We start from the raw sequence: 72089 nt of genomic DNA on the forward strand, positions 1-72089 counted from the left end.
TTTGATGTTTGATCTTTGATTTCTTTGAATTCATTTCTTTCATGATTTTTGGCATCTTCAACTTTAAACTTTTAGAATTTTGATCTTTTGATCTTCAAACTTTGATACTTTTATGCTCCAAAATTCTTCAATTTCTTTACTTTTGGTAACTTCTCTCTCTCTCTCTCTCTCTCTCTCTCTCTCTCTCTCTCTTTACATTTATCTCACTTTTTTTATCACTCAAAAACCTACATGCTTAAGCAGGGGCGCTTAACTTCAACCTTTATTGGTTAAGACATAGCTTTCCTAGATACATTTCAAGTTTAGGCTGCTAAACATATCACATCCCTCAAACTAAGCGAGGTTGTGTTTTTGTCCCATGATTTCACTAGAATAAAGGAGGACAAAAATGCACTATAACGAATATTGGCTCAACTAAACATTTCAGCTCTTATCGGATCATCCCGTATAACACTAGCAACTTAAGTTTAAATTATTATTACTAGAACTAATTAGTCAAATTTTTAAAAATTTTAAAGTTTACCAAATTATCTAGCAATTTACTTTTTTCTACCCCCTACCCCACACTTATTACATACAATTCCCTCATTGTATGCATAAAATAAAATTCAAAAGCAATAAAAGGGAGAAAAAGGAACATACTCCTCTGGGATAGAAGTGGCAAGATCGAACTCCAAACGTGTAGTTGACATGTGCATCTCGAATATTAAACTTCATCTAAAAAGGACCTTGGACTTGTACTCGCGAAAGATGTAAGTAAGCCAACAAGCGAAAAAACAATGAATCGAAACTTCAATCTCCCATAAGAATGGTGTAAGTCTTCAAAATGTGTATAGTAGAGGAAATAGCCATAATGCTTGTCATAAAACACCGAATTTTGTGAAAATGGAAAATTCACGACGTGAAAAAGATAGGTTCACGACGTGAATTTGCAGGAATACGGATTCAAAATTCCCTTGGAACCCAAATTACGACGTGAATAGTAGAGGCTCACGTTGTGAAAACTGGGCAATTGAAGAACGAATCTGCCCATTCATCTTATTACTTTTAGTATCCCACTCAAATATCCAAATTAATAAAGACACTTTTGAATGCGAAAGTGTCACACCCCAAAACCAAGAACGGCGGAATACGTTCTGGGGTGGAGGAAGTCATGTAAAATATCATAACAATTGCATAATAGTAAAAACAAGCGACAACAACCATTGCATTAATATATTAATTGTAATACATGTGTGTTCTGTATGGTTTCTAGACACCAAAAAGTATAATAAAAAATAAAGAGAAGTCTTGTATGCGCTCCGTCTTCTCAAAAACTGCATCTGAACCTGTCTATGGCCGACCTGAGAATACAAGTTATTTTGAAAATGAGTATCAACATAAAGCTGGTGAGTTCATAAGAATTTAGTGTCATTGCTTGTATAAAAGTGTTTATAATCGTGTAACATGAAAGTTGTTATCAAGTTTGAAAATAGAGTGAATCTCTAGAAAATCCTATATTTTCTAATCAATGTAGACTTCTGCCAAGATTTGGTTACTTGTAGGTTTGATCCTTTGAGTATGTAAAAGTTTTCCTAATTAGACTCTTAATTATTATAAAAATATAGTTTGGACTTCATTTGAACAAAGTAAATGGGAAAATAATGTATTATTCCAGCACTGTTCCTGCCGACTGGATGGTAATTAACCGCAGACTCTAGGTAGCTATATGTATTTAATACACCTCGGGGAGTCTACTTTACCTTTAATTCATAATTTGTTAATTTAGGATTCCGAATGTGAATCTGTATGTAAACAGGCGGATAGGCGATTGAATGTATCATGACCCTCCAGGTCATACATAGTGTGGTAGCATGTTATCATCCCTGGGCCTAGTCGGATCAGACTGTAGCTAGCAGTCGGGATGTGTGAGTGTCCGCCCTGTATAGATCTATACACATAGATGCCGCTCTCCCTCCAGGAGACTAAGGTTACACGGTGAAGGCGCAATAAAGTGTCGTATGGAGAAATAGTGTATCACATTCTGTTTTAGTATGTTCTCTTGTATTAGTGTATAGTGTGCTTCTCGGTACAATGTATTTAATGTTATTTTGTATATTATATGGTATTCTTCTTGTGTAGTACTTAACATGTAGAGACTCATAATAGTACTAACCATGGTAGGTATCATAGTAATGGTAGTGAGGAGTGGTAAACCTTAACTATACCTATTATAGTTAACTGGCATGTTGCAGTCATTCTTGGATACTCATAAGTATTGAACTTAGTGAAGGTATTCATATCTAACACAAATACATACAATATATAACTAAGAATTCAATGGCATTCGGACAGATAACATTATACCCCAAGACCCCAATCAAACAAGAACAGGAATTGAGGCGAGTTATCAGTCCTAAGACCTTCAAGTCTTACTTATATAAATATATTAGTGTAGATATATTTTAGAAACATAAGAAGTTAAAAAGAATTTGAAAATAGTTTTTATAACAAATTAATATGAAAATGAGTTTGAAGCACATTCAAAAGCTGTTTTGATGACAAAACGGTTAAAAGTATAGAAATCCCTTTTGATTGTAAGTTACAAATCACATGTGATTGTTACTATAACTTGTTGTATTCAACTTGTATCCCCCCATAAAAACATTTAAAAGCATTTGAAAGGTTAATTAAGGGGTAAAATCACCTGCAGCGAGTGGAGTGGATGGAATGTCTGGTAGGATGCTAGGTGTCAAGTGAGGACTTGAACACGCCCACAGATCCTATGTAACATATAGTGGCACATGATGGGTCTAATTAGCCATTTTATCACTAATTTAGTAAGTAAAGGCCCTTTAGTGCTTGAAAACACTTTGTTACAAGTTCAAGGAATGCTAGGGTTTGCTTCTAAAGTGTGTGTGGCCTCACTATGGAGTTTACTCCTCAAATACCCACCTTAGGTGAGTTTATGGTTGAGGGACCAATTCCCCCATGAGTTCACGACCGTAAACTCATGGGAGGGGTGTATTTGTGTGCTTTAAGGTCTCTTGTATCATTAGGAAGGGTTCTAAGATCAAATCCAAGGCTTGTGAAGTGATTAGGGTTTAAAAGGGGTACTCCCTTGGAGTTTGCGGTCCTTGGACCACTCCTTGGGAGTTTACGGTCGTAAACACTAGGGTTTAAGGCCGTAAACCCTTGGGCACAACATTTACTTTGTATTTTGTAGTCCTAGGCTCATTCATACAAGTTTCTAGTCCTTTAAACATGCTAAGGAAGGAGTTAGAGACACCAAAACACTCTTTTTGGCGTTTACGGTTTTGGTGTTTATGGTTCATGAATATTCATGGACCATAAACTCATGTTTACTCCCTTAAAGGCACGATTTTGGGTTTCTAATTTCATGCATGCAAGTTTCTAAGTCATAGGTAAGCATTAGAAAGCTTTTGGAGGGATTTTGGGGCTTCAAAACCCCCTTATAGGAGTTTAGGGTTTTGGGAGGTGTTCCCCAACTGTAAAATCTAGTTTTTAAGGTATTTTGGGTGGTTAAATCCCAAATTTGTATGAACACAAAGCAAAACAACAAGCTAGGAATGATTACTTACGGATTTGGAGCTTGAATGAGGTGTTTCTTGGCCAAAACCCACTTGTAGAGAGAGAGAGAGAGAGAGAGAGAGAGAGAGAGAGAGAGTGTAGAGAGAGAAAGCTTCTAGGAGTGTAAAAAGGTTCAAGTGAAAGCCACTCAACCCTTATATAGGGCTTGAGTTGGCGGCCAGGTAGGGATCCACCCCATACTGACGTTAAACGGAATTTAAAATTTTACCCGATTAAATCGTCGTAACCCGGATTAGTCGTAAACTAAAATTTTTCTCAAATAATTTTGAGGGTATTACATGTGTTTTTATTTATTTCATTTCGACACTAAAAATAAAATAAAACATTAATTGATTTGTCTAACCCAAATGTTAACGGAAATTTTAATAACAATAATGATGATAATAATAAAAATATTCTATTAACGAAAATGGGTTACAACGACGGAATAAATTTCAGGTTGTCACATCATCCCCCTGTTAGAGGAAATTTCGTCCCAAAATTTAGAATTCAATCAGCTAAGTTTTTACAACACATCTAAGCGAAGAGATGAGGATATTTAAGTTTCATTTGATCCTCGCGCTCCCAAGTGAACTCCGGTCCTCGCTTGGCATTCCAGCGAACCTTCACAATTAGGATGCGGCTTTGTTTCGTTCGTTTGACCTCTCAGTCCATAATCTCCACAGGTTCTTCCACAACGTTAAGGCACTCGTCGATCTCGATCTCATCTAGTGGAATTACGAGAGTCTCGTCGGATAGGCACTTTTTCAAGTTCGAGACGTGGAAGGTAGAGTGTATGTTACTGAGTTCGTGGGGTAGATTGAGTTTGTAGGCTACGGGGCCGATTCTGGCGAGAATCTCGAAAGGCCCTATGTACCTTGGATTCAGCTTTCCACGCTTCCAAAGCGTATCGTGCCTTTCCAGGGTGAGACTTTCAAAAGGACCCGGTCTCCCACCTGGAATTCCAAAGGTTTTCTTCGTTTGTCTGCGTAGTTTTACAGTCGATCTCTAGCGGCTTTTAATCGTTCGCGAATTTGTACGATCTTCTCGGTCATCTTTCGAATGATTTCCGGACCTGTGAGAGCACTGTCAGGAAGTCGTCCTTTAGCTAACTGTGTGTCACCCACCTCAGCCTAGCACAAAGGGGATCTGCACTTTCGGTCGTAGAGGGCTTCGAATGGAGCTGCCTTGATGCTCGTGTGATAACTTTTATTGTAGGAAAACTCGACAAAGGGTAAGTGGGTATCCCATGCCTTACCAAAGTCGATCACACAGACTCGCAGCATATCCTCCAGGGTTTGGATAGTCCTCTCACTTTGTCCGTCAGTCTGTGGTTTGTAGGTTGTACTCATGTCCAGCCTCGTCCCTAAGGCGCTTTGTAGTGATTGCCGAAATCTCGAAGTGAACCTACTATCTCTATTGGAGATTATAGATATAGGAACACCACGCAGTTGTACGATTTCCTTAATGTATGTTCTTGTGAGTTTCTCCATCTTATCTGTCTCTTTGATGGGTAGGAAGTGCGCGGACTTGATCAATCTGTCGACGATGACCCATATGGTATCAAGCCCACCTGTTGTCTTGGGTAGCTTGGTTATGAAATCCATAGTGATCCGCTCCCACTTCCATTCAGGTATCTTCGGTTGCTGTAATAACCCTGATGGCTTCTTGTATTCGACCTTGAACTTGGCGCAAGTAAGGCATTTACTCACGAAGGTAGGAATCTCTGCTTTCATGTTAGGCCACCAATAAGACTTTTTAAGGTCCAGGTACATCTTATCTGAACCTGGGTGCATGGAATACTGAGTGTTGTGGGCTTCCTTCGTGACCAAGTCTCTGAAGCCACCGTGTCGCGGTGTCCCGATTCGGTCCATGAGATATAAGGCTTCGTCAGCCTTGACCTCCAAGTTCTTATCCATTCCACGTAAGGATTCTCCCGCCACATTCTCAGGTTTTAAAGCTTCGAGCTGAGCCTCCTTAATCTGCACGGATAGATGCGAATGGATAATCATTGTTAATGACTTAACTCTTCGACCAGAATATTCCTTTCGACTTAGGGCGTCTGCTACTACATTGGCTTTTACCGGGTGATAACGAATCTCGCAGTCGTAATCATTGAGTAGTTCGACTCACCTTCGTTGTTTCATATTGAGCTGCTTCTGGTTGAATATGTGTTGTAGACTTTTGCGGTCGATGTATATCGTGCTCTTCGTACCGTACATGTAGTGTCTCTAGAAGTTTAGGGCAAACACAACCGCTCCTAATTCGAGGCCGTGTGTGGTGTAGTTGACCTCGTGTGTCTTCAGCTGTCTTAAGGAGTAGGCGATGACCTTACCTCATTGCATCATAACACAACCAAGTCCCTGATTTGATGCATCGCAGTATACCACGAATTCTTCGGTCCCTTCGGGGAGGGATAGTATTGGTGCGGTGCATAAGGCTCGTTTATGGGTTTTGAATGACTTCTCCTGTTTCTCTCCTTAGTCAAATGTCACGCCTTTCTGGGTTAATATGGTAAGGGGTTTCGTGATCCTAGAGAAGTTCTGAATGAATCTGCGGTAGTAGCTAGCGAGGCCTAGAAATTGACGAATTTCTATTGGCGTCTTCGGTGCTGACCAGTTCTTAATAACTTTAATCTTGGATGGGTCCACGTGGATTCCTTCTTCACTAGCCACGTGTCCCAAGAATTCGAGTCTTCGGATCCAAAATTCGTACTTAGAGAACTTTGCATATAACTTCTCCGATCGTAGGGTTTCTAGGACTCGTCGTAGATGATCGCTATGCTCCTCCTTACTCTGAGAGTAGACAAGTATGTCATCAATGAAGAAGATGACAAACTGATATAAGTAAGGACGACACACCCTATTCATTAAGTCCATGAATACTGCAGGTGCGTTGGTCAGTCCGAAGGGCATCACTACGAACTCGTAGTGTCCGTAATGCGTTCGGAAAGCTGTTTTCGGGACATCCTCCTCAAGCACTCGTAATTGATGATGCCCGAACCTTAGATCAATCTTGGAAAAATAACTCGCCCCTTGCAGTTGGTCAAATAAATCGTCTATACGGGGAAGAGGGTAACGATTTTTTATTGTGAGTTTATTGAGCTCCTTATAATCGATGCACATACGGAATGATCCGTCCTTCTTCTTTACGAACAAGACCGGTGCTCCCCAGGGTGAGAAGCTTGGTCTTATAAAGCCCTTGCTGAGAAGCTCGTTGAGTTGACTGGACAGTTCTTGCATCTCAGCAGGCGCTAGACGATAGGGCGATTTGGCTACGGGGGTAGTTCCTAGAACTAGATCGATTCTGAACTCAACCTGGCGTTTGGGAGGTAAACCTGGTAGCTCCTCTAGAAAGATGTCGCGGAAGTCGCATACAACGGGGAAGTCTTTTAGATCTTTCGTTTTCTGGCTCGTGTCGACAACATGTGCAAGGAATGCGCGATATTCCTTGCGCAAGTACTTCTGGGCTTGAATACTCGAGATGATGTGAAGGCTCGTACTAGGTTTGTCCCCATAGATTAACAACATTTCGTTATTCGGTAGGTTTAGACGGATTGCTTTGTCGAAGCACAGGATATCAGCACGATGGAGACTCAACCAGTCCATGCCCACAATGACATCGAAACTCTTGATCGATATTGGTAGGAGGTCGATTGGGAATGAATGATCATCTAGTGTGAGGGTACAGCCTAATGTAGATCTCGCTAGGACTCTCTGTCTTTTTGTTAGCCATTTCTATGACAAATGTTTCTTTTAGTGGTTGTGGGGATTGCTTAAGTAAGTGTTTAAAGTTTTGGTTTATGAGGTTTCTTTCTGCTCCACTATCGAATAAGATACAAGTATAAGAGTTGTTGAGAAGGAACGTACCCGTGACTACTGTGGGGTCTGCTACTGCTTCATTGTGGCCAATAGCAAGTAGTTTCCCCTTTCCTCCCGCATTTCCAGCTTTTAGGCAGTTTTTCTTGAAATGCCCCACTTCGCCACAGCCATAACAGGCCTGGCTGACTCCCGAAGCGGAGACCTGAGAAATGGGTTTGGGTTGAGATCTGCAAAACCGGGCGGTATGGCCCTTCCGGTCGCAATTAGTGCAGTGCATTTAACGGAAGGATCCGTTATGATGAAAAGGGCACTTTGGGCACTTGGGCAGGTTTCCAACATAGGTTTTTGCTGGTACAGGGGTAGCAGGAGGGGTGGCAGCAAGAACATCCACCATCTGTTGGTTTTTGGAAGAGGATTGGGTTTTCTTGTCCTTTTTCTTGTCCCACCGCTTCCTCTTGTTGTCGGGTGTCTTGGTTGGTGCAGTGGCAGTTGTTGTTTCTGTTGATGGAGTGGAAGGAATTTCATGATCAACCAACCTGTGGGCCAATTCCTTGGCGCTGTCAAAGGTTCCAGGATGTGAAGATAGAACGTTTCCTCAATACGGGGGCACTAAACCCCAGATGTATCGTTCAATTTTCTTGCTTTCAGAGGGGATCATGTTAGGGCACATAGCTACCAGGTCGCAGAACCTGGCTGTATATGCCACTATGTCTGTCCCCTTCATCTTAAGGTTCCAGAGTTCCTCCTTGAGCTTCTAAACCTCACCTCTAGGTCAGTACTCCCTTCTCAGTAGGTCCTTTAGTGTGTCCCAGCCCATGGCATTGGCTGTTACTAAAGAGATTGAATTGACATGGCTATTCCACCATGTCAGGGCCCTTTAAGTGAAAGTGGCAGTAGCGAACTTTATTTTGCTTTCTTCGGGGCATGAGCACATTTCGAAGACGGCTTTAGGTCTTTCGATCCATTGGGATAGAGCAAGGATCCCTCTGGTCCCATTGAAAAATGTCGGTTTACAATTCATGAAATCCTTATAAGTACACCCCTGTGTACGTGGATGGATTTCACCATGTATGGAGTTGGTGCCCATTCCGACTCCACCAGCATCGCCAGAATTCATTTGGGCCATGGATGCTGTCACAACTGTCTAAAACAGTAGCGGATCGAACTGCGGAGGAGGAGGTTGTGGTGGTGGGGTTTGAGTCGCAGGTTTTCCTCTGTTCGGGCGCTTGCGAGGAGGCATCTTTTACTGAAAGTTCATAGAGATGATGACAATAGTAAGAGTCTATTGCAAGCATGATAAAAGCGTTTCATGGACTAAATCAACATAGCCCAACAATCAGAGAGAGTCATAGCAACAGAGTAGGTAACTGCCAATATTACTGGTATTAATGATGTAATATGAGTTCGGGAAAAGTGACCAAACAATAGGTCCTACATCAAACCATAAGGGAAAATGTTGGCATTCTAGGAGCCTAGGTAAAGTACTTTCAAAGTTAGGAATGTTTACAGACAAGTGCTCTATCGAGCATAGAAAAGGAAAGGCTAGTCCTTAAACAAAAGAGTGAGATGATTTGACATCTTCTACTGGCGACGGGTACCCATTGGGCGAACCCTCAGATCAGCTAGTTGGCGCACAACTTCCTGAAGATGTCGTTCATGATCCCTCTGACGTGCTTGGAGTTCCCTACCTTCAACTTGGGATGCCGCTAGTTGTTGCTGCAGAGCCTCATTGGTCCTCCTCGTCCTATCCATAACTTCTTCCAGTTGGTGGATACGAACACTATTAAGGTTAGAGTTGGCATCAATTTCTACAACTCTGCCAATGGCTGCTTGACCTTGCTCGACGTTCCTGGCAATCCTACGGACCATGATGGACAAGACTCGGTCCGCCGAACCTCCTTCTCTTATGTTGTAGAAGCTTCGGTCCCCGTTGAAAGGTAAAGGCTGACCCTGCTCATCGCTCCATCGGTTCAAGGTTATTGCCCACATGGGGGTGGGACCTCGAACAGTTGGGTGGGGGTTAGGGTTCGGAGCTACTGGGAGCAGGTTGCTGACTTCTGGTTTGGAATCGGAGCTATCCAGAAAGCCTTCTGCACGGTGATCATCCAAAGGGTTCGGATGATCATCTTCTGACTCTTCCTCGAGCCATCCTCCAATGCCTTGGATTGGATAGTACGGGTCGCCGGGATGGTGGAATCCAGCCATGCTATCTACGCGAGAATGGGGAAAGGAAGGTTAATAGACGCTCTAATCTAGGATACTTATAAGATGATCGTTATTAGCCGACCCAATACTTTCATAGTGCATACCAATTACATGTAATTGAAGCAGGATAGAACTTCGAATAAGTGACCCTAACTCTAAATCCACAATCAAACAAGAACAGGAAATGAAGCAATGGTCATCGATTCTAAGTCTATAGCGCCTTAGTCACATGTAACTGTGGTGTATCCACTTAGCAACTATTGCCCTACTAATAACGACCCTTTTAGTTGTCACATATGTAGTTAATAGAATGCAGAATACTCCTATAGTATTCTTGTTCTAACGTTCTTGTGGTAGTGTTGGTAAGTTTTTAGACTTGTTTCAACACTACAATCACTCTTAGGCACATGCTAGTCATTCCTAAGAAAATGTAGTTGATCAGGCAACATCTGCTCAGATGTGACTATATGTCTCTAAGCCCAATTGTGTTGTCCAACAATCTTAATACTTTTGTTCTGTTCTAGTATGATACTTATCCATTGTATTAATGGATGTGTATATATATATATATATATATATATATATATATACTTAGTTAAATATTTTAGTATTTAAGAGTATATATTCTTGGTTAGAGTGTTTTAGTCCCGAAGTGTTTATAGTTCGTATATCGTTTATGGGTTGATATACTTGATTCACTATAAACAATGTTATGATACCAATCTGTCACACCCCAAAACCGAGAACGGCGGAATATGTTCTGGGGTGGAGGACGTCATGTACAGTATCATAACAATTGCATAATAGTAAAAACAAGTGACAACAACCATTGCATTAATATAGTAATTGTAATACATGTGTGTTCTGTATGGTTTATAGACACCAAAAAGTATAATAAAAAATAAAGAGGAGTCTTGTATGCGCTCCATCTTTTCAAAAACTGCATCTGAACCAGTCTATTGCCGACCTGAGAGTACAAGTTATTTTGAAAACGAGTATCAGCATAAAGCTGGTGAGTTCATAAGAATTTAGTGTCATTGCTTGTATAAAAGTGTTTACAATCGTGTAACATGAAAGTTGTTATCAAGTTTGAAAATAGTGTGAATCTCTAGAAAATCCTATATTTTCTAATCAATGTAGACTTCTGCCAAGATTTGGTTACTTGTAGGTTTGATCCTTTGAGTATGTAAAAGTTTTCCTAATTAGACTCTTAATTATTATAAAAATATAGTTTGGACTTCATTTGAACAAAGTAAATGGGAAAATAATGTATTATTCCAGCACTGTTCCTGCCGACTGGATGGTAATTAACCGCAGACTCTAGGTAGCTATATGTATTTAATACACCTCGGGGAGTCTACTTTACCTTTAATTCATAATTTGTTAATTTAGGATTCCGAATGTGAATCTGTATGTAAACAGGCGGATAGGCGATTGAATGTATCATGACCCTCCAGGTCATACATAGTGTGGTAGCATGTTATCATCCCTGGGCCTAGTCGGCCGGACTGTAGCTAGTAGTCGGGATGTGTAAGTGTCCGCCCTGTATAGATCTATACATGTAGAGCCTGCTCTCCCTCCAGGAGACTAAGGTTATACAGTGAAGGCACAGTAAAGTGCCGTATGGAGAAATAGTGTATCACATTATGTTTTAGTATGTTCTCTTGTATTAGTGTATAGTGTGCTTCTCGGTACAATTTATTTAATGTTTTTTTGTATAGTATATAGTATTCTTCTTGTGTAGTACTTAACATGTAGAGACTCATAATAGTACTAACCGTGGTAAGTATCATATTAATGGTAGTGAGGAGTGGAAAACCTTAACTATACCCATTATAGTTAACTGGCATGTTGCAGTCATTCTTGGATACTCATAAGTATTGAACCGAGTGAAGGTATTCATATCCAACACAAATACATACAATATATAACTAAATATTCAATGGCAGTCGGACAGATAACATTATACCCCAAGACCCCAATCAAACAAGAATAGGAATTGAGGCGAGTTATCAGTCCTAAGTCCTTCAAGTCTTACTTATATAAATATATTAGTGTGGAAGTAACGATGATGATGAGGATCCATGTAAAATTCCAAAATTAAAGACCAAAAATTTCATTTTTAATTTAATAATTCATAAAGCGGATTATTGAAAACATCATGATGTTATCCCATATCATAAAAACCCATAATTCATATGTCTCCAAAAAATTTCTTAATATAATAATGTCAGAGTGCAAAATCCCAAGAACGTCATAGTGCGGAAAATCGTGTGTGCGATGCACTGCTATCGTGTTTGCTCCTTTCCTTTCGAAGAAGAAGGACCTAAAACAAAAACTAAAATTGTAAGTAAAAATCTTAGTGAGTTCCCCAATCATACCACATACCATACAATAATCATACTGTGTAACATATCCGGGTACTTGACTACTCCTTCGGTCTCTTTCAACCGGCAACTGCCTTGCATATCAGGGTGCTGGCCTACCCCTTCTGTCCTTTCAACTGGTACCTCGCCTAGCATATCAGGGTGCTAGCCTACCCCTTTGATCCTTTCGACCAGTACCTCGCCTAGTATATCATGGTGTTGGCCTACCCCTTCGGTCCTTTCGACCAGTACCGAGGACTATTTCATGGTGCCTAGCTTATCAGGGTGTTGGCATACCCTTTCGGTCCTTTTGACCGGTACTGGGGCCTATACTAACCCTCCTACCACTATCACAGAATATCATAGCATACTGGCACGTAAATCATAATAGATAGTGACATACCAGATAATTATCACAAAGAAAATCATCTCTACTATAACTCTTACTAGTGGGCTGGCATTGGTACCTTCGACCCACTTCTACTAGAAGATAAATCACCTCAAATGTCGTGTAGTAGCTGAACTGTCCTTGGCTCTGGGATCAACTCCTCTCAAACTCCTACAGAAAAAAATCTCCTTCAATTACCCTTTCATACTCATAACCCCTTTAAGGGTCAACTTGTTGGTTTAGGTGTCTAAGCCCATAACTATAATTGCTATGTACTTGACCTTAGAGTAGCATGGTCCATTTGGGTTACCTTCACCAGAACAATTTGATAGGATGGACATTTGAGAAAGAGGTTATTTATGATTTATTAATATATTACAAGTATAATATATTAATATGAAATCATGTTATTTAATTAGTATTGATCAAGAATTAATTTGGAATTAATTTAGTAATCAAAAGAGACTAACTAAATTAACAGGGACTGATTATGTAAATTAATGATATATATATATATATATATATATATATATATATATATATATATATATATATATATACATATACATATATGGTCTGGGCTACTGATCCATGATGGGCTAAGTTTATGTCAGTATCCATGAAGAGTTAGCCCACATGAGATATGAATCATAACCCAAGTGTATGGATTAGGATTTACCCTTGACTCTTGGATTCCTACACTATATGTATATATATATATATATATATATATATATATATATATATATATATATATATATATATATATATGACCCCATGACCTAAAATCGGTTACCCCTTGTGTTCTTATAGTTCATAGATCCGATATTAGTGCATTGGAACCTCTCTCTCAAGTCATCCAACTGTTGATGGTGTTTGTGACTTATTAGAGGCATCACATTTCAGTTGCTAAGTTTTTAAAGGCCAAAGATAACAAGCTACAAAAAGAGGTAAACAATGTAACTAGTCTTATGATTCAATTATCAAATTTTGTATGCTACTTTAGGCTTCATGCTTTGGAAAAGAATATTGAATGTATATGTACAGAAAACTTAGATCCAAAGCATCTAGGGTTGTATGTGCACCATATGAGTGTTATAATGCTCAAAACCCTTCAGTGGTACCAGAGCCTAGGGTTTTTCTCTAATATTGATGCATTAGTAATTGTTCAAAGCAAAAAAATCATTTTCTTTGGAATCTGACTGATGATTAAGACGTGGTAACTGTTCAGTGGACGTTTTTTTCGCCTGGATTGGATTAGGATCACTACCACAAACTGTTTTGCATCAGAAAATCAGTTTTTTCTGATATGGTAGTGATTGTACTCATCCAATCAAAATATAATTGTCAAAATTTTAAGATAATTGTTGGTTTATATGAAAAACAAGATTACATGTAAATTGTTGATTTGATATTATCTTGCTTTATGAGTTTGGTTAGATCAATCCTAGATTATATGACGATTTTATTTGTTAAAATTTATCTAAATGTTTTAAATGACTTCCATAACTTGTCCTTAAGTTATGGAACATGAAAAGTTTCATCCATTAAAATGACATTAAACTCATAAGTTATGGAAGTGAAGAGTTTTAAAGAGTTTCAAAACTTGCCCTCAAGTTTTGGAATTTGTAAAGTCTCACTAATGAAACATTTAATTCCAAACCCTAGAATTTTGAAAGTTAAAATTCAACCCTTATACTATTATTATATTAAAAGTTAATACTTAAATATATATGTATAAGACAGGTCAGTCTTACCGTTAGTAGGCCTCATTCACGAAGCCGGTCAATAAGGGGGGTACAAGGTTACTATCTATAAAATGGTGGTTTAATAGGTGTCCACTCTTACCCACCGCTTCCTTGACCGGTGGATGGTCGTTAGCAGAACAGGTAGGACAGGACATTAATTCTCGTTAAAAGTATAATGCTAATTATAAAGTCACTAAATGTTTTATTAAATTCCCAATCTTAGTTACTTTAGGAAAAATGTGAAAATGATGCTATTCCATGAAATTACAGTTTACACCTTGCCAACTCATTAATGGAGCGTGTGTGGTTAACCGACAAATTAAATTGGACTAGTAAGGGTGGAAAAAGGTTGCTTGATGTTTGTCATAGATCAATGGAGTGTGTATGGTTAACCGGCACATTGATTAGGTGATATATGACATCGATTGTACCGAGCACATTTGCATGGTTATTCACATCTTGTCTGTGATCCTCGACATCCTAGTCACACACTTAAAAGGCATAATCAAGATTTAAACATTCCATTGAAAAGTTCAATGAATCTGAAAGGAATCTAGGAATTTCAATTCATTTAAAACCTAATAATCAATTTCATTTTTTCATGGTGGAAATTGGTAAATCGTCATTTACCTACCTTCAAATATTTTACTATTGGATTACGACATCCATCTTCTGAATTGTGAAATATTGTGTTGGGTCCTAGCCTTAATATTTCATTGGGGTGTTATATTAAGGATTCTTATCTAATATAAACTTTGTCTTTCTTTTTTAGATGTCTTCAACAGACTCAAACCCTTCGGGCTCTTTCTCCCTCATGAATTTGTTTGGGAGGGTCATCTTTGATGGTTCGAACTTCAATGACTAGATTTGGAACAATAGGATGGTCACTCGATACGAGGACAAGGAATATGTCCTCGAAAAAGAGATTAAGGAGATTGATGAAACTAATGCTACTCCTGAAGAGGTTGTTGATTATAGGGCACATGAAAAGGATGCCACAAAGGTGTCTTGTATCATGCTTGCCACTATGATAACTAAACTTCAAAAGTCCTATTAGGACTATTACCCTTTTGAGATACACCAAGACTTGATAGAAAGATACCATCAAAGTGCTCGTCAGGAAAGGTATGAAATCATTGCCTCCATGATTACAACAAAGATGAAGGATGGAGAGTCCATCACGGCCCACTTGCAGAAAATGCAATGGTTTTTGGACCGCTTGCTGAAGTTGAATTGTAAAAACATATCATTTAATAAAAACATGTCTCGTGTCTGAAAACCGAATCGTAAATACATAATAATGTCAGAGTACAAATCCCAAAATAACTCATAGTGCGGAAAACAATCTGTATGTCTGATGTGCCGCTACCGCGCCAACTCCTTCCCCTTCGCTGAAGAGTTACCTGAAACCAAACTATAACTGTAAGCACAAAGTTCAGTAATTTCCCCCATCGTGCCACATAACATACAATCTCATAGCATACATATTGCCGGGCAATTCTGGGGTGCCCGACCTACTTGATACAGCCATTCTGGGGTGCCGACCTACTCGGTACGACCATTCTAGGGTGTCGACCTACCCGTGTCAAGCTATTCTGGGGTGCTGACCAACCCGTCAGTCCTAACAACCGACCCTCGGGGACTATTCCACCCCTACTGCTACTATCACATATATCATAACAAAAACATACTATCAGACATATCTGGGGTGTCTGAACTACCCTTCGGTCCTACCAACCGAACTTGAGGACTATTCCCCTCCTACTACCACTATCATATATACAATATCATGCCAGCATATAAACATATCATCACATACTGTCCGACATATATGGGGTGTCTGACCTACCCTTCGGTCCTTACAACCGAACTTTACTACTACCATATATAACATATCATGCCAGCATCTAACATATCAGGTAGTAGCAAACATAGATGATATCAAAAAGACAATCACCTAACATACAACTCCTACTGATGGGCTGACATTGTGGCCACAGACCCACCGCTACTGGAAGGTAACTCACCTCGTAGTAGCTGCTGATCTGTGCGGGAATCCTCTGACTGCTGCCGCTGCTGCTCCGGAAATCCTCCGGCTATAATTCCCAAAACACTTAGTCATACACTGCTAACTGTTCTTAGGGTAAAATGACCATTTTACCCCTGACCAAGTCAAAGTCAAAGTCAACTTCCAGTTGACCTGACTCGCCGAGTTGGCGAGCCAACTCGGCGAGTCCCTATCCTTCCATTTGTCCTTCTACCCGTCTCTACTCGTCGAGTTAGGCGATGAATCGACGAGTTTTCCTTCTAATTGAACATCGACTGAATCCTCATCCGACTCGCGGAGTTATATGAACAACTCGTCGAATTCATCTTCAACTGATACACAGGTCCTGTCCTTGACTCGCTGAGTTGTATGAACAACTCGTCGAGTTCATCTTCATCCTTAGAATATTGCCTTGGAATCGCCGAGTCCCATGAATTTCTAGAACAATGAATTAGTTCAGAACGTTGGGTCACTCCCTGGGACTCCCTAAAACCTTTCCACACTCAACTGGGTCCTTTTGACCCTCAACTGATATGGGACAGAAACCTTGGACTCGTCGAGTCCAAGAATGGAATCGTCGAGTCGGTCACATCCTCTCACTAAATCTTTGATTTCTGATGTACAACCCTTGATCAGAAGATAGATCTATGCTTCTACAATTGATATAGCGTGTAAAGTTACAACCTTTACGTGCTTGCATGGGACTTTGAGCTCAAAAGGTCCTAAAACAAGGTCTTACAATGCATGGGGCCTTCTTTGAGTGCAAAAGCCACTCCTTTCTGCCTTGTAACCCCTCTAAGGACCTAGATCCGAAACATCAACCCCTAACCATGCTTGCAATCATGGTTGATGAACAAAATGGCTTAGAAAAGCCCTAGAACTCCACAAAATGGGACCTATCAAAAGAAGAAACAAGGTATAGACTTTATACCTTCTGTAGACTGTAAATGATGCTCAAAATCGGATCCTTCTAGCCTTCTCTTGATCCTTCAAGCTTTTCGTTCCTTCCTTGGGTAACAAAAGCACCAAAATCACTCCAAATGTCTTAGGTTGCTTCAATAACGGCTAGGGTTTGCTATGAGGGTCTTCTGGGAGAAAATGGGACGAAGGGGCCGAGTTAAGGTGTTTAAATAGGGTGCAAACCCTCGGGTTTGGGTTTTTGTCTAGACACGGCCTACTCGCCGATTCCGGGACCCGACTCGTTGAGTCCACTGCTTAAACCCTGCGTCTCAATCTACTTCTACTCTGCGAGTTGGTACTTCAACTCGTCGAGTCCAAGGCCAAAATGCAAAATATTTTAAAGAATTAATAAAAGAATACGTACCAAGAACCAGGTGCTACAGTTGGCCATTGATATTATTCTACACTCTTTGCTTCCTTGTTATGATTAATTTCATATGACTTATCATATGAACAAGGAGGAGGTCACTCTTAGCAAGCTTCAAGGCCTTTTGAGGACTGCTGAAAGTAGTCTAAAAGGAAAATTTGTTGTATCTACTTCTACTCCTACTGCTGCTGCCCTAGTCCTAGAAATTGGACATGGGAAAGGGAAGAAGTGGAAGGCTCCTTCTAAGAGTCGCAAGGGAAAGTCTTATGATGGATCCTCTTCTAGTGGGACCAAAGTTGGTTCTGCTAATCCCTCTACCAATCTGAAAGAAGCAGAGTGTTTCTATTATCATGATAAAGAGTACTGGAAGCGAAGCTGCCCCAAATACTAGCAGGATATGAAGGATCGGAAGGTTAAGCCCATCCATGTAGGTATTTATACTATTCAACCTACTAACTCATCACATTCTTGTTCTTGGGTCCTTGATACCGGTTGTGGTTTCCACATTTGTTCTGATTTGTAGGGACTAAAAAGAAGTAGGAATGTGGAACACGGGAAGATGAAGTTGATCATGGGGAATAGGAAAATGTCGTCTGTCACCAAGATTGGAGTTTATTCTTTATTGCTTAGTAGTGGGTTAGAATTAGATTCGAATAATTGTTGCTACTCGTCTGACATTGTGAGAAATATTATTTCTTTTCATGGTTTGTACAAACAAGGTTTTAGATTTTCATTTGATAATGAAAATGGTTATATTAATGCTTTTTATAATAGTATTTTATTTTAAAGCATTGCCTTGTAATGGTGTATATCAAACTGTGATGGTTGTAGACAACTTAGGAAATAATGTGTTGACAAGGCATGCTTGTGGCATTGTCGTCTTGGACATGTCAACAAGAAGCGCATATGCCAACTCCGAAAGGTTGGTGTGTTGGAGTCAGTCGACTTAAGGTCGAATGACCAAGTCTTGCGGATCTTGTTTGCTTAAAAGATGACCAAGTCACCATTCACTGGTACTTGTGAAAGGGGTCAGGGTTTGTTGGATCTCAAACACACCGATGTATATGGACCCTTCATAACCGCCACAAGGGATGCTAACCGCTTCTATGTGACTTTTACTGATGATTACAGCATATATGGCTAAATATACTTAATCAAGCATAAGTCGGAAACCTTTGAAAAGTTCGAAGAGTTTAAACAAGAAGTGGAGAATCAGCTGGGCAGAAAAATAAATATGCTCTGTTCCGATCGAGGTGGTGAGTATCTTAGTATCGAGTTCCTAGACTATCTTAAGGAATGTGGAATTATTCACAATTGACGCCACCCAAGACACCACAACTTAATAGTGTGGCTGAGAGGCACAATCAAACCTTGTTTGACATGGTTCGTTCCATGATGAGTCGAGCTTCGTTACCTATCTCATTCTGGGGGTACGCCTTAGAGACTACCACCTGTATCCTTAATGTATTCCCAACTAAGAAGGTTGCCAAAACACCTCATGAGATGTGGACAAGGAAGGTTCCCTCGTTAGCACACATCAAGGGTTGGGGTTGCGAGGATTTCATGATACGCGAGACTCACGATAAGCTAGAACCTCGTAGTGAGCTTTGTATTTTCATCAGCTACCCACACAATTCCTTTGGATATCTCTTCTATAGACCGAGTGACAATGTTGTCTTCGTTTCTAGGAGAGGAGTCTATTGCGAGAGAGAACTCATATGCCAAGTGGACAGTGGGAGGCAAATTGACCTTGAAGAGCTTCAAGAGTTGAGTAATGAAGGAACCTCAAACACTAGCGATCAACCAGAGGAGGAAACTCCTATTAAACCAATTGACGAGTACTTACCTTTGAGGCATTCCAGTAGAGTTAGTGTTCCACCTATGTTATATGGTTTCCATATAACATCTAAGGGTTATACATTTATCAGTGATAGCACACAGGTAAATTTGAATGAAACTAACAACTACAAGGAAGCCATGGCAGGCCCCGAGTCTGCAAAGTGGAAAGACGCTATGGACAACGAGATTCAGTCCATGTATGATAATCATGTTTGGAACTAGGTTAAGAATATACCGGGTCGTAAGACAGTTGGGTGTAAATGGATCTTCAAGAAGAAGACCGACATGGATGGGAAAGCACACACATATAAGGCGTGACTTGTTTCGAAGGGCTTTACTCAAACTCATGGAGTTGATTATGATGAGACCTTCTCACCAATAGTGAAGATTGAATATATAAGGGTTATGCAATCCAGAGCTACATTTCATGATTATGAAATATGGCAAATGGATGTTAAAACTGCTTTCCTTAATGGAAAGTTGGCTGAAGATGTTTACATGAGTCAACCAGAGGGTTTTCTCGATGCAAAGTACCCTAATAGAGTGTGTAAGCTTAAGAAATCCATTTATGGATTGAAACAAGCATCTCACAGATGGAATCTTTGTTTCAATAAGAAAGTCAAAGAGTTTGGATTTTCGAAAACCGAGGATGAGTCATGTGTATATGTCAAAGGTAGTGGGAGTATAGTTAGCTTTCTGATGTTATATGTGGATGACATACTTCTCAAAGGAAATGACATCCCAACCTTGCAGGAGGTTGTTATATGTGGATGACATACTTCTTATAGGAAATGACATCCCAACCTTGCAGGAGGTTAAGTCCTGGCTTGGGAAGTGTTTATCTATGAAGAACCTTGGAGAAGCTGCTTACATCCTAGGGATAAGGATATTGAGAAACATGAGTAAAAGACTAATTGGACTTAGTTAGAGTATCTAATTGCACAAGGTGACATGGAAAATTCCAAGAAAGGTGACTTACCCATCCAAAGCAATACCAAACTGAGTAAGACTCGGAGTCCGAGTACAGAGGTTGAGATAGCAGAGATGAGTCGAGTACCATATGCTTCCGCAGTTGTCTTGATCATGTATGTAATGACTTGTACTCGCCCTGATGTGGCCTTTGCTTTGAGCATGGTCAGCAGATATCAAGGGAATCCTGGTAAAGCTCACTGGACTGCGGTTAAGAACTGTCACACCCCAAAACCAAGAACGGCGGAAACGTTCCAGGGTGGAGGACGTCATGTATAGTATCACAACAGTGTAAAATAGTAAACAAGCAACAACATCATCCACTGCATTATAAGTAAAGTTTTAATACATGTGTGTTCTTTCATTGTAATAAGACACCAAAAACATACAATCAAAATAAAAGACGAGACTTTTCTGCTCCGTCTTCTCAAAACCTGGCCACCGTACCTGTCTACTGATGACCTGAGAATACAAGTTATTTTGAAAGAGAGTATCAACTTTAAAGCTGGTGAATTCATAAGTATTTAAGTGTCATTGTCTTGCTTACTAAAAGCTGTTTTAAAAGTCATGTAAACCTTTAAATGAAAATGTTGATGTATGTATGAAAAGCCCTAGAAAATCCCTTATTTTCTATTAGTTTGAGATGTAGTCTTCTACCAAGACCCGAATGTTTTGTTATGACAATGTAGTCTTCTACCAAGACCCGAATGCTTTGTTATGACAATGTAGTCTTCTACCAAGAACCGAATGTTCTGTTATGATAATGTAGTCTTCTACCAAGACCCGAATGTTTTGTTATGACAATGTAGTCTTCTACAAAGACCCAAATGTTTTGTTATGACATGTAGTCTTCTACCAAGACTGTAACGCCAAGAATTTAAAAATAATTTTTCGCATTTAATAAAGACAAACTTCATTTAATATTCATAAAAACATCATTGTTTGTAATTCATTTCATAACATATATAAAAACCCCAAGATCACATAATATAAAAATCCCGCGTGTGTGCACTGATCAGGCCGGCGCCTTCCCGCGATCCTCACTAGTACCTGAAACAAATAACACCAACACTGTAAGCATAAAGCTTAGTGAGTTCCCCAAAATACCATATAACACATATTAGCCACTCGAGGCTATATCTCTGTGGGTCTGTGCACCCATACTCTGTGAACCCTCAGGTTCTAACTCTGTAACAAGCATAACATAAATCACATAGAAGAATGCAGTGCAACACATAACATACATAGCATACAAATACTCTATCATATAACTCTGGTTACCTACTCAAGGTAAAGTATAGTGAGAAGACTCACCTCGCGTGTCTCGATATCTCACAACCTGGGAATCCCTCGTGCCCGATTCTCCGAGCTCTAATCCTCCTATAACATCATAATGTCCCTAGTTAACACTTTATATCTCTAATGTTGACTATCCCTAAGAAGTCAACACAGGTCCACTCTGGTCAACGGTCAACAGTCAACGGTCAACTTTGACCGGACTCGACGAGTGCTAGGGCGACTCAGCGAGTCTACACGTTCTCACCAATTCCCTAAGATTCCGTTTCTACACGTCGAGTATCCCCCCTGACTCGACGAGTTCCTCCTGGAACAATCGCGGGGCCACCCCGACTCAACTCGCCGAGTCTGAAGAACAACTCGACGAGTCCCAGTTCGACTCAGACCACCTGTTAACCCTCTCTAACTCGCCCTGACTCACCGATCCAATTCATAACCCGGACAGGACCACTCTAAGGCAATCTTCAAACTACTCGCCGAGTCTGTTCATCGGACTCGGCGAGTCCATGCTATGCAACCGCTCAAACTGCTTCCTAAGGTCAGATCTGCTCCGACAATTCACAGGTCTGGCCTTCCTAAACTGGTTCATCATGTAAAGCCCTCATTTCGGTGCTCATAATACACCCCATGACTCATAATTTACGTTTTGACCTAAGGCATAAGGATTCCAATCCAAAACCTCCATTGATTCCCGAAATACTCAGGCATGGGACATTCTGGACTTCCAAGGGTCCCAATATAGGGTTCCAATCGCTTGGGTGACTAAGGAAACACTCAATCTAGCCACAAAAGGGTTCAATAAACCCTAAATCCATATACACATCAACATAGAAGAATGCAACTCGAAAATAATACCTGAACAACGTTGCTCTGTGTCCCCAATCCTCAGAATGTGGCTTCTCTTGCTGTTCCCTTAACCAAGCCTCCTCCTCCTTGCAAAATAACACTTCCAAGATCAATAATGGTCTTCTACCTTGCTCTAGATGCTCACAATCGAATTAGGGTTTCACTCACAAGACTAGGGTGAACAATGATGGCCATAAGGCCCCTTATATATGTCCCAAACCTGAACGGTTAGGGTTTTGCTAAACAGCGCGGACTCGCCGAGTCTATGTCCCGACTCGCCGAGTCCAGTCGCGAACCCGCGACCAGATCCGCGATCCTACTCGGCGAGTTTGAGCTCCAACTCGCCGAGTCCCCTCTTAAAACACCCAAAATCATAAATATAACAATACCTGGAATTCCGGGCTGTTACAAAGACCCGAATGTTCTGTTATGATAATGTAGTCTTCTACCAAGACCCAAATGTTTTGTTATGATAATGTAGTCTTCTACCAAGACCCGAATGTTTTGTAAGTAAAATGATAGTTTTTCCTTCTATTGACTAGTACTAAAGTACTTAGTCTAACTCATCGTTTATGTGAAAGTATCACAAAATAAAAGTAAACGGGAAAAATATACTCGTGTAAGTGTTGTCACTGGGAACTAGGACTAACACAACATCGCAATAAGCGAAATAGATAACCTAATGAACATCCGAAGATTGTACAGAAAAAGTATAAATGTAAGTGTTATCACTAGGTACTAGGAGTAACACAACATCGCAATAAGCGAAAGGTATAACCTAATGAACATCCGAAGACTGTCCACTTGTCCTCTGTAGCAGCAGCAGGTGGGTGGAGGGGTTAGCCCCGGTATCGATCTACCTAATATAAATAGTAACCATAGACCTCCGTAGATGGTCATCAACCACTAGTGTTAATCAGATGGGATTCGGAATGGTTAGTCCCGCCTAGATATCGATCTACCAAATATAAATAGTAACCATAGACCTCCGTAGATGGTCATCGACCACTGGTGCTAATCAGCGGGGTTCAGAATGGTTAGTCCCGCCGAGATATCGCATTGAACCGGGATAGGAAAGATAATTTACACAGAAAGTACTAATAAATCATCCTCGTAGTTCTAAGTACAAGTATCCAGGTAAGTGAATACAGGATAATGCACCTATGTAACAGTGTTCATGTATGGCATTCATGTAAGTGTGTTCATGTATCAGGGAAGTATATGTAAACATGTTCATGTATCAGGTAATGTACTGGTGTGGACTCATGAATGAACTGACTCTTGTGTGATTCCTTGTAATAGGAATAATGTTTGGTATCTTTAAATTATCCCTATGATAATTTACTGAAAGGTAATTGGTTGTTCAAGTAGGTTTATACACTCTTACTACTCAAGGGTGTGGGAAAACTAAATGAAAGATGTAAACTATAACAACAATACATATATAAGATTATAAGTGTAATTGCATAGTTTACTTCAAGAATGTAAAATGGTTTTGTAAGACATCTACGGGTTTTGAACAAATATAAAAGTGACTTGATGTCATTTTGATAGCCATTTCAAAAGTAATACATTTGATAACAAAGTATTTTAAAGGCAGAAAACCATTTCATGCATCACATTTTGTAGTATGTGAAATCTATTAAATGAAAACACAATTATAAAATACATATAGATGATTTAATAACATGTTGTTTTCTACTTGTATTCCCCCCCCCCCATTAAAGCATTTAAAATCATTTAAAACATTGATTAGGGGTATGAACTCACCTGTTGTGGGTGATACTGATGAACTAAAGAGGTAGGACCGGTAAGTGTCAAGTGAAGTCTTGAACACCCTCTATGATCCTAGTTAACATATAATTTCACATATATGTAACAAATTAGTCTATAAACAACTAATAAACAGGTCAAGACACCCTAGGACATGCTAAACACCTTTATCAAGTGTTATCAGCCTCTAGGATTGCATCTAAGTGTTTGTAGGGGAAGCTATTGTGTGTAGGGCTCAAGGAATACTCCACCATGAGGTTCACGGCCCTAATGACCCTACTAAGTGAGTTTACGGCCATAAACTCATCAGTTTACAGCCGTGAACTCATACCTATGTGTCCACTTGATGTTTGATGCTCTAAAAGGCCCTAATAAGCATTTCTACTTAATGGCTTGGTCTATGGAAGAGTTTAGGGCATAATATGACTCCTTTTAGGAGTTTACGGCCCTGGGACCATATTCCCTTGGAGTTTACGGCCGTAAACTCCCTTGTAATGATGGTTTTGATGCTTTCAAGTCCCATACTCACATAGGATATGTTCTAGGCAATTGTTCAAGGCTTTAGGAGGAATAATGGCACCATTTGGCACCATTTATTGGAGTTCACGGCCCTGGAACATTTTGGGTCGTGAACACCCTTTTCTTGGTGTTTTAATGGTGTTTGCTTGCCCCAAACACACTAGGGTACTTGTCCTAATTTGTCTCTTGGCTTAAGGAAGATTTTCAACGCATTTTGACACCTAAACATGGAGTTCACGGCCCTGGAACACCCTTGGCCGTGAACTCACTTTTCATCCTTGATTTTAATTGTTTCGTGGTCTAAAACATGTAATGCTAGTTCCTATGTTGAGTTCTAAGGCTTTGAGGGACATTGCGACACTTTTGGCCCTTAAAATGGAGTTTACTCTCCGCGTGTTCTTGGGCGGTAAACTCCAAAATCTTGGGGTCTTGATCCGATTTTGATGTTTTCTAGTCATATACACACTAGTATACAAGCCTAAGGTAGTTACCTAACATGGGGAAAAGACTAGGTAGCATTTAAGCCACATATAGGAGTTTACTCTCCAAGAACGTTCTTGGGCGGTAAACTCCCGAATCTCACAGATTTGCTATGTAATCTAAGTTATTAAGCACATTATAAGCATTATAAGACAACTAGAGAAGTGTACTCACGATTTTGGATAAAAATCCGAAGATCCGTGAGAGATAAAATGGCTTTTCTCTTGTTGGAAATGCGAATAATGAATGAATTTGGTTCAGAATTCTATTTATAGTCCTGGGATATTTTTGGCAGAAAATATTTTTATTCCCGAAATGATTTCTAATATGACAGTTTGTTGGAATAACAGTGTTGCACGAAACCCTAGTGCATCCACTCTCCTGATATCTCCTGAAGTGTAAACCCTGAATTACTCAAACTTACCCGAAAAGTCTAAAAATTTACTGTGACTGTTATAGCTTCTATGGAAGTGATATTGTTTGTTCAGAATGGAAATTTAGGGTTGTCACAAGAACATTCTCAAGTACCTGCGAAGGACTGAGGAATGGGTCCTTACCCTCGGTTGGAGTGATGACTTAAGAGTGACAGGGTATAGTGACGCCAGCTTTTAGACCGACGGAGATAATTTCCGCTCTCAGTCGGGCTAGGTTTTTACCCTGAATAGAGGAGCAATAACCTGGAAAAATTCCAAACAGGATAATGTAGCCGATTCAACGTGCGAATCAGAGTACATAGCAGCAAGCGAAGCATCAAAGGAGGTGATATGGCTGAAGAACTTCTTCGGAGACCTTGGATTTGTACAAGTTGTAAAGGAGCCTATGGAGATTTTCTGTGACAATGAGGGTGCGGTCGCCTTAACCAAGGAACCAAGGGATCATGGCAGATCCAGGCACATCGAAAAAAAAATCACTTCATAAGACATCGTGTGGAAGAAGGACTCCTCGTGGTAAAGATGGTAGCATTAGATGAGAACCCAACAGATCCCCTCACGAACAGACTGAGTAGGGTTAAGCACATGTAGCATGCGATGAGCATTGGGCTGAAGGACGATATTGATTTCAATGATTACATAACTGTTTAGAAACTTGTAATAGATAAAATGTAATTGACATTTTATGATTAAATAAAAGGTGTTTTATTTATAAGTAATGTTACTATCTTGTGTCAATTGTTTACTATTGTTTCATTTTGCATGTTTTGACTTCAAGAATAATAAGATTATTTAAACTATCCACAGTCGATCATACTTTGGGAGTAGGTATTGAGGCAAGACTATCATGAATTTGGCTTGTAGATTCTCTGAAGTGTTTAGACATAGAAAAAGATTGCTACAACATTTATGAGTGCTCATAAGGTCTGAGAATTGGATTAAACCCACTCTCACATGAATCAATTCATGGAATTTATCACAGGTGATTGTGAGATGATAATATCATATAAGTCTTCAAACCGAGATATATGAGTTATTGACTATGAGTTGGTTGTACATTAATAGTGTGAAAACACATCAATAACTTGGTGTTATAAAACAAACTGATGTGTATTATTTAACGAATAGTTAGTACAATCATATAATGTCGAAGTTTATCTGTTCCTTTTACTTCTTGTAGGATTAAAAGCGATATATTGGGCCCCTCGATGATTTTGCCTTGACTTATGTGTCGGGCCCGTTCAGGACTCAATTGATGTTTTCAATTAAGTTTTGTGTCAAACAAATTGGAAATCGGGAAACAAACTACTAGACAATAAGTATGACATTGTTTCATGTTTTTTCAGGCTGATATCTTGAAGCACAAAGAATTATATGATCCCTTATCTAAAGGACGCGTCAGAGTGCGACATCGGCTTTTAAGAGCTACAAATGCTAGTTGGTTTTTCAGTCGTACTTTCAATTATAGTTATTATACTTATCCAAGTAGGAGACTATTGGATTAGGTGTCGAAACCCATAACTATAATTGGTATGTACTTGACCCGAGAGAAGCATGGTCCTTTTGGGTTGCCTTCACCAGAACAATTTGATAGGATAGACATTTGAGAAAGAGGTTATTTATGATTTATTAATGTATTACAAGTATAATATATTCATATGAAATCATGTTATTTAGTTAGTATTGATCAAGAATTAATTTGGAATTAATTTAGTGATCAAAAGAGACTAATTAAATTAACGGGGACGGATTATGTAAATCAATGATATATATATATATATATATATATATATATATATATATATATATATATATATATATATATATATATATATATATATATATATATGGGAAAAGTGAATATACCCTTAAGGGTATATAAGCTTAGTTACCCAAACCCACCATAATACGCCGTTTTGTTTGATATATTCTTTATAATGTTCTTAAACTTCAACCCTTGAATTGATTTACTTTCAAGATTTTTGAAATTTCACTATTATCTTCCACTTAAATCACATATGTTTGCTGAATACCTACTAGACTATATATATTATAGTTGACAATGAAAATTATGTAAGAGGAAGATAAATGTGAAATTTATAAAAATCTTGGAAGTAAATCATGTTAGAAGTTGAATTATAAGAACATTGGACAATTACAATGTATATATATGATACAAAATGACGTTGTAATGTGAGTTTGGGTACCTAAGCTTACATACCTTTAAGGTTATATTCATTTTTCCCTATATATATATATATATATATATATATATATATATATATATATATATATATATATATATATATATATATATATATGGTTTGGGCTATTGATCCATGATGGGCTAAGTTTATGTAAGTTTTCATGAAGAGTTAGCCCACATGAAATATGCATCATAACCCAAGTGTATGGATTAGGGTTTACCCATGACTCTTGGATTCCTAAACTGTATACATATATATATATATATATATATATATATATATATATATATATATATATATATATATATATATATATATATATATGGGAAAAATGAATATACCCTTAAGGGTTATATGCTTAGTTACCCAAACCCACCATAATACGTCGTTTTGTTTGATATATTCTTTATAATGTTCTTAAAATTCAACCCCTAAATTGATTTACTTTCAAGATTTTCGAAATTTCACTATTATCTTCCTCTAAAATCACATATGTTTGCCGAATACCTACTAGAATATATATATTATAGTTGGCAATGAAAATTATGTAAGAGGAAGATAAATGTGAAATTTATAAAAATCTTGCAAGTAAATAATGTTAGAAGTTGAATTATAAGAACATTGGACAGTTACAATGTATATATATATGATACAAAATGACGTAGTAATGTGAGTTTGGGTACCTAAGTTTACATACCTTTGAGGTTATATTCACTTTTCCCTATATATATATATATATGTATGTATGTATGTATGTATGTATGTATATATATATATATATATATATATATATATATATATATATATATGTATATGGTTTGGGCTATTGATCCATGATGGGCTAAGTTTATGTAAGTTTTCATGAAGAGTTAGCCCACATGAAATATGAATCATAACCCAAGTGTATGGATTAGGGTTTACCCATGACTCTTGGATTGCTAAACTATATATATATATATATATATATATATATATATATATATATATATATATATATATATATATATATGACCACATGGCCTAAAATCGATTACCCCTTGTGTTCTTAGTGTTAATAGGTTCGATATTGGTGCGTTGGAACCTCTCTCTCAAGTCATCCAATTGTTGGTGGTATTTGTGACTTATTAGAGACATTACATTTGAGTTTCTAAGTTCTTAATGGCCAAAGATAACAAGCTACAACAAGAGGTAAACAATTTGACTACTCTTATGATTCATTTATCAAATTTGTACGCTAGTTTAGGCTTCATGCTTTGGAAAACAATATTTCATGTATATGTAGAGAAAACTTAGATCCAAAGCATCTAGAGTTATATGTGCACCATAGGAGTGTTATACTGCTCAAAACCCTTCACAACTCTGATCAATGGTCAAAGTCAAAGTCAACATCCTGGTTAACTCAGCTCGCTGAGTTGGTCCATCAACTCGTCGAGTTCCATTATCCATAAAACCCTGGAAATCGCGATCTAACTTGTCGGGCTCCTCTTCATAACAGAGTCCGGATATTTCACTCACAACTCGCTGAGTTCCTCCTTGAACTCGTCAAGTTCTTCAATCTTCCAAAACCCAGAAACCATGTCCAACTCGCTGAGTCATCTCCTAGACTCGACAAATTTTCCTAGTAAAAGAAAAGGTTGGGGGACCATGACCCAACTCGCCAAGTAATATGAACAACTCGTCGAGTCCCCCTTAGTCTAAACCCATCTAGTCGTTTCCAGTTCGGTTCAATGCTTCCAAACCATAGATGTAGTCCCCTTGAACTAAGTTACCACGTAAAGTTATTAACTTTACGTCCATGCATGGTGTCATGAAGCAAGAAACACCAAAACTAAGCTACATAAGAGGTCTAGGGCATGGGGAAGGGCCAAGGCTTGATAAAGCTGGAAACTTTAAACCTCATAAGCTCATGGGTGCCTAAATCTAACGTCAAAAGATCATGACACACTCAAATCCCGAAAATGTCTTCACTAAATCGACCCACTTGTTCCTCAGATTCTTCGTCTTCCTGTCGAGGATAGCTACCGGTCGCTCCATATAGTTCAGGCTGTCATCCAACCGAATATCCTGTAGAGGCACCACTGCAGAGTCATCTACCAAGCACTTCTGCAACTGGGAGACATGAAAGGTGATGTGGATTTGACTAAGCTCGACTGGAAGATCCAACCTATATGTCACCTTGCCCACCCAGGCTATAACCGTGAAAGGACGAATGTACCTGGGGACCAACTTGCCCCGCTTCCTGAACCGGATGATAAGTTTCCAAGGTGACACCTTCAGGAGAACCATATCTCCTACCTGAAACTCCAGGTCTGAACGACGCTTGTCGACATAACTTTTTTGCTGGCTCTGAGCAGTCTGAATTCTGCTCTGGACCTACTGGATCCTCTCTGTCTTCTTAAGTACCACTTCATTACACCCATGACCTTCTGCCCAACCTAACCCCAACATATCGGGGTTCTGCACTTCCTCCCATATAACATCTCGAAGGGAGGACGGTCGATACTCGCGTGGTATCTATTATTGTAGGAAAACTCTGCTAAGGGAAGGTAGGTATCCCAACTACCACCGAAGCCTAATACGCACGCTCCTAGCATATCCTCTAAAGTATGGATGGTCTGCTCGCTATGACCATCCGTCTGCGGATGAAAAGCAGTGCTAAAGTCTTGACGAGTACCCAACTCGTCATGAAATTTATTCCAAAATCTGGAAGTAAACCGCACATATCGGTTAGAAATCACGGAGACTGGCACTCCGTGTCGATCTATTACCTTTCTAATGTAGATGTCAGCCAACTTCTCAGCCAAAATGCTCTCCTAGATCGGAATGAAATGGGCACTCTTGGTCAATCGATCCACGATGACCCAAATCAAATCCGCTCTCCGTGCGGTCCTCAGAAGCTTTGTGATGAAATCCATAGTAATGTCCTCCCACTTCCACATAGGGATATCCAACGGCTGTGTCTTGCCATGAGGCCTCTGGTGCTCTTCCTTGACCTTCATGCAGGTCAAGCTTCTCTCAACGTACCAAGCTACATCCCAGTTCATGTAGGGCCACCGGTAATCAGGGTGACGATCTCTGTACATCTTCGTTGCCCCGTGATGGATGAAAAATCTGGACTTGTGCGCCTCCTCCATCAGGATCTGCCACACACCACCTACGTATATAACCCACACTCTGCGGTGAAGTGTCAACAACCCGTGGCTATTATAGTTGAAGGAGGAAATATGTCCCACTATACACTGACTCTTCCGGTGTTCATCCTTTATAGCCTCCTGTTGGGCCTCCCAGATCTTCTCCAGAAGCGGAGTCACTACTATCATCCTCAGACAAATGTCTCTGATTGGGGTTGCGAATTCCTTGCGGCTAAGTGCATCAACCACAACATTGGCCTTCTTCGGGTGGTAGAGGATCTGATAGTTATAAAACTTTACCATATCTAACCACCGGCGCTGCCTCATGTTCGGATTTTGCTGATCCATGTGGTACCTCAAGCTCTTGTGGTCCGGGTAGATGGTACCATGGATCCCATAAAGGTAGTGTCGCCCAATCCTGAGCATGAAAACAACCACCCCCAACTCCATATCGTACATCGGGTAGTTCGCCTCATGAGGATTTAGGTGCCTCGAGGCGTAGACAATGACATACCCCCTCTATATCAGTACTGCGCCCAAAACCGAGAGGGACACATCACAATACATTACGAAATCCTCCATGCCTTCTAGAAAGGCGAAAATTGGCGCCTCGCATAATCTCTGCCTCAACATCTCAAACGCTGTCTGCTGCTCAGGTCCCCAGCGAAATACCACAGCCTTGTTCGTCAATTAGGTCAAAGGTACTGCTATCTTCGAGAAGTCCTGTATAAATATATAGTAATAGCCTGCTAACCTGAGGAAACTCTGAATCTCATATGGAGACTTCAGAACCTCCTATCTCATCACAGCCTCCACTTTGGCCGGGTCAACCAAAATACCGTTCTGGTTGACAAGGTGCCCCATAAACTGCACCTCGCGCAACCAGAACTCACACATGGAGAAATTGGCGTACAATCTCTCCCTCCTCAAGTTATCCAACACCTCCTGCAGGTGCTCCTGTGTCTTAGAGTAAACCAAGATGTCATCAATAAAGACTATCACAGACCGATCCACCATCGGTTTGCATAAGCGGTTCATGAGGTCCAAGAACGTGGCAGGGGCGTTGGTGAGCCCAAAGGGCATCACCACGAACTCGTAGTGGCGATAGCAAGTCCGGAAAGCAGTCTTCTGTACTTCCTCATCTCTGACTCGCACCAGGTGGTAGCCTGAATGCAAATCTATCTTGGAAAACCAAGATGCCCCTGCTGGTCGAAGAGATCATCAATCCTCGGGAGTGGGTAACGGTTCTTCACCGTTACCTTGTTCAACTCCCGATAATCTATACACATTCGATGTGACCTGTCCTTCTTCTTCACAAATAGGATTGGGGTTCCCCAAGGAAAACTGTTCGGCCTAATGAATCCCTTGTCTAACAGCACCTGCAGCTGTGTAGACAACTCCTGCATTTCGGGAGGAGCTAACCGATATGGTGCCTTGGCTATCAGAGTCGCACCAAGGACTAGGTTGATCCTGAACTCCACTTGTCTCTCCGGAGGTATCCCAGTCAACTCCTCTGGAAACACGTCCAGGTACTCTCACACCACTGGTACATCATTCACAGTCGTCTTACCCGTCTCTCGGGTGTCCATAACATAGGCGACATACCGTGCGCATCCCTGCTGGAGGTAGCGCCTAGCCCTTGCTGTCGAACACAAAGTTGTTCCATGTTGCGGCCTCTCGCCCTGAATCACCAGCTCTCCCCCACTTTGGGTCCTATTGTGTACCAATTATTGCACACAGTCGAACACTACAGCATTAGGGTCAACCAGTGCATGCCTATGATAACCTTGTTCCCCCTCAAACGAATGGGGACCAAATCTACAAGATACCGCTTGTCGTACAACCTTAAGACGCGATCTCTGAAAACCTCTGATGCCTGTACAGAGTGGTAATCATCAATCTCTACCTCTAAAGGACAATCCAACATGCCTGAAGACTCAAAAAATCTCTTGCTAACTGCAAGAGAGACAAATGATCGGGTAGCCCCCAAATCGAATAACACCTAAAGTGGGATACCGGAAACATGAAACTATCCTAAATGAAGCACGTAAATACAGATCTTAAATAACATAACCGAAATGTAATAAGAGTTGGGGAGAAGAAAACATACTCGTCACCACATCCGGTGTGACACGCGCTTCATCGACAGTCAGCTGGAAGGCTCAGCTGTAACGCTGTGTTTCCGGGCTTGCCATTTTTAGCGATGTAATAGTCTAGGTTAACCTTTGTAACCCGTTTTGAAATAATAAGATTGTATTATTTGAGTATTATGTGTTTTGTGCTTAATTGCTTAATTATGTGGTTTGATTAATTAAGAATAAAAATAAGCGTTAAAATTTAAGTGTAAAATAAACTCGTTATCTTTGGATAATGTTGTAGTAGTTGAAACGAGGTTTCTGAATATATAAAGAACGCCCAAATCTGACTTCGTATGAGGAAGTTATGATTTTCTGAAGTTTCGACTTAGCGGTATGCAACCCGAAATACTCGATTTGAGATCGAGCGGTTTTTAGTCGGATCGATCTAAACGAGAATCGAAGATCTCGTTGTTGGTATCGAAGCGATGAAAAGTTAGGCGAGAACGGATGTCAAACGAAGAAGTTATGAATTTATAACGCAGTTTTCTGTCTCGGCCTATTAAAAATAAATAATAAAAATAAAGTTAAAGTTAGCCGACGGAGTCTAAACGAAAGTTGTAGAGGGTAGTCTCACCTTCGCGTAGATATAAAGAACGTCGAAAACGGAGTTCATATGAAGAAGATATGAATTTGCAAAGTTTATTAAATAATTTGTATTTAAATTTAATTATAAAACCCGGTATTATCCGAAGGGGGAGTCACCGAGCATATCCGAAGTACGCCCCGCGTACAGCGAAGCATGACGACCTTCGCACTCGAGTTCTTCGGATGACGAACGCAATGATGATTTCGGACCAGTACGCCCCGCGTACTCCGAGGCTCCAGTCTCCTATAAATAGGATGCGAGGGTTCCGGGCTTATTTGCTCATTTCTCCTCCATTTTGTGCCGAAGCTCTTCGTGTAAACCCCCGAAGCCATCTCGACACCCCGGATCTCATATCCAAGTTAAGAAGGAAGTTTCGCGCTCCCGAGATCCCGAGAAGTGCGATTCCCGAGCCGAAGCTTTGTCCGCGAGAAGTTCGATTTTTGTGAAGATCTTCTAGATCTGCGGAGAGATACTACTTCTATAAGCCGTAGTGCTGTCTGATCATCTTCCGATCAAGTGAGTGTATACTACCTTTCATAAACACGATAATAATACAAGTATGGTTTGAGTGTATTAAGTATATTGCTGTTTATATGTGTGAATGTGTATTCACTTTCTTCTATCTTATAGATCTGATTATTTCTCTATGAAATATGTGTTATGTGTGTGTGCCTCATCTGTTATGTGGAGTATGTATTGATTAAAGCATGCTATACAGTTTTTTTTTTTTTTTTTTTTTTTTTTTTTTTTTTTTTAAATATGTATAAACATGTATATTTTTATCTACTAATATGTTTGGTAGAACATGGGTAGATAGTTGGTGTGTAATAAATAGATGAGAGGCCTCGTTGTTGTTTGATTTAGTCATCTAGCGGAGTTTAGATGACGAACACGGACTTTTCTAGACAGTCTTGTGGAAACATTAGCAGGTTCGCCACCTATAGGTGTTAATGAACTTGGGTGTTCATTCGCTGTACTCCATCCCCCTCATGGTTGCCTTATTTGACTTATATTGCTGAGGAACCCCCGAAGCATGTGTTGTCCCCCCGATAAAATATTCATAGACTAGGTCCCTTATGTTAGTTGTTTTAGGGACATAAAGTGAGAATAACGGGAATGGGTAATTGGGTTATTGTTGGTTGGTGGAAATTAAATATAATTATTTATTGTGGGTTGAAAACCCTATATGCTCACCAGGCTCCCAAGACTGACCCACTCAGTTTTATTTGTATTACAGGAAGTGGCGCAAGGGCATGAGATGGATGAACCATCAACTTGTTTTGTTTACAAGTCTGTATATGTATATATTTGTTGAATGACTTGTAATGTTATCGTTTATGCTTATTGGTCTGTATCGGAACATGACACCCCGAGTTTTGATTATATAATGAAAATACATTTCTTTTATGAAATGCTTTGGTAAACATTGTTTTATCATGTTTTGTTTTTGGGAACAAATTCCGCAACTCTTTCAAATCAAAAGGATTTACTCTGAAATTATTTTAAAAGCATAAATGAAAATCGGTCTTTTCTGGCCGAGATTTTGGGGATGTCACAGTTGGTATCAAAGCATTAGTTTAAGCGAACTAGGAATTTGTAGGATTTCTAGACTTAAACTTAAAATGCTAAGTAAAGTTTTGAGATGTGTGTCTGTGATATTTTAGACACGAGCACTAGTTTATTTTAGGAAAGTTGCCTAAAATACTTTATGTGCTAAATGTTATATGTTGCCATATATGATATTATTTGTTCGGTTCTATGGTCTGTTGTCGACCGGATCTAGAAACTTTATGTATGTAGGATTCTAAGCATACGTCTACGAAATTAGAACTAGCATGTAAACGTTTCGGAGCGATAAGGATGATTTGAATATCTATCGTGATTGAGGATCTAATTTCACCTTATTCGGTGTGTAGATCAAAATGGTAAGAACAAGAAGTAGAGTTGGAAATGCTGACGAGAACAGGAATCAACCACAAGTGATTGAACAAATACTTGTCGTAGTAGCAGCTCCTGAGCCAATAACCATGGCTGGTGTGCAAATGATGATTCAGACGATGTTCGATCATCAGATGGATGAAACTAGACGGTTGCTTCAACAGAATCGTGAAGAACTGTCAATTCGTGTGGAAGAGCCTGAATTAAATGAAGGGCACTCAGAAGGTGGAAACTTCAGTGGGTCTGTTGGTCAAGCCAACCCACCGATAGTTAGGCAAAACAACCATGATGGAAGGAATGATGGAATGGGATGCAAGTACAAGGACTTTCTAACTTGCAAACCATCGACCTTCAATGGAAAGGAGGATCCGATTGGAGTTATGGATTGGATCTCCGAAATGGAGTTAGCCTTCATGACTTGTGGTTGCAGAGGCAATTTGCAGACTATCTATGCAGTGCGACAATTCCGAGGTGGAGCCGTTCATTGGTGGAACACTCTAGGGAAGACCTTAAGCCCTAATGAGCCACTGCAATTGTCATGGGCAGAGTTCTTGGTGCAGTTCAAGCGCAAGTTCTGCTCGGCTCAAAATCTGTTGGAACTAGAGAACAAGTTTTTGACATTGACGAAAGGCAGCATGTCAGTTGATGAATACACCAATAACTTCACCGATAAGATGGAGCTTGCTTTGCGCATCGTTCCAGATGAGCTGACAAAGGTGGACCGGTATGCGAAGGGACTCCCATGGGAGTACGAGGTGCAAGTACGTCAGGCACATACTCTAGAGGCAGCTATCTGGGCTGACAAGTCTGTTGACAACATGATTAAGGGGAGAACCACTGACAAGGTTGAGGTTGATGAGAAGAGAAAGTTTGAGGGAACATCTGGTTCCGGTAAGAAGGGAAAATTTTCGAAATCTGATTCAAAAAAGTTTGGAGGAAAGGGAGGCGAAGCAAAGTGGTGTGATAAGTGGAAGAAAAAGCACTTTGGGAAATGTAGCGAGGATGTAACCTGCTACAAGTGTGGGAAGGTTGGACATTTTGCCAATGAGTTTCCGAACAACAAAAGGATGTGTTTTGGTTGTAATGAAGAGGAGCATATTTTGAAAGACTGTCCGAAGAAGAATGAGGCAGCTAGACCCAACGTTCCACCAAAGCCGAAGGCGAGAGCCTTCCAGATGACACTTGAGGCTTCGAAAGATGAAGCTGATGTCGCTTCACGTACCTTTCTCGTAAACGAACTACCTGCTCAAATTTTATTTGATTCTGGAGCCAACTACTCCTTTATTTCGCATGAGTTTGGTAGAAAACTAGCCTTTCCTGTTGATAGACTAGATAATGCTTTATTAGTTGAAGTAGCTAGTGGCAAATTTGTACCTGTTAGTCATCGTATGAAAGACGTCTTAATCAACCTTAATGGGAATAAGTTTCACCAGGAATTATTGCCTATCGAACTTAATGGTTTCGACATCGTTCTGGGAATGGATTGGCTTAGCGCCAGTGATGCCGAAATTTTATGCAAGAAGAAGATAGTTAAAGTAAACCCGCCTGGGAAAGATTCGTTTATGGTGTATGGGGACAAATGCGGAGTGAATTCTAGAATAATTTCCCTAATGAAAGCCAGAAAGTGTTTGACCAAGGGATGTACATCATATTTAGCATTCGTGATTGATGCTAAGAAGGAAAAGAAGGTGATGCAGAGTATTCCAGTGGCGTGTTATTATTCGGAAGTATTTCCCAAAGATCTTCCTGGATTACCACCTGATAGATAAGTGGAGTTCAGAATAGACTTGCTACCAGCAACCACGCCAATATCAAAAGCACCTTACCGACTAGCACCGACGGAGATGAAGGAGCTAATGATGCAACTTCAGGAGTTATTGGACAAAGGTTTCATTAGACCTAGTTCATCACCCTGGGGAGCTCCGATGTTATTTGTGAAGAAGAAAGATGGAAGTATGAGAATGTGCATTGATTACAGAGAGCTGAACAAGGCAACAATAAAGAATATATATCCGTTGTCGAGGATTGATGACCTATTTGATCAATTGCAAGGTTCGAGCTATTTCTCGAAGATCGATCTTAGGTCAGGATATCATCAGCTAAAAGTAAGAGAGCAAGATATCGAGAAGACTGCATTCAGAACTAGATATGGACACTACGAGTTCTTGGTTATGTCGTTTGGACTAACCAATGCTCCGGCAGCATTTATGGATTTAATGAATAGGGTTTGTAATCCTTTCCTTGATAAATCCGTGATATTGTTCATAGACGACATTCTGATTTACTCGAAAAGGCAAGAGGAGCATGGCAGACACTTGCGAGAAGTGTTAGAAGTCTTGAAGAAGGAGAAGCTGTATGCAAAATTCTCTAAGTGTGATTTTTGGATTCGTGAAGTCCAATTCTTGGGTCACATGGTCAACCTAGAAGGGATAATGGTTGATCCAGCGAAGATCGAAGCTGTGATGAAGTGGGAACAACCGAAAAGTCCCACGGAGATTCGAAGCTTTTTGGGATTAGCTGGATATTACCGAAGGTTCATCCAAGGTTTTTCCTCGATCGCTACTCCATTAACAGCTTTGACCCACAAAGGAGCTACTTATGCTTGGAGTGATAAGCATAAAGAAGCATTCGAGAAGCTAAAGAAGAAGTTATGCGAGGCACCAATACTTTCTTTACCCGATGGAGTTGAAGACTTCGCTGTTTATAGCGATGCGTATGGGGTTGGATTGGGTTGTGTTTTGACCCAAAGAGAAAAGGTGATAGCATATGCGTCACGACAGCTGAAGGAGCATGAAAAGAATTACCCGACTCATGATTTGGAGTTGGCAGCGGTAGTTTTCGCTCTGAAAAGATGGAGGCATTACCTCTATGGCACGAAGTGCAAACTTTTCACTGATCATAAGAGTCCCCAATATCTCTTTAATCAGAAAGAGTTAAATATGAGGCAACGACGCTGGCTAGAGTTACTCAAGGACAACGACTGTGAGATACTTTACCATCCCGGTAAAGCTAATGTTGTTGCTGATGCTCTTAGTCGGAAAGGAAATCTTGAAAGGAAGAGGCCAAGAGCTTTGAGAATTGCAGTTGTCTCGACCATTGTGGAAAGTATAAAGAAAGCTCAAGAGGAAGCTTCTGAGAAAAATGACCGAAAGGAGGAACGTTTGGGTAAAACGTTGGTGTTTGGTAGAAACGGTCATGGACTGAAGGTATTCCAAGATCGTATTTGGGTACCTAAGTCAGGAGGAATTAGGGATCTTCTGATGGAAGAATCTCACAAAACCAAGTACTCGATTCATCCTGGTAGCACTAAAATGTATAGGGACCTAAAACCCTACTACTGGTGGCCGACGATGAAGCTTGATGTTGCAAAGTATGTGGCTGAGTGTGTGACTTGTGCGAGAGTAAAGACACAACATGAGAAACCGTACGGGAGTTTAGAACCATTGCCTGTGCCTATGGGTAAGTGGGAAGACATTGCTATGGATTTTGTCACTAAACTGCCCAGAACAAAGAATGGTCACGACATGATTTGGGTGGTCGTTGATCGATTCACTAAGAGTGCGCATTTCATAGCAGCCAAGGAGAAATGGTCTATGGAGAAGCTTGCAAATTCTTACGTGAAGGAAATTGTGAGGCTCCACGGTGTTCCGTTAACGATTGTATCGGAGCGTGATAGCCGTTTCACCTCGAGGTTTTGGAAAAGTCTACAAGAGGAATTGGGTACCAAGTTGTGTTTAAGTACAACTTACTATCCGCAGACTGATGGTCAGATTTAAAGAACGATACAAACACTTGAAGATATGCTGAGAGCATGTACCCTGGAGTTCCTAGGTAACTGGGATGAACATTTACCTTTGGTAGAATTTTCCTACAATAATAGTTTCCACTCGAGCATAAAGATGGCACCTTATCAAGCTTTGTACGGACAGAAGTGTCGTACGCCGTCTTGTTGGCTTGAGGTTGGGGAAAAGCAGTTTATGGGACCGGAGATGGTTCATCAAACTGCTGAAAAGTTGAAAATAATTAGGGAAAGAATGTTAGCAGCTTAGGATCGTCAAAAGAGCTATGCTGACAAGAAGCGAAGACCGATGACTTTTGAAATTGGAGATTCGGTTTTGCTTAAAGTCTCGCCATGGAAGGGACTTATAAGATTTGGTAAAAGGGGAAAGTTGAGTCCAAGGTTTATTGGACCATTTAAAGTTCTTCAGAGAATTGGGAACCAAGCTTACAAGCTCGAACTACCAGAAGAACTGAATGGAATCCACAACACTTTTCATGTGTGTTATTTGAGGAAGTTCACGGGAGAAGTTCCCGACATAATTCCAATTTCTGAATTGAGAATTGATGAGAACAAAAGGTTGATTGAAGAACTAGAGGCAATTGTTGACCGAAAGACTAAGAAGTTGCGACGCAAAATGGTTGGGTTAGTGCTTGTCCGATGGAAACACACGAATGGGCCAAATCTCACCTGGGAGACGGAGAGTGACATGTTGAGTCGCTATCCGCATTTGTTTGTTGATGTGTGATTCCGGGGACGGAATCATTCTAAGGTGGAGAGAATTGTAATGCCTGTGTTTCCGGGCTTGCCATTCTTAGCGATGTAATAGTCTAGGTTAACCTTTGTAACCCGTTTTGAAATAATAAGATTGTATTATTTGAGTATTATGTGTTTTGTGCTTAATTGCTTAATTATGTGGTTTGATTAATTAAAAATAAAAATAAGCGTCAAAATTTAAGTGTAAAATAAACTCGTTATCTTTGGATAATGTTGTAGTAGTTGAAACGAGGTTTCCGAATATATAAAGAACGCCCAAATCTGACTTCGTATGAGGAAGTTATGATTTTCGGAAGTTTCGACTTAGCGGTATGCAACCCGAAATACTCGATTTGAGATCGAGCGGTTTTTAGTCGAATCGATCTAAACAAGAATCGAAGATCTCGTTGTTGGTATCGAAGCGATGAAAAGTTAGGCGAGAACGGATGTCAAACGAAGAAGTTATGAATTTATAACGCAGTTTTCTGTCCCGGCCTATTAAAAATAAATAATAAAAATAAAGTTAAAATTATCCAACGGAGTCTAAACGAAAGTTGTAGAGCGTAGTCTCACCTTCGCGTGGATATAAAGAACGTCGAAAACGGAGTTCGTATGAAGAAGATATGAATTTCCGAAGTTTATTAAATATTTTATATTTAAATTTAATTATAAATCCCGGTATTATCCGAAGGGGGAGTCACCGGGCATATCCGAAGTACGCCCAGCGTACTGCTGTACGCCCCGTGTACAGCGAAGCATGACGACCTTCGCACTCGAGTTCTTCGGATGACGAACGCATTGACGATTTCGGACCAGTACGCCCCGCGTAACGCAGTACGCCCCGCGTAACGCAGTACGCCCCGCGTACTCCGAGGCTCCAGCCTCCTATAAATAGGATGCGAGGGTTCCGGGCTTATTTGCTCATTTCTCCTCCATTTTGTGCCAAAGCTCGGTGTGTAAACCCCCGGATCTCATATCGAAGTTAAGAAGGAAGTTTCGCGCTCCCGAGATCCCGAGAGGTGCGATTCCCGAGCCGAAGCTCTGCCTGCGAGAAGTTCGATTTTTGTGAAGATCTTCCAGATCTGCGGAGAGATACTACTTCTACAAGCCGCAGTGCTGTCTAATCATCTTCTGATCAAGTGAGTGTATACTACCTTTCCTAAACACGATAAGAATACAAGTATGGTTTGAGTGTATTAAGTATATTGTTGTTTATATGTGTGAATGTGTATTCACTTTCTTCTATCTTATAGATCTGATTATTTCTCTATGAAATATGTGTTATATGTGTGTGCCTCATCTGTTATGTGGAGTATGTATTGATTAAAGCATGCTATACAGTTTTTTTTTTTTTTTTTAAATATGTATAAAAATGTATATTTTTATCTACTAATATGTTAGGTAGAACATGGGTAGATAGTTGGTGTGTAATAGACAGATGAGAGGCCTCGTTGTTGTTTGATTTAGTCATCTAGCGGAGTTTAGATGACGAACACGGACTTTTCTAGATAGTCTTGTGGAAACATTAGCAGGTTCGCCACCTATAGGTGTTAATGAACTTGGGTGTTCATTCGCTGTACTCCATCCCCCTCATGGTTGCCTTATTTGACTTATATTGCTGAGGAACCCCCGAAGCATGTGTTGTCGCCCCGATGAAATATTCTTAGACTAGGTCCCTGATGTTAGTTGTTTTAGGGACATGAAGTGAGAATAACGGGAATGGGTAATTGGGTTATTGTTGGTTGGTGGAAATTAAATATAATTATTTATTGTGGGTTGAAAACCCTATATGCTCACCAGGCTCCCAAGCCTGACCCACTCAGTTTTATTTGTATTACAGGAAGTGGCGCAAGGGCATGAGATGGATGAACCATCTACTTGATTTGTTTACAAGTTTGTATATGTATATATTTGTTGAATGACTTGTAATGTTATCGTTTATTCTTATTGGTCTGTATCGAAACATGACACCCCGAGTTTTGATTATATAATGAAAATACATTTCTTTTATGAAATGCTTTGGTAAACATTGTTTTATCATGTTTTGTTTTTGGGAACAAATTCCGCAACTCTTTCAAATCAAAAGGATTTACTCTGAAATTATTTTAAAAGCATAAATGAAAATCGGTCTTTTCTGGCCGAGATTTTGGGGATGTCACATCGGCTCCTCACTACGGTAGCATCTGTCTTGTAAAGTTGGCCATCCGTGATCCGTAGGGTCGCTAGAGCTGGCGTTGCCACTGTCGCTCCTGATGTCAATCTCGGGCAGTTGGCCTTTTTATGTCCCTTCTGATTGCAATGAAAGTAAATCAAGTCTGATGTCTGTAAGGTTGGAGTAGGGGCAGTACGATCCCTGCCAAAGTGCCCAATCTTGCCGCAGTTATAGCAGCCAAATGACCCTAATCGTCAAGCTCCCTCATGCGTCTTGCCGCATTTCCCACAACAACTCTGGCCCTGATGGCCATCGACCTATAGTCGAATCCCTTGGGTTTCTTCCACAAAACCCCAGTCACCTGCCCAGCTTCCGCCTTCCTCTTCTGGAAGTGCTCTATATCAATCTCCCTCAGCCTCGCCCTGGCTATCATGTCCTCCAAAGTCGGGCATGCTGAGTAACTGACATGTTTCCAGATGTCATCTCTCAGCATGTCATAGTACCGGGTCTTCCTCATCTCCTCATCCCCCGCGTACTGAGGCACCAGTAAGGACTGATGGGTTTTAAGCATAAGAACAATCCTATGTGCTCATACAAACCCTAATGCTTGGATCTAGGTTTCTTTATTGTACATGCAATGAATCCAAGACTTGCAAACCCTAATCTAGCATACATAATTCGAAATTAACACTATACGAATAGATCTAAGTGATTACCTCCTTGAATTGGCTTGAAATCCTTTGGATCTTCTTGTTCTTGAGCTTAGAGTCACAAGTGTAACTCCTCTAATGGCTTACAAACACCACAAGCAAGAAGGCAACTTTTAGATAGGAGAGAGGATGCTTAATTTCGGCCTAGGGTTTCTCTTGGGAAGAAAGTGGCCGAAAAATGAAGGCCATGGGTCATATTTATATTGTAGGTTGCTAGGGTTTCAGTCTAAACCCTAATGGACAACTTAGTCACCAAGCAGCCCAAGGAACCTTCTGGATTGAGGCCTTGGATGAAAATATGGTGATCCTTCATCATAATTTCGTTCCCCCTTAGTCCATTAGGTTTCCCAACCCAAAACTCAACTATCACACATTTGACAATTTATGCCCCTTTATTCAATTAGTCTCTTTTAGTCACTAAATTAATTCCTAATTAATTTATGACTAATACTAACTAAATAAATATGATTTGTCCTTTAATATATTATTCTTATAATATATTAATAAATCATAATATCCTCTATTTCTCATCAAATTACCTTGTCAAGTTGCTTTGGTGAATGCAACCCAAAAGGACCATGCACAACCGGGTCAAGTATATACCAAATATAGTTATGGGCTTAGACACTAATCCAACAGTCTCCCACTTGGATAAGTCTAGTAACTATATCTCACATATGACTTCAGAATCTGGTTTAGCAATCGTAGCTCTTATACGCTGCTATCAACTCTGATCAAAACCATGTCCTTTAGATAAGGGATCGTTCAATCATCTGTTCTAGATATCATGCTAACCATCCATTGGAACACAGTCATACCTATTGTTCAACATATTGTTCCTCGATCTCTAATTTGTTTCACATAGAACTTAGTTGAACACATCAACTTTGTCCTGACCGGGCCCGACCCATAAGTCAAACCAAATCATCAAGTGGTCAGACATCGCTTTTGTCCTCTTAGAATAAAAGGAACAGATAAACTTCGACTTATATGCATTTATTATTCACTAACTAAATCATACACAACATGTGTTTTATAACATCAAGTTACTGATGCGTTTACGAATTGTCAATGCACAACTAACCAATAAACAATAGCCATATCTCTAGGTTTAAAGATTATATGATATTATCGTCTTGCGATCACTCGTGATAAATTCCATGAAGTGATACAAACAAGCGCGGGTTTATTCCAATGCTCAAATTGTTGGGTCAAAAATATGGTATATACTTTACTTTTCTAGAAAAATGTATTTTTGTGTTTTGGACCGTAAACAACTTGGTGTTTACGGTCGTATATGTGTTTACGGCTGTGTTTACGGCCACAAACAGGTTTAAAGCCGTAAACCCATTTACGACCCATGTTCTCCAACCCATGTTCCCCTTGTATATATATAGGTGTTAGGGTGAGGAGTAGATTGATGAACAGAAGAGAGTTTACGACCAAAGAGAGAGAAAGGAGCGTATGTGTGTAACTGTATGAATCTTGTGTAATGGAATTTCATTCTAATCAATTCAAACAAGATTCAACATATTCTTCTTCTATTTGATTTGACATCATCCGTGTGATTGGGATTCCACACCATCAAATGGATCTGATTGATACACGGGCAAATTAGGGACTTACAATTGGTATCAGAGCATGGTTGTATCAATCAATTTTGTCAGATTTGGAGCATTATATGATCTTATTTTCGAAATATTCTTGCATTTTTTGATATATCTTTGAAAATTAAGGGGGGTTTCTTCTTCGTATTTTTCATAAAAATGGGTTTTTGATCGAGTTTTGGAGCAAAAAGGGACAAAAATCGGTGTTTTTGGTCGAAACCTACGAGGGCGTGGCGGAGTTTGTGTCCGGCGGCTAGGGTTTCGGAGTTCACGGCCTGAGGGTCACGGTCCGGAGTTTTTGGCCCGAGGTTCACGGCCCGAGGTTTACGGCTCGGAGTTTGCGGCCTCGGCCTCGGTGGTTTACGGCCTCGCACCATGCACCTCGTCCTCGCAAGCAGCAGGTGTCTTCGCAACGTCTATTCAAAAAAAGAAAGAGGCGGACGGAATATTGGAGGTGCCGGGGATCGAACCCGGGTCTCCTGCCAACTAAACCAAGTGCCTTACCAACTCGACCACATTGCTAAATGACATCCTCCTTCCGAATTTAATTCATAAAGCGTCTTTTCATTCCTAATTTCCTATTTTTTACACTTTTAGCCCAAAATTGAAATTTCTTTTAACTTTAAATTCCATTTTCATCCAAAATAATAATAATAATAATAATAATAATAATAATAATAATAATAATAATAATAATACTAATAAAATTTAAAAATAAAAAATAATAATAAAATAAAAAATAATAAAAATAAAAATAAAAATTTTCGTTTTTAGTTTTTTACTTTTATTTTTGATTTTTTTCTTAAAACTTTGATTTTTTACTTTTATTTTATTTTATTTTTTTAACTTTTGACCTTAAATTTTAAGTTTGACTTTTCAAGTTTGACTTTTGAGTTTAACTTTTTAAATTTGACTTTTAAGGTTAATAATCAAAGGGTTTGACTTTTAAGTTTGATTTTGGCTTCTAGTTGTGCTTTTTAATGGTTTTAAGGTCTACGAGGGAGTTGAAAACATGAAAGAGAGTTGTCAGGATATGTTAAGACAAAATTTCAACATTTTCGATTATATCCCTGGAGAAACCCTCGAAGCTCAGCTGCAACGATTTATCACACTCACTACTGAGATGAATATAGTTGGGATCTTCTTGTCTAAGTTTGAGATAAACAAAAAGCTACTGAATTCACTTCCAAAATCGTGGGATATGAATGTAGCTATCATCAAGAAGACAAAAGATCTCAATCGCCTTAGTCTTGCTGATGTAATTGAAGAACTTGATGTTTCGATGTGTGGAAAAACAATGAGTTCTGAAAACATTCCGGTCACTGAAGTTACATGTACTCCAACTTTTGAAACTACGATTAAATTTCTTCGGGAACAAATTGATTTATTAAAAAGACAAGTTGAGGACCTGAGATATGAAGGATATCAACTTAGGAAAGGACAGAAACCCCTAAAGGCTGAATTAGAAGCAAAAACCAAGGACTTTAGGAAACTTCAGGAAGAGTATAGCAACAAGTGTGAAAATTATGACTATATTTCTGCCTTAACTGAAGAACTTGACACTTTGAAAATTAAGTGTGGAAAAACAGACGTTAGTTTCAAAAATTATAATGCGTCATATCAGACAGTCGAGTCATTATTTGAAACCCAATTAAAATTCAAAGATAATCAAAACAAGGGTCTAGGGTATGATAGTGTTCCTCCACCTTTCAATCATAACTACACATCCATCCCTATGACACAGGAAGAAATTGCCAGGGAGGCACATCTTCAATATGGCAAACGAGCTGGATTTGTGTTAGGAGGAGTTATTAATGTTGAAAATACTAATGTTTCTACTTCATGTGCAGGTAAAGTAGCAGAAGAAAAGAACAAGGAGAGCACTACTGAACAAACCAATGACTCTTTGAACTCAGAATCTGTTGCTTCGAATTTTGTTACTCCTAACAAAACTACCGTTGAGAAATATAAACCACCAATTCCAGTGAAACAGAGTGCCTATCGCAAGTGTGTATCTGGGATCAATAAGAGACAAGGCATGGATATGCCACTAGGGGCAGGAAGAAACAACTTCACAGTGAAGAAAAAGATATGTTTTCACTATGGAACACCTGGACATATTGCCAGAAATTGTCCTAATTGGGCATACGTTCCCTACTATGCTCAAGGCTGGCAGAACGCGCCAAGAGGGAGATACTTCAAAAGAAACCCCTCAAGGTCACGTTCAGACAATGCCGACTAGAATGCCATGAAGGCCAAGAATTCAGCTCCTAAGGCCAAGCATCCAACTCCCAAGAACAAGAAGGGAATATTGGCCCAGAAGTCTAGTTCTAGAGATGCTCCTGTGAAGCCAAGACCGGTTAGGTCAAAGTCATCTAGGTAGCCGGATTCAAGCTCGAAATCAACTGCCAAGGCACCCATCGGATCGAACAAGAAATGGGTTAAACCCGAATATAGATGGGTACCAAAGGTGAAAACTCGCAAATCTTCTAATGACTCTAATATTTCATCATCTTCTGTTTGTGACAAACAGGATATGTCATGGGAGAGAGTACCTTGCAATGATGACAAAGGTCGACCCAGTTTCAAAATGGACTGGGTTCCAATGACCAACTAATCCCGCAAGTTTCGGAGCAACTATAGAGGCATATCATCAGACTTCAGTTTGTTGGTAGTGGTTGTTCCGGGCACATGATAGGAGACATCTCTCAACTGTACAACATTCAGACTTTTGCTTGAGAGTATGTGTCCTTTTGCGGGAAGGGAAGAAAGGAGGGGACCACTCATGGGGTTAGTGCTTAATGATATGAAGAATTTTCAGATCTGTTTTGAGATTATGCTTGTTGTTCTCAGACCTTTAGAATGCAGATTGAATCTGTGAATTACGGTTTGCGTTTCTTCTCTATATTCCTGAGTTTTTATTAAGCCGATTCGCTTTAAAGACTAACTTTTGTTTTAGGATAGTTTAAATTTGCGCATTTACTTTCGTTTCTCTCCTAACAAAACAAAAATTTTAAAATTTTAATTTAAAAAAAACGTAATAACATTAGAAAATCAGAAAATCAAAAATATGTTGTTAATGGAATGTGCTTGCAGGAGATGTTTTGGGAAGTGATATAATCATGTGGTAACAGGCAATATGAATCTGTGTAAGGGTCTGAATCTGAATTGTCTAGGCTCTGTGTTCGATGCGCTAGTAAGCACGAAAGATTTTAAATGGACTTGACTAGGAAGTGTTAAAACTTAAGTAATTCAAGGTCTTCACTAACATTAACCGTAGTTAGATCCGTTTAGCCTGACAATACGACGCTCAGATAGGTTGAGCAGGGAGATATACATGAGAATCTACTGGTCACATTAAATGAACCCGTATCTAGAACTGTGGATTAACTTTTCCTCGGTGTGCGGATTCTGTCCTTAATTCCGGTTTGATGGGGTAACTAGAGAATTCCGATAAATTAGGTCTGTAGAAAGTTATTTTCTTTCTTTCTGTCTGTTAGTCATATGTTGCCTCCTCTGCATGATCGAGAGATCCGACCTGGACTGTAACATATGCAATTCTATGTCTCTGCATCTTCTCTCTATGCAATTCTTTCTATCTGTTATCCATATATTGTCTCCTCTACGTGACTCAAAATCCGACCTGGTATACAGTATATGCAACGTTCTCTTCTCAATCCCTCTAAAACTTTAGTTAGTCATATGTTTCATCCTTTGCGTGATTGGAAGAGATCCAACCTGGATGTACAACATATGCATTCTAAATCAATCTTCTCTCTTAATAATTATCTGCTCACCCGGTGTAAGGAGTATTCTGGAAGTCCTTGATGGCTGGAGCATATCAGTAAGCGGGAAACACGTTCTAGTACAATTCAAAATGAATACATACTGATTGTATGTAGATCTCGCTGCTCAAGTTAGGTGGACAACAATATCTTTGGTCGTCATCAGTTGAATGGTCCTTAAGGAATATTATATGGGAACTTAGGATCACATTGTCTTGTAACCTATAGTATGTCCTAATTTTGTCCCAATCTCTCGTGTTTAAGTGGACCACAATCCCGGCGATCGACCAGATCTATTCATGAAAGGACAGGTACTGATAAATGGATAAAGGCCGTCTAAAAACTTTGATCCCAAATCACTCTTAATGATAGCTATTATTTTTGTTGTTGTTAAGTTTGTTCATAGTGTTCTTCTAATTTAAATATAAGGGGGAGAATTAAAAATAAAATTAAAAAAACAAAAAAAAAATCAGAAAATTCAAAATCAAAAATAGTGTTATTTCTATATTATTTTTTTGTTCTAGAAAATATGAAAAAGCCAAAAATATTGTGTGCTAAATTTTCTTTTAGTTTTGTTTTGTCTTGAAAAGTGAATTCAGGTGAAGATGAAACTCATGGAGTTTGTGTCGAATATTTCTGAGCCAAGGCTTCGTCCGTGAGCATCGAAGAATTATCATTCGAAAGAGCAAGAAATGAAGATTATTCTTTCAACATTCAATCCTTCAACCCCAGAAACAAGGAGAAGTAGAAATTGAAGATTATGTGACGGATTGCATTGAAGCCTCCTCAATCAGTCTGCTGCGATATTAAACCTGCTGAAATGATCCAGAAGATTTGTTCTCTCTGATGTTCTCTCTGAAGATTCTCAAGCTGAAAGCACCAATTTTCAAGAATCTCTACAAGAAGCCTTCTCACCCAATGTACTAAATGTCAAATTCTGAAGAAAATCCCAACTACTTAAGATGAAGTCATTCATTGAAGATTCATCAAGTTCATCTTGAAGCTGTGAAGTCATCGAAGATTAAAGCTGAAGTAAAAGCTCCCATTGAAGATTAACAAGAAAATCCAGCTACTTTTTAAGGGGAGGTTTTTGGGTCAATTAAGAAAAGAAAGTTATAAACCAAGGGGGAGATTGTTGGGTCAAAAATATGGTTTATACTTTACTTTTCTAGAAAAATGTATTTTTGTGTTTTGGACGTTAAACAACTTGGTGTTTACAGCCATATACGTGTTTACGGCTGTGTTTACGGCCGTAAACTCATTTACGGCCCATGTTCTCCGGCTCATGTTCCCCTTGTATATATATAGGTGTTAGGGTGAGGAGTAGATTGATGAACATAAGAGAGGTTACGGCCAGAGAGAGAGAAAGGAGAGTATGTGTGTAAATGTATGAATTTTGTGTAAAGGAACTTCATTCTAATCAATTAAAACAAGATTCAACATATTCTTCTTCTCCTTCTCTTCTATTTGATCTGACATCATCCATTTGATTGGGATTCCACACCATCAAACGGATCTGATTGATACACAGGCAAATTAGGGACTTACAGAAATCACTATTCATAAGCACTCATGAACTTTGCAGCAAACCTTTGCCATGTCTAAAACCTTTTAGACAATCTACAAACAAATTCATGACAATCTTCATTCATATCTACTTCCAACATATGAGCGACTGTGAACTGTTTGAATAATCTTATTATTCAGGAAGTCAAAACATGCCAAATTGAAACAATAGACAAATAATCAACACAAGATAGTATCTTTACATATAAATAACACACCTTTATTTATTCATCAAATATAAAGTACAAATTATCCATTACACATTTCATATCTAATCTAAACTTATATCGTCCTTCAACTCAATGCTCCTAGCGTGCTGCAAGTGCTTAACCCTACTCAGTCCCTTCGTAAGGGGATCTGATGGGTTATCTTCTAACGATACCCTCTTCACTACGAGGAGTCCCTCTTCTACTCAATGTCTGATGAAATGGTATTTTCTGTCGATATGTCTGGATCTACTATGATCCCTTGGTTCCTTGGTTAATGCAACCGCTCCTTCATTATCACAGAAAATCTCCATGGGCTCCTTTATGGATGGCATAACTCCAAGGTCTCCAATGAAGTTCTTCAACCATATTGCTTCTTTCGACGCTTCACTTGCTGCAATGAACTCTGATTCACACACAGTCTCCTGCTTGGAACTTTTCCAAGTCACTGCTCCTCCGTTGAGGGTAAAGACCCTGGATGACTGCGAACGGTAATTATCCTGATCTGTCTGGAAACTAGCATCATTGTACCCTCGTACCCTCAAGTAATCACTCCCACCAAGGACCAGAAACCATTCCTTGGTCCTCCGAAGGTACTTAAGAATATTCTTGACAACAATCCAATGTGCTCTACCAGGGTTCCCTTGATATCTGCTGACCATGCTCAAAGCGAAGGCCACATTAGGACGAGTACAAGTCATAGCGTACATGATAGTGCCAACTTTGGAAGCATAAGGTACTCGGCTCATATCAACTATTTCTGCCTCTGTACTCAGGCATTGAGTCTTACTCAACTTGGTATTTCTTTGGATTGGCAACTCCCCTTTCTTGGAATTTTCCATACTAAAACTCTTTAGTACCTTATCTAAGTATGTATCCTAACTGAGTCCTATGAGTCTTTTACTTCTGTTTCTTACTATCCTTATTCCCAGAATATATGCAGCCTTTCCGAGGTCCTTCATAGCGAAACACTTCCCCAATCCAGGACTTGACCCCCTGCAAGGTCGGGACGTCGTTTCCTATGAGCAGTATGTCATCGACATACAATACGAGGAAGCTTACTGTACTCCCACTGGCCTTGACATACACACATGACTCATCTCCGCTTCGCAGAAAAGCAAACTTTTTAAGTGTGCACATTCCCATCCATTTCTGTCAACTCCAGGAGTTTGAGTAAAGCCCTTCGCAACCAATCGTGCTTTATAAGTGTGCACATTCCCATCCATTTCTGTCTTCTTCTTGAAGATCCATTTGCACCCGACTGTCTTACGACCCGACACATTATCAACCAAATTCCAAACTTGGTTGTCGTACATGGCCTGAATCTCGTTGTCCATTGCGTCCTTCCATTTAGCAGACTCTGGGCCTGCCTTGGCTTCCTTGTAGCTGCTAGGTTCATCCAAATTTACTAGTGTACTATCACTAATAAATGTATCCTCTTCAGTAGTAATATGGAATCCATACAAATGGGGTGGAACACTAGCCCTAGTGGAATGTCGAAGAGGTAAGGATTCGTCAACAGGTTCAACATGAGTTTCCCCCTCAGGTTGAATTCCAGTATTAGAAGTTCCTTCATCGCTTTGTTCTTGAATCTCTTCAAGATCAATTTTGCTCCCACTATCCTCTTGGCTTATGAGTTCTCTTTCTTGGATAACCCCTATCCTCGCAACGACGACAACATTGTCACTCAGTGTGTAGAAGAGATAGCCAAAAGACTTCTATTGATAGTGGATGAAATAACACTTCTCACTACGAGGTTCGAGCTTGTCATGAGTCTCTCGTCTTACGAAATCCTCGCAACCCCAAACCGTAATGTGTGCCAACAAGGGAGCTTTCCCTGTCCACATCTCGTGAGGTGTTTCGGCAACTTTCTTGGTGGGAACAAAATTAAGGATATGGGCGGCCGTCTCTAAGGCGTACCCATAGAAAGCTATTGGTAACGAAGCCCGAATCATCATAGAACGAACCATGACCAACAAGGTCCGATTACGTCTCTCAGCCACACCATTCAAGTGCGGCGTTCTCGGAGGTGTCAATTGTGAAACGATTCTGCATTCTTTTAGATAGTCATGAAATTCAAGACTTAGGTACTCTCCTCCTCGGTCTGACCAAAGCATCTTGATCTTCTTGCCCAGCCGATTCTCCACTTCATTCTTAAACTCTTTAAACTTTTCAAAGGTTTCTGACTTTTGCTTGATTAAGTAGATATATCCATATCTGCTATAATCATCCGTAAAAGTCACATAGAAGCGGCAAGCATCCCTTGTGGTGTGTCTAAAGGGCCAACACACATTGGTGTGTATGAGATCCAATAGACCCTCACCCCTTTCACAAGTGCCAGTAAAGGGTGACTTGGTCATCTTCCCATGCAAGCAAGATTCACACACGTCATCTTCCCTAAGGTCGAATGACTCCAACACTCCATCCTTTTAGGGTTGGGCTATGTGTTTTTTGTTCACATGGCCAAGGCGACAATGCCACAAGCATGCTTTGTCTAAGCTATTAGACAAATCAACATTCAACACATCATTTCCTAAATTGTCTACAACCAACACAGATTCATATATTCCATTACAAGGAAATGAATTGAAATAAAAAACACCATTCAAATAAACATTAATAGAACCATTACTATTATCAAATGAATATTTGAAACCTTGTCTATATAATCCATGAAAACAAATGATGTTTCTTGCCATATCTGGTGAATAGAAAAAATTGTTTAAATCTAATCCTAACCCATTACTCAACACTAAATAATAAACTCCGACTTTGGTTACAAGCGACGATCTTCTGTTTCCCATTATCAAGTTTATCTTACCATGTTCCACCTCTCTACTTCTTCTTAGGCCCTGCAAATCAGAACAAATGTGGAAGCCACTTCCTGTCTCAAGAACCCATGAAGTAGCAAGTGATAGGTTTTTAGATTTAATAGAATACATACCTGCATAGGTGGGCTTTATCTTCACATTTCTAATATCCCGCAGATATTTGGGGCAGCTTCGTTTCAAGTGGCAATAAAAACAATCTGCTTGCTTAGGGTCAGAGGAGGGCTTAGAAGGACCTGCTTTGGTTCCGCTTGAAGAAGAACCATCTTGGGACTTTCCCTTTTGGTGGCTTTTAGATAGAGCCTTCCTCTTCTTACCTCTTCCTTGCCCTATTGCCAAGACAGGGGCCAAATCAGTAGGAGTTGATGCAATAGAGTTTTCCTTTAGGTTGCACTCAACAGTTCTCAACAGCCCTTGAAGCTTGCTCAAGGTGACCTCCTATTTGTTCATGTGGTAGGTCATTCTGAACTGGTTGTAGCATGGAGGAAAGGAATGGAGAATGATGTTGATAGCCAAATCCTCAACAAAGTTAACATTCGACTTTAGAAGACGATCAACATACCTCTGCATCTTCTGGAGATGCGAGGTCAAGGATTCTCCGCTCCTTATCTCAGCGGTGATCATGTTAGTGATGATCTCATAGCGCTATTCCCTCGCGCTTTGGTGATACCTATCCATTAAATCTTGATGTATCTCGAATGGATACATGTCCTCATAGGACTTCTGGAGTTCTACGTTCATAGTTGCGAGCATGATGCAATGAACCTTCGTTGCATCATGTTCATGAGCCTCATAGGCAGCAATTTCTTCAGCAGTGGCAGTTTCTGGATTGATCTTTTCAAGCTTCTCATCGAGGACATACTCTTTGTCCTCGCATCGAGTGATCATTCGGATGTTTCGGATCCACTCGTTGAAGTTGTTGCCATTAAAGATCACTTTCCCACATAAATTAATGAGTGAGAATCCACTAGTAGTTGCAGGAGTGTTGTTGATAGCGTTCGACATCTGAAAATAGGAAGGAAAAGTTTGATTAGAAAGAATCCCCAATTAAACACCCAAATGAAAAATCAGGGCTAGGATCCAATAACATTATTTACAACTTAGAAAGGGATGCTTTACTCTAAAAGTAAATAATTTAAAGGTAAGTGAATGACGATTCACTAATTTCGACCATGAAAAATGAAATGAAATTAAGTTTTAAATGTATTTGAAAACTCCTAGATCTTTGAGATTCATTGAACTTTTCAATGGCATGTTTAAATCTCGATATGCACTTCAAATTTTCCCTGGGATACCGAGGATCGCAACCAAGTCGTGAATAACCATGCAAATCAACATGGTGCACCCAATGACTCTATCACCTAATCAATGTGCCGGTAAACCACACACACTCCATTGATATATGACAAACATCGAGCCACCCTTCGCCACCAATGTCAATCCCAAATTAATGTGTCGGTTAACCACGCACGCTCCACTAACGATTGACAAAGGTGCAAAGTGTAATTCCATGTAACAGCATCATTTTCACATTTTACCCTAAAGTAACTAAGATTGAGAATTTGTAAAAATGTTATAGTTACTTTGTAAATTCATTATACTTATAATGAGGAATTAAGTTCCCTATCCTATCCGTTCGGCTAACGACCCTCCACCAGTCAAGCAAGCGGTGGGTGTGGGTGTACACCCATTAAGCGCCATTTTATAGACAGCAACCTTATGCCCACCTTATAGACTGGCTACATGAATGAGGCCTACTAGCGATAAGACTAGCTTATTCTTATATATATATATATTAATTAATCTTGTAATAATATAATAGTATAGGGTTGAATTTTAAACTTGTAAAATTCTAAGGGTTTGAAATTTAAATCATTCAAAATTAAACTTTTAATCATAAAATTTAAATTTCAAAACTTGAGGACAAGTTTTGAACTTTTCAAAACACAAAGGATCAAATATCAAATAAGATAAAATAAACAATTAATTTTATGATTATCTATATTTGACGTAATCCAATTTTAGTCACAAGATAATTTCCAAATAATTTAAATAATCCATATTTATCATATAAAGAAACTATTATTCAAAAGATTTAAAATTATCTTTTATTTGGGGAGTATAATCATTTGCATACAATAAAATTCGGATTTTGTTATCAAAAACCGATTTTGGCATCAATCATACAGCAAAATAGCAAGTAAATCCTGAAACATACTCTGTTTGACTCCCGGACTTGCCGAGTAGGGCCAACTCGCTGAGTCCAGATATTGACTCGCCGAGTTGAGTCGGGCAGAGGCAAGAAAATCGATTTTAAGAAGAATCCGACAATTGCATCACATACAACAGAGACCAATCAAGGTTCTGATACCACTGATGGGTTTTAAGCATAAGAACAATCCTATGTGCTCATACAAACCCTAATGCTTGAATCTAGGTTTCTCTATTGTACATGCATTGAATCCAAGACTTGCAAACCCTAATCTAGCATACATAATTCGTAATTAACACTATAAGGAAAGATCTAAGTGATTAGCTTTTTCAATTGGCTTGAAATCCTTTGTATTGTCTTGTTCTTGAGCTTAGAGTCACAAGTGTATCTCCTCTAATGGCTTACAAACACCACAAGAAAAAAAGGCAACTTTTAAAGAGGAGAGAGGATGCTTAATTTCGACCTAGGGTTTCTCTTGGGAAGCAAGTGTCGTAAAAATGAAGGCTAGGGGTAATATTTATACTGTAGGCGGCTAGGGTTTCTGTCTAAACCCTAATGGACAGGTTAGTCACCAAGCAGCCCAAGGAACCTTCTGGAATGAGGCCTTGGACGAAAATATGATGATCCTTCATCATAATTACGTTCTTCCTTAGTCCATTAGGTTTCCCAGCCCAAAACTCAACTATCACACATTTGACAGTTTATGCCCCTTTATTCAATTAGTCTCTTTTAGCCACCAAATTAATTCCTAATTAATTTATGACTAATACTAACTAAATAAATATGATTTGTCCTTTAATATATTATTCTTAAAATATATTAATAAATCATAATATCCTCTATTTCTAATCAAATTACCTTGTCAAGTTGCTTTGGTGAAGGCAACCCAAAAGGACTATGCACAACCGGGTCAAGTACATACCAAATATAGTTATGGGCTTACACACTAATCCAACAAGGTCATTTCCCTGAACTTGGCTGTAATCTTTGCCACCGACTCAGTCATCTTTCTCATATCAAGAAACTCCATGGCTAGCTGATGAATCTCCACAGCTAGCGCAAACTTAACCATAAACCTGGTCACAAAGTCTGAGCAAGTCATAGCCTTAATGGTTGGTTCTCCAAACGTGTCACTGAATGCCTCCCACCAGTCTCTAGCTCTGTCTCTTAAACATCCCACAACATACCTGACCTTCAACCCCTCAGGGCAGAAGCTCTTCAACTACAGTGTAGGTTCATGGACCACCGAAATCATTTTTGGGGATGTCTTATTAGGTACTAACATTAGTTGGGTTTGTCTTGATATCGGTGGTAATGGTGTTAGTGGGCTTAGTATATGTAATGTTGGTTAGTTTATGCGTGTATGATGACACAGAAACATATAAACTAGTTGGGTTGGTGTTAGTGGGCTTAGTATATGTAATGTTGGTGTTTGTGGGCTTAGTTGGGTTTGTCTTGATATGTAATGTCAGTTTATGTGTTAGTGGGCTTAGTATATGTAAATATAATCTGGTTGGCTCGATTACGCTTTCTGGAAATACAAAGAAATATTAGAGAGCACAAGTTGAATGCAAAAGCTACTCTCTTACTCTAGTATTCATCCCATATATATAGGGATAAGGAAAGCATACAAAAAATATAAGGAACTAAGACCTTTAAGATTCGATACAAAATGCCCTTATAATAAACAAGCATAAAAACACACTTCGACACTAAAAATGAACTAGACAGACTTCGACACCTCACACCATATTTCGACCTCAACATTCTCCCCCTTTGTGAGAAGTGTCGAATATAATTCATCAGCATATGAGTCGCTTGATGTATCACCCTTCGAATTTCAGCATACTATCTAACCACTCTGCAAATCTCAGCTTTATCACCTTCATTGTTCTTTGCACAACTATTCATTCGAACAATAAGGTTTGTAGAATGAGATGTGGTATATCTTTGAAAATCATAGGCTTGAAACAAAAACTCCATACTCTTCCCCTACTTGTTATTCCCAACAAAAACAGTCCCAAGAGGCTTCAAACAAATCTCCCCATCTTCATAGCTCTTCAAACTAGATTGACTTTTCAACAGAGATTGGGGCACTATGATTTATTTGCCAATGGCCAAAGCTAATTCAACATCAGTAAAAGCAAGATACTCATAGAACTTATCGATAAACAACTTGATGTGAGCAAATCCATTTAAGAAATCTTCTTTGCTTGTTAACTGAAGCTTTGAGACATCGGTTCCTGTAGCACCTGGTTCCTGGTACGTAAATCTTATTTGAGTATTTCTCTTCTTTTAGCCTTGGACTCGGCGACTCATAGGTCCGACTCGCCGAGTGGATGCGGGACCCGGGACATGTTTAAGTTGGCGACTCGGCGAGTCCATATCCTGGACTCGGCGAGTCATAGCTGTTGGATGAAACCCTAAGTTTCAGGGGTTTGCACCCTATTTAAATGACTTATCCGCCCCAACCTCGCCCCCATTCACCCTCAGAGCCCTGTATCTCTCTCTAGCCTTGCTTCCTTGTGAGTTTGAAGTGTTTTTGTGGTGTTCTTGAAGTTTTTGAGGGAAAAGAAGAGGGAATCAAGAAGAGGAGAAGGAGGCCAAGCATCTCTGTGTCATTCCAACGTTTCCCCTAAGGTATAGCTCGTTTCCCCTCTATTTTTAAGCTTATTGTCCCTTATAGCTCCATTAAAGCCCTTTTTGAGCCATTTCCAAGATTGTGTATGCTTGAGGGTTTGTAATAAGTCGATTGGCCTCTAGATCTAGGCAAGATTGAGCTCCAGGAGCTCAGATCTGTTAGCTTTATAGCCCCATGTTGCTTGTCCACCCTAGATCTACCCTTTTGAGGCATTTTGAGCACTAAAATCCTTATTGGTGAATATCTACACGTAAAGTTGGAAACTTTACGTGTGATTCGTGTCCTAGAAGTCCAGATATGTGAATGGCATGGACTGGAATCGAGCAAATCCGTGTATTCAGTGGGTGCATGGCAACGACTCGGCGAGTCGTTCATGTGACTCGGCGAGTCTGTTCACGAGTCTCCGAGTTTGTCCCCTTTTCATAGTGTGGAGTGAGAAGTGAGTCACGGGGTGTGACTCAGTGAGTCGGAAGCTGAACTCATCTATGGAGGTACTCGGCGAGTCATTGCCCTGACTTGGCGAGTTCAAGGCAATCTCCTTAGATCAAGAACAGACTCGGCGAGTTGTTCATACAACTCGACGAATCACAGCATAAGTGTTCTTCGGATGAAGATGGACTCGGCGAGTTGTTCATACAACTCGGCAAGTCTTAGCATAAGGGTTTGTCGGATGAAGATGAACTCGACAAGTTGTTCATACAACTCGGTGAGTAGGATGAAGGACTTGAATATCAGTTTAGAAGGTGAACTCGTCGAGTCATCGCCTAACTCGACGACAAGGAACGGGATTCAGGACAATCGTTTGGGTAGGGACTCGGCGAGTTGGAAAGCCAACTCGGCAAGTCGGGTCAACTGAAAGTTGACTCTGACTTTGTTTGATGACATAATCAGGGGTAAAATGGTCATTTTACCCAAAGGACAGTTAGCAGTGTTTGATTAAGTATGTTGTGGGAATTGCAGCCAGAGGATTTCCGGTGCAGCAGCAGTAGACAGTCGATTCCCGATCAAATCAGCAGCTACTTCGAGGTGAGTTACCTTCCAGTAGCGGTGGGTCTACGGCCACAATGCCGGCCCACTAGTAGGAGTCATATGTTAGATGATTGTCTCTGTGATATCATCCAGGTTGCTACTATCTGATATGTTATATGCTAGCATGATATGTTATATGTGATAATAGTAGAGTTCGGTTGTTAGGACCGGAGGGTAGTCAGACACCCCAGAAATGTTTGACAGTACGTGATGATATGTTTGCATGTTGGTCTGTTATGTTATATGCGATAGTGGTAGTAGTAGGGGACTAGTCCCCGAGGATCGGTTGTTAGGACCGACGGGTAGTCAGCACCCCAGAATGGCTTGACATGGGTAGTCAGCCCCCCAGAATGGCTTGACATGGGTAGTCAGCACCCCAGAATGGCTTGACACGGGTAGTCGGCACCCCAGAATGCCCGTACCGGGTAGTCAGGCACCCCAGAATAGCCTGGCAGTATGCGTGTTATTTGTTTGTATGCTATGTGGTACGATGGGGGAAGTCACTAAGCTTTGTGCTTACAGTTTACAGTTTTGGTTTCAGGTACCTCTTCGTCTAAGGGGAAGGAGCCGGCGCGGTAGCGGCACATCATGCACACACACTGGTTTCCGCACTTACAAGATTCTCTGGGATATGTACTCTGATATTTTGATTGGTTGTATGATTTGGCTTTTAGACATGGTTCACGTTGTGTTATGGTTTGATCAAACAATGTTTTTAGTTATTAATATGTTCTAAATTAATGTTTTAAAACTAAATTTTTGGTCGTGAAAATTGGGTCGTTACAAGTTGGTATCAGAGCCCTGGTTTGAGGGATTCGGACACACCTTCGGGAGTGTTTGAACTCAAATCGAGGGATTAAAAGATTTTCTAAAAGAAAATGTTTTCTAAAAAATAAGGAAAGAGTTTCGAGAAAGAACGAAGTGTGTGATGTGCGCGACCGGCCGAGCTCAAGTAAGTATTCCCCAAAGTACCCATACAAGTTTATGTTATGTTTATCAGCTTTTGTAGTACAGCATGCTAGAATAGGACTAAGGGTCTAGGAGTGATGCCTTATGTGCCTGCTTTATGTGTTTAAGTTATATGAGAATTGCATGCTAGATATTGAGTGGACAGTAAGTAGGATAGCCTGATTAGGTTATGCCTGATAGTATGATTTTAGCACTTTATGCTAGCTTAGTTCCTGTAAGCAGAAAGAGTTAATTGAGATTGTTACCCTTGTCTGAATGCTGCTTGCTTCGTGCTATGCGGAACTCTGGTTAGTGGGAGTTAGCCATTAGGCAAATGCATCACGTCACATGTGTGCAGGGTTGAATAATCTTAGAGTGCCGGGTTTGATCTTACTGCGCAACTCCAGTTTGAGTCCAACCTTTGTAGGGACGAGTCGGGTACTCGAAGGATTATCTGATCATCGTCACATGTGATGGTATTCGGGTAATGGCTAATTGGCATTACAAGGAGGCCTGCAGCAGCTGAGGACTGGATGGAGTAGAATCAGAGATTTTCCTAGGGCAAGCCTAGGGTGAGTATAGCAGTGTTCAACAGTAGTGAAAGGGATCTGGTGGAGTCGAGGCATTCCTTGAAGAAGGTACAGATAGATGTGGAAGGTAGTATGGGCCCGTACTACTGAAAGCAGAGGATCCGTACCCGAACCAAGGAAGGCCAAGATAAGGCCAGGGAACTTGTAAGAAGCAGTGATCCCTCAGGAAGTATCAATATCTCTAATGATTGTACTATGTATTGTAGAATGGTGGTACTTCGATCGAGGCCGGTGGATGGCGGTTCAGGAGAGGGGTCAGGTTCGGGATCAGGTTCCGAGCTGGTTGATGAGGGACTACGCGAGTTCATCGCATCAGAGATCGCCAGAGGCATCCTTGAGTCGACCCCCATTCTCTTTGGGTCGATCAAGGAAGGGATCATGGAGTTGATGGAGGATCGCCTTCGGGCATTCCGGAGTGATATGGCATCTAGCCAGTCGGGATCTCGCACACTGTCCTTCAAGGACTTCAGGGGCAGTGGTGCGCCGGACTTCCATGGGGTGAAGGACCCCATTGCTGCCAGGCGATGGATTGCAGACATCGAGTGTGCACAGTTGACTAGATTCTGCCCCGAGGGGTCAAAGTTCAGGTATGCAGCAGGGTGTTTACGGGACCGAGCCCGGGATTGGTGGGAGTCAGTGGGTGACTCGTTGGGAGCCTCAGCTATCGAGGCTATGACATGGTCGGACTTTGTGACCAGGTTCAGGGCAGAGCTTGCGCCGGCTGCCGAGCTTCAGCAGCTGGCCAGGGAGTTTCTAGACATGAGACAGACGACGGAGACTGTGGCGGAGATCACCGCCAAGTTCCGGGAGAGGGCTTTGTTGGTGCCCCAGTATGCTGGTGACGAGGACATGAGGAGGACTCGTTATCATGATATGCTACGAGCTGACATCCAGGAGCATATTAGCTTTTCGGCTTGCCCTACCTTGGACTCTATGATTGCCAGGGCAAGGGAGTGGGAGATAGATTTAGAGCACATCCGGAAACGGAAATCAGAGGAGGTTCAGACAGGAGGGGCTTCGGGGAAGAAGCCCAAGGGATCAGATGGTAGGCCGAAAGGCCAGTCAGGACCGAGCCGCTGCAGGAAATGCGGCAGGCCGCACGAGGGGGCGTGCAGGATGGGATCATCAGGCTGCTACAAGTGCGGCAAGACTGGGCACATCAGCAGGGATTGCACTGCTCCGGCAGCAGTTATTCAGACATCAGAGTTGCTGTGTTTCCACTGCAACCAGAGGGGCCACAAGAAGGCCAATTGCCCCCAGTTGACAGTTTCAGCGCCGGTGAAGGCGCCAGCTCCAGCGACCCTGCGGATCACGGATGGCCGACAGGGCAAGGCAGAGGCTCCAGTGGTGAGGAGCCGAGCATTTCAGCTGACTACCGAGGAGGCACACGCCGCACCCGATGTGGTGACGGGTATGATTCTTTCCCTCTATCTTATTTTTATGATGTTATGTTATTAATATGTGCTCCGTATGTATATGTATGCATTAGGATCGTTCCATGTGAACGGCCTTCCAGTTCAGGTGTTGTTCGACTCGGGTGCGTCCCGATCATTTGTTTCCCTTGCGCTTAGCAAGAAGTTTCATGAGTCATCAGGCGAGTTAGATTGCCCTTTGGAGGTGGAGATTGTTGATGATCGATCGGTGCGAGCATCGATGGTATTTCGAGATTGCGTGCTGCGTTTGTTTGAGGAGCACTACTTGGTAGATTTGGTTCCCATTCCGTTGCGTGGGAACAAGGTGATTATAGGCATGGATTGGCTGAGCCCTAATGGGGCAGTTATAGATTGCGCACAGCAGCTAGTACGGGTCAGGACCCCAGGTGAGGGAGAGTTAGTAATTCATGGCGAGAGGCCGCAGTATGGACCCGTAATATGCTCAGCAGCGAGGGCGAGGCGCTACCTTCAGCAGGGATGCGGAGGATATGTCGCGTATGTGATGGATACCCGGGAGGCGGGTAAGGCGACAGTGAGCGAGGTTCCGGTGGTTCGAGATTTTGCAGATGTTTTCCCGGAGGATCTTCCTGGGATACCTCCGGAGCGACAGGTGGAGTTCAGGATTGACCTTGTTCCTGGTCCGGCCCTGATAGCCAAGGCACCGTATCGGTTGGCTCCTCTTGAGATGCAGGAGTTGTCTACACAGCTGCAGGAGCTGTTAGACAAGAGATTCATTCGACCGAGTAGTTCACCCTGGGGAGCCCCGATTTTGTTCGTGAAGAAAAAGGACGGGTCGCATCGGATGTGCATAGATTATCGGGAGCTGAACAAGGTAACGGTGAAGAACCGTTACCCGCTCCCGAGGATTGATGACCTATTTGACCAGCTTCAGGGAGCATCTTGGTTCTCCAAGATTGATCTGCGTTCGGGTTATCATCAGATGAGGGTCAGGGAGGAGGATATGCAGAAGACCGCGTTTCGGATGCGTTATGGCCATTATGAGTTTGTGGTGATGCCGTTTGGGCTCACCAATGCTCCTGCCGCGTTCATGGACCTCATGAACCGTGTATGCAGACCGATGCTGGATCGGTATGTGATAGTCTTTATCAATGACATCTTGGTTTATTCCAATACTCAGGAGGAACATGAGGAGCATCTGAGAGAGGTGTTGGAGACCTTGAGGAGGGAGAGCTTTTATGCCAAGTTCTCTAAGTGTGAGTTTTGGTTGCGCGAGGTGCAATTTCCCGGACACCTTGTCAACCAGAACGGAATCCTGGTCGATCCGGCCAAGGTCGAGGCTGTGATGAGGTGGGAGGTTCCGAAGTCTCCATCTGAGATTCGGAGTTTCCTGGGATTAGCAGGATACTATCGGAGATTTATTCAGGATTTCTCCAAGATAGCCGTACCCCTGACGCGGCGGACGAAGAAAGTCGTGTTCTTTCGGTGGGGACCCGAACAGCAGGCTGCATTTGAGACGCTGAGACAGAGATTGTGCGAGGCGCCGATCTTAGCCCTGCCAGAGGGCGTAGAGGATTTTGTGGTTTATTGTGATGCGTCTATTTCTGGGTTGGGCGCGGTACTGATGCAGAGGGGGCATGTCATTGCCTACGCTTCGAGGCAGCTCAAGCCTCACGAGGCGAACTACCTGACGCATGATTTGGAGTTGGGGGCGGTGGTTTTTGCCCTCAAGATTTGGCGGCATTAACTCTACGGGGTTCGATGTACCATCTACACAAACCACAAGAGTTTGAGGTACCTCATGGATCAGCCGAATCTGAATATGAGGCAGCGTCGGTGGTTGGACGTGGTAAAGGATTATGATTGCGAAATCCTCTACCATCCGGGGAAGGCCAATGTGGTGGCCGATGCACTTAGCCGCTAGGCGGCGCCGATCAGGGATGTTTGCATGAGGATGACTGTGGTGACTCCCTTGTTGGAGCGAATTCGGGAGGCTCAACAGGAGGCTATCAAGGAGGAACACAGGAAGAGCGAGCGTGTGGTGGGTCAGGTTTCCTCCTTTGATTATGACAGTCGAGGACTTTTGACGCTACACCGTTGGGTGTGGGTATCGTATCATGGAGGCGTGCGCCAAATCTTGATGGAGGAGGCGCACAAGTCCCGATTCTCTATCCATCCCGGGGCGACGAAGATGTATAGGGATCTTCGTCTAGATTATTGGTGGCCCTGCATGAAGCGGGATGTGGCATGGTACGTTGAGCGCTGCTTGACCTACAAGAAGGTCAAGGCCGAACATCAGAGGCCGCATGGCAAGGTGCAGCCGTTGGATATTCCACTGTGGAAATGGGAAGATATCACGATGGATTTTATCACGAAGCTCCCCAGGACCGCGCGTGGAGTGGATTTGATTTGGGTCATCGTGGATCGATTGACCAAGTGTGCTCACTTTATCCCGATTCAGGAGAGCATATCGGCCGAAAAATTGGCCGACATCTATATCAGGGAGATCGTAGCACGGCACAGGGTTCCAGTATCGGTTATCTCGGACAGGGATGTGCGTTTTACTTCCAGATTTTGGAAGAGATTTCATGACGAGTTGGGCACTCGTTTGCATTTTAGCACCGGTTTTCACCCGCAGACGGATGGCCAGAGCGAACGGACCATCCAGACTCTGGAGGATATGCTGCGGGCATGCCTGCTAGACTTCGGTGGTAGCTGGGATACCTATCTTCCCCTGGCCGAGTTCTCATACAACAACAGCTACCACGCGAGTATTGATCGTCCTCCATTTGAGATGTTGTATGGACGAAGGTGCAGAACCCCGGTATACTGGGGTGAAGTTGGCCAGAGAGTTATGGGGAGCACCGAAGTGGTGCTCAAGACGAACGAGAGGATCCAACAGGTCCGGAGCAGGCTTCAGACTGCTCAGAGTCGGCAGAAAAGTTACGCCGACAAGCGTCGATCCGACTTGGAGTCTCAAGTCGGGGATATGGTTCTCCTGAAGGTGTCGCCTTGGAAAAGCGTCATTCGATTCAGGAAGCGGGGCAAGTTGGGCCCGAGATTCATCGGACCGTTCAGGGTAGTAGCCCGGGTGGGCAAGGTGGCGTATAGACTGGATCTGCCAGCCGAGCTCAGCCAGATCCACAACACTTTCCATGTTTCTCAGCTGCGGAAGTGCCTAGTGGACGATTCAGCGGTAGTGTCGTTAGAGGATATTCAGGTCGATGACAGCCTGAATTACATTGAGCGCCCAATTGCAATCCTCGACAGGAAGTCGAAGGATTTGCGGAACAAGAAGGCGGAGCTAGTGAAGGTGCAATGGTAGCACCGCAAGGGTTCGGAATGGACTTGGGAGCCGGTGGATGAGATGATGGAGCATTACCCCGAGCTGTTTCAGGATCGAGCAGCAGACTTCGGGGACGAAGTCTAAAATAAGTGGGGGAGATTTGTAGCACCTGGTTCCTGGTACGTAAATCTTATTTGAGTATTTCTCTTCTTTTAGCCTTGGACTTGGCAAGTCATAGGTCCGACTCGCCGAGTGGATGCGGGACCCGAGACATGTTTAAGTTGGCGACTCGGCGAGTCCATATCCTGGACTCGGCGAGTCACAGTTGTTGGATGAAACCCTAAGTTTCAGGGGTTTGCACCCTATTTAAACGACTTATCCGCCCCAACCTCGCCCCCATTCACCCTCAGAGCCCTATATCGCTCTCTAGCCTTGCTTCCTTGTGATTTTGAAGTGTTTTTGTGGTGTTCTTGAAGTTTTTGAGGGAAAAGAAGAGGGAATCAAGAAGAGGAGAAGGAGGCCAAGCATCTCTGTGTCATTCCAACGTTTTCCCTAAGGTATAGCTCGTTTCCCCTCTATTTTTAAGCTTATTGTCCCTTATAGCTCCATTAAAGCCCTTTTTGAGCCATTTCCAAGATTGTGTATGCTTGAGGGTTTGTAATAAGTCGATTGGCCTCTAGATCTAGGCAAGATTGAGCTCCAGGAGCTCAGATCTGTTAGCTTTATGGCCCCATGTTGCTTGTCCACCCTAAATCTACCCTTTTGAGGCATTTTGAGCCCTAAAATCCTTATTGGTGAATATCTACACGTAAAGTTGGAAACTTTACGTGTGATTCGTGTCCTAGAAGTCCAGATATGTGAATGGCATGGACTGGAATCGAGCAAATCCGTGTATTCAGTGGGTGCATGGCAACGACTCGGCGAGTCGTTCTTGTGACTCGGCGAGTCTGTTCGCGAGTCTCCGAGTTTGTCCCCTTTTCGTACTGTCGAGTGAGCAGTGAGTCACGGGGTGTGACTCAGTGAGTCGGAAGTTGAACTCATCTATGGAGGTACTCGGCGAGTCATTGCCCTGACTCGGCGAGTTCAAGGCAATCTCCTTAGATCAAGAACAGACTCGGCGAGTTGTTCATACAACTCGACGAGTCACATCATAAGTGTTCTTCGGATGAAGATGGACTCGGCGAGTTGTTCATACAACTCGGCGAGTCTTAGCATAAGTGTTTGTAGGATGAAGATGAACTCGACGATTTGTTCATACAACTAGGCGAGTAGGATGAAGGACTTGAATATTAGTTTAGAAGGTGAACTCGTCGAGTCATCGCCTAACTCGACGAGTAGGAACGGGATTTAGGACAATCGTTTGGGTAGGGACTCGGCGAGTTGGAAAGCAAACTCGGTAAGTCGGGTCAACTGAAAGTTGACTCTGACTTTGTTTGATGACATAATCAGGGGTAAAATGGTCATTTTACCCAAAGGACAGTTAGCAGTGTCTGATTGAGTATGTTGTGGGAATTGCAGCCGGAGGATTTCTGGAGCAGCAGCAGCAGCAACAGTAGACAGTCGATTCCCGATCAGATCAGCAGCTACTTCAAGGTGAGTTACCTTCCAGTAGCGGTGGGTCTACGGCCACAATGCCGGCCCACCAGTACGAGTCGTATGTTAGATGATTGTCTCTGTGATATCATCCAGGTTGCTACTATCTGATATGTTATATGCTAGCATGATATGTTATATGTGATAATAGTAGAGTTCGGTTGTTAGGACCGGAAGGTAGTCAGACACCCCAGAAATGTCTGACAGTACGTGATGAGATGTTTGCATGCTGGCCTGTTATGTTATATGCGATAGTGGTAGTAGTAGGGGACTAGTCCCCGAGGATCGGTTGTTAGGACCGATGGGTAGTCAGCACCCCAGAATGGCTTGACATGGGTAGTCAGCACCCCATAATGGCTTGACATGGGTAGTCAGCACCCCAGAATGGCTTGACACGGGTAGTCGGCACCCCAGAATGCCCGTACCGGGTAGTCAGGCACCCCAGAATAGCCTGGCAGTATGCGTGTTATTTGTTTGTATGGTATGTGGTACGATGGGGGAACTCACTAAGCTTTGTGCTTACAGTTTACAGTTTTGGTTTCAGGTACCTCTTCGTCTAAGGGGAAGGAGCCGGCGCGGTAGCGGCACATCATGCACACACACTGGTTTCCGCACTTACAAGATTCTCTGGGATATGTACTCTGATATTTTGATTGGTTGTATGATTTGGCTTTTAGACATGGTTCGCGTTGTGTTATGGTTTGATCAAACAATGTTTTTAGTTATTAATATTTTCTAAAGTAATGTTTTAAAACAAATTTTTTGGTCGTTAAAATTGGGTCGTTACAAGTTGGTATCAGAGTCCTGGTTTGAGGGATTCGGACACGCCTTCGGGAGTGGTTGAACTCAAATCGAGGGATTAAAAGATTTTCTAAAAGAAAATGTTTTCTAAAAAATGAGGAAAGAGTTTCGAGAAAGAACGAAGTGTGTGATGTGCGCGACCGGCCGAGCTCAAGTAAGTATTCCCCAAAGTACCCATACAAGTTTATGTTATGTTTATCAGCTTTTGTAGAATAGCATGCTAGAATAAGACTAAGGGTCTAGGAGTGATGCCTTATGTGCCTGCTTTATGTGTTTCAGTTATATGAGAATTGCATGCTAGATATTGAGTGGATAGTAAGTAGGATAGCCTGATTAGGTTATGCCTGATAGTATGAGTTTAGCACTTTATGCTAGCTCAGTTCCTGTAAGCAGAAAGAGTTGATTGAGATTGTTACCCTTGTCTGAATGCTGCTTGCTTCGTGCTATGCGGGACTCTGGTTAGTGGGAGTTAGCCATTAGGCGAATGCATCACGTCACATGTGTGCAGGGTTGAATAATCTTAGAGTGCCGGGTTTGATCCTACTACGCAGCTCTTGTTTGAGTCCAACCGTTGTAGGGACGAGTCGGGTACTCGAAGGATTATCTGATCCTCGTCACATGTGATGGTATTCGGGTAATGGCTAATTGACATTACAAGGAGGCCTGCAACAGCTGAGGACTAGATAGAGTAGAATCAGAGATTTTCCTAGGGCAAGCCTAGGATGAGTATCGCAGTGATCAACAGTAGTGAAAGGGATTTGGTGAAGTCGAGGCATTCCTTGAATTAGGTACGGATAGATGTGGAAGGTAGTATGGGCCCGTACTACTGAAAGCAGAGGATCTGTACCCGAACCAAGGAAGGCCAAGATAAGGCCAGGGAATTTGTAAGAAGCAGTGATCCCTCAGGAAGTATCAATATCTCTAATGATTGTACTATGTTTGTAACTCCCATGGAGCATCCATGGAGCATCCTATGGGTAGAACCCAACATGATAATCCATGGAGCCTCTTAGCCCACTATACAAGATATGGATGATTTACATAATCAACCCATATATTTAATTAGTTCTCTTTTGACCACTTAATTAATTCTAAATTAATTATTGATCAAACTAATCAAATAATATTATTAATATATTAGAACTTATAATATATTAATAATCTCCAAGTGTTATTTCTCTCATTTAGTCTATCCAATTGCATGGTGCCATGCAACCCAAATGGACCATGCCGGGTCGGGTCAAGTACATACCAGAAATAGTTATGGACTTAGACACCTTATCCAACAGTCTCCCACTTGGATAAGTCTAATAACTATTACTGCAAGTATGACTTCAGGAACCGATTGGCAATCGTAGCTCTTTTCAAGGTTTCTCGGAACTGAGAAGATGATGGTACGCCATTTAAGATAAGTGATCATATAATCCTCTGTTCTAGATATCAGCCGGACAAATACATGGAACATTGTCTTGCTTATTGTCCAGCATTTGTTTCCCGATTTCCGATTTGTTTGACATAGAACTTAATTGAACACATCAACTTAGTTCTGACCGGGCCCGGTACATGGGTCAAAACAAAATCATCGAGGGGCCCATATATCAGCTTCTAATCCAAGAAGGAACAGATAAACTTCGACTCATATGTTTGTTCTACCACTCATTGAATTACACACAAGAGCACGATTTATAACATCGAGTTACCAATGCGTTTTCGTACAATCAATGCATAACCAACTTGTAAGTAACAAATCATATCTCTAGGTTTGAAGACTTATACGATATTACCGTCTCACGATCACTTGAGATAGAATTCCATGAAGTGATTCCAGTGAGCGTGGGTTGAGTCCAATGCTCAGGACTTATGAGCACTCATGATTGTTGTAGCCTTGTCCAAGACCTCTACAACCAAACATGACAGTCTTGATTCATACCTACTTCCGACATATGACTGACTGTGGAGGTTTGAATAATATGTTATACCAAACAAAAATTATTCTGGAAGTCAAAACATGCAAAAGAAATATAGTAAACGATCGACAAGAGATAGCAACACCTTACTCATAAATAAAACATTTTTATTCATCATCAAATGTCAATTACACTTTACAAATTTCGAGGTTATCTAACTACTAAATCTAATATCATCCTTCAGCCCTATGCTCCGAGCATGCTGAAGATGTTTAACCCGAGTCAGTCCCTTTGTGAGGGGATCTGCCGGATTCTCATCTGATGATACCCTCTTTGCCACGAGGAGTCCCTCTTCCATCCGATGTCTGATGAAATGGTATTTTCTGTCGATGTGTATGGATCTCCCGTTATCCCTCGGTTCCTTGGCTAAGGCAACAGCACTTTCACTATCACAGAAAATTTCCATTGGCTCTTTAATAGCTGGTACAACTCCAAGGTCTCCAATGAAGTTCTTCAGCCATATCGCCTCCTTTGCTGCCTCGCTAGCTGCAATATACTCTGATTCACAAGTAGAATCTGCCACTGTCTCTTGCTTGGAACTCTTCCAAGAAATTGCTCCTCCGTTTAGGGTAAAGACCAAGCCTGACTGAGAGCGGAAATTATCCCTATCAGTCTGGAAGCTAGCATCACTGTACCCTACTACTCTCAAGTCATCACTCCCACCGAGGATAAGGACCCAATCCTTAGTCCTTCGTAAGTACTTGAGAATATTCTTTACCGCAGTCCAGTGTGCCTTGCCAGGCTTCCCCTAAAACCTACTAACCATGCTTAGGGCAAAGGCTACATCAGGTCGAGTACACGTCATAGCATACATGATCGATCCTACAGCCGAAGCATAAGGTATTCGACTCATTTCTGCTATCTCAGCCTCAGTGCTAGGGCTTTGTGACTTACTCAATTTGGCGTTACTCTGGATGGGCAACTCTCCTTTCTTGGAGTCCTGCATGCTGAATCTCTTCAGCACCTTATCCAAGTAGGTACTCTGACTAAGTCCAATTAGTCTTTTACTCCGATCTCTCAAGATCCTTATCCCTAAAATATAGGCAGCTTCACCAAGGTCCTTCATAGCGAAACACTTCCCAAGCCAGGACTTTACTTCCTGCAGGGTTGGAATGTCGTTTCCTATGAGTAGTATGTCATCCACATACAATACCAAAAAGCTAACTATACTCCCACTAGCCTTGACATACACACAAGATTCATCTTCACTCCTAGTAAAGCCAAATTCCTTGACCTTCTCATCAAAGCAAAGATTCCATCTGCGAGGTGCTTGCTTTAATCCATAGATGGATTTCTCAAGCTTACACACTCTATTAGGGTACTTGCTACTGACAAAACCTTCTAGCTGACTCATGTAAACATCTTCAGCCAACTTTCCATTAAGGAAAGCGGTTTTGACATCCATCTGCCATATTTCATAGTCATGAAATGCAGCTATGGCTAACAGAACCCGAATAGACTTAATCTTGGCTACCGGAGAAAAGGTCTCATCATAATCCACTCCAGGAATTTGAGAGAAGCCCTTTGCAACCAGTCTAGCCTTATAAGTGTGTACTTTACCATCCATGTCGGTCTTCTTCTTGAAGACCCATTTGCACCCTACTATCTTATGACCTGATACATTTTCAACCAAGTTCCAAACTTGATTGTCATACATGGATTGTATCTCGCTATCCATAGCCTCTTTCCATTTAGCAGACTCGGGGCCTGCCATGGCTTCCTCGTAGCTGTTAGGGTCATCTTGACTTACTAGTGTCCCATCACTAATAAGTGTCTCACCTTCTGCAGTAATATGGAATCCATAGTAATGCTTAGGTGCACTCCTAACTCTCGTGGAACGCCTCAGAGGTACAGGTTTGTCAATTGGCTCAACAGGAGTTTCCTCCTCAAGTTGAGGGCTAGAGTTTGAAGTTCCTTCACCACTTGATTCTTGAATTTCTTCAAGATCAATTTGCCTCCCACTGTCTCCTTGGCTTATAAACTCTCTTTCTCGAAAGACTCCTCTTCTTGCTACAAAGACCACATTGTCATTGGGTCTATAGAAGAGGTAACCAAAGGATTGTTGTGGGTAACCGATGAAAATACACCTCTCGCTTCGAGGTTCGAGCTTATCATGAGTCTCGCGTCTCACGAAAGCCTCGCAAGCCCAAATCTTGATGTGGTCTAGTTTAGGTACTTTACCAGTCCACATCTCGTGAGGAGTTTTGGCAACTTTCTTTGAAGGGACTAGATTAAGAATATGAGCGGCAGTCTCTAAGGCATACCCCCAGAATGAGATTGGTAGCGAAGCTCGACTCATCATGGAACGAACCATATCTAACAAGGTTCGATTACGCCTCTCAGCCACACCATTCAACTGTGGTGTCCTGGGAGGTGTCAATTGTGAGACAATCCCACATTCCCTAAGATAGTCGAGGAACTCTGAACTAAGATACTCACCTCCTCGATCAGATCGAAGCATCTTAATGTTCCTGCCCAATTGATTCTCGACTTCCTGTTTAAATTCCTTAAACCTCTCGAAAGTCTCTGACTTATGTTTGATTAAGTAGACATATCCATATCTACTGTAATCATCAGTAAAAGTCAAATAATAACGATTAGCATCCCTTGTGGCATGT

Source organism: Lactuca sativa, chromosome 4, assembly GCF_002870075.4.
Source record: "Lactuca sativa cultivar Salinas chromosome 4, Lsat_Salinas_v11, whole genome shotgun sequence".
NCBI classification, from domain to species: domain Eukaryota; kingdom Viridiplantae; phylum Streptophyta; class Magnoliopsida; order Asterales; family Asteraceae; genus Lactuca; species Lactuca sativa.